Here is a 72089-nt window from a genome sequence, read left to right as displayed (position 1 = left end):
ATACCATTGAATACAAAGCAGGCCCAACCAACAAGGTGGCAGATGCGTTATCACGGGTCCACAAGTTCAGCCAACTAATAGTATCTAAACCAGTCTATCCATTGGTGGGCCTTCTCAAACAAAAAGCTCTATCAAATTCTAAGTTACAGGCCATACATAATAAATGGGTCCAGGACCCAAACTCGGTCCCAGGTTACAAGGTGGTGGGCTCTGATCTCTTCTACAAAGGAAGGTTGGCTATTTCAGCCCAGACAAAGCATCTACAGCACCTCTTGCAGCTCTTTCATGATTTGCCACAAGGTGGCCATTCAGGCATACTACGTACTTATCGTGGAGTGGCAACTCACTACTTTTGGGTGGGTATGAAATGAGCAATTCGAAACTATGTGGCAGCCTGTCCCACATGTCAACGGTAGAAATATGAGGCTCAAAACTTGGGGGGCCTACTACAACCACTTGAGATCCCTAACATGGTATGGGAAGAAGTCACGATGGATTTCATTTCTGGCTTACCGAAGTCTAAAGGGTATATGGTCATCCTAGTGGTCATTGATAGACTATCCAAGTATGGGCATTTTGTGCCTTTTGCACACCCATATACAGCCGCTACAGTAGCAACAAATTTGTCAAGGAGATCCCTAGATTGCATGGCATGCCCACTGTTAAAGTGAGCCGAATAGGGGTAGTTTAGTCATCTTATGTGTGTTAAGTAGTTTGCTTATGTGGCAATTTTATTAGAGTACTCTGCCCCACACTTAAGTATGGGCAATTTAGTCTTTGTAAAGGTTATTAGAATCTAATAAAGATTAAGGGGGTCGACTGTATGGGAATTCCATCAGATTTCGACGGACCCTTATTTTCTTTCTTCTTCTTCTCTTCTTCTTCCTCTTCTTCTTCCTTCTCTTCCTGGTTCGAGTTACTGTAGCAGCATTCGAAACATGGTATCAGAGCCATGTTCCTGACCTACTTCAGTTGGTAAAGCACCTCAGCAGTGTTTGTGACTCTTCTTCCTGCGTTTCTGGTCAGTCAATGGAGAGAGCTAGTTCGCCCTAGGTCTGAAACCTCACAGCTTGTCTCTCTTTGCTGCGCATATTCTTCTTCATCAAGAAAAGTGATTTCAGCAGTGAATGGTTGGTTGAGACTCTCAAAGGAAGGTCGGTTTTCTCTTTTTCTTGTGTTGCTGGTATTTCTGGGTAGAAACTCTTCAAGAGGCTGTTAGTACTGATCAGAACCTGGAGAACTAGGTTCATTGTTGCCCTAGAACGGGCTGTGTGTACAGTAGCCGAATGGTGTAGGGGCTGCTGTAAGTTGTTGAGTGGTGTTAGGGCTGCTGTAAGTGGCCGAGTGGTGTAAGGTGTAATGCTGTGACCTAGCTGAACTTTTGTGGTTGTGTAGTGTCCTCTTAAAAGTGTTAAACTAGTCTGAACTGGGTGTAATAGGTTTGACTATGTTGTGGTGCTTGTGTTGCACAATCCTTATTGAGTGGTTGTAAGAGGGCTTACATGTGATTAGTGAGTGTTAAATTGATTCTTATGTGGTTCGTGGTGTCGTGAAATCAGCAGTAATGTGAATAAGAACAAGGTGTGTGTATCCATTGTTGTGTTTAGGGGTTGCTATAAGTGCTGGAACATCAATTTTTGGATAACAGCAGTCAGCTTGTTGCTGAGAATTCAGGTTAGAGGCAACTGTGAAAGGTACCATGGCAGCAATAGGAGATTGGTGTAATGATCAGAAACTTAGTGTGGTGGTTTCCCCTTACTACCTAGGTGTACAGATGACTTCATTTAAACTGAATGGGGAGAACTATGTTCCATGGGCTAAATCTGTGAAGTTTTCCTCAAGGCAAAGAGGAAGGTGAAGCACATAAAAGATGAGAAACCATCGGTTGACTCCCCAGGGTTTGATGATTGGGAACAAGAAGATGCTCAAATCATGACTTGGCTATGGAACAATATGGAACAAAAAATTAGTGCCAACTTCATGTTTCTTGATGCGGCTAAGGATATATGGGAACATGCTAAGAAGTTGTATTCTGGACAAGATAATACAACAAGAGTATATCAACTTTATCAGGAGTACTTTGATTTGCAACAAGGAAACAAAACACTAGAAGAGTACTATGCCAGCATGAAGAATATAAGGAATGAACTCAATGTCTATCATCCCCTCACTCCAGATATTAAAGTTCAGCAACAGCAAAGGGAACAACTAGATGTTACAAGATTCTTGGTGGGGCTGAAATCGGAGTATGAACCAGTTAGAGCCCAAATATTAGGGAGCTCCACACTTCCTACACTTGAGGAAGTATTCTCACGACTTCGCAGAATTTCTTTGGGACAGACAGAGAATCCCACACAGTCTGATAGATCAACACTTGTGATGGCTAGAGGATGTGGACACAGTACAAGAGGGGGAGGACATGCCTCCCAATGTGGCCGTGGCAGTTCCATGATTGGTTAGGGTGGTCGTGACTCAGGGGGAGGCCGTGGCAGTGGGAAGAATTAACTCTGCAAGGAAGTGTACTCATTGTGGTAGGGAAGGGCACACAGTGAATTTCTATTATGACCTACATGGCCCTCCCTCCAAATGGCTAATCGTGCTGTAACAGGTGAGGTTGACATCAGTGACAATAAATAGGCAGACCGTACTCCTCTCCCATCTACATCTACTTCTGGGAGGGAGATGGTGAGTGTACCGCGGGATGAGTATGAATGGTTCCTTCAAACTACTTCACAACATACCACTGCCACACTTGCCCACTCAGGTATTGCTTGCATGTCATCTAAAACCTCTCCCTGGATTATTGACTCTGGAGTCTCAGATCATATGACTGGGACTCCAGGTGTGTTCTCTTCTCTTTCTGAAATCTCCACATCACAAACCGTTACATTTGCCAATGGGTCTTCATCTCCCATCTGTGGTGTTGGTAATGTTGACATGGCTTCTATGCCCTTATCATCTGTTTTATATGTACCTAAGTTTTCATTCAATCTTATGCCTGTTAGTAAAACAACCAAAGCTCTTAACTGTTCTGTTACCTTCTTTCCTTCTACTTGTGTTTTTCAGGATCTCAAGACGGGGAAGAAGATTGGTGGGGGGCATGAAGATAGTGGATTGTATTATCTTGATGGTGGTGGATCTTCAATTGCTCTTCAGACTTCACTTACTCCTCTACAATGGTATTGCCGACTGAGACATCCATCTCTCAAGGCTCTCAAGATATTGGTTCCGCCATTGAGTCATTTGTCAGTTTTGCAATGTGAGTCATGTCAGTTTGGGAAACATCGTCGTGTGTCCTTCAGTCCAAGAGTTGAGAGTCGTATGCTGAGTCATTTTTCTTTGGTTCATTCAGATGTTAGGGGTCTAATCAAAATAGAGTTTTATAATGGGTACACATATTTTGTTTCCTTTATTGATGATTGTTCAAGAATGACATGGATTTACTCAATGAAAGAAAGAAGTGTATTATTTTTCCATTTTTAAAAAATTCCATGCTGAAATACGCACACAATTTGGTGTTCCAATTAAAGTTCTCCGTTCAGATAATGGTCGTGAATACTTTCTTCATTTCAACAGTATTTAGAACAACATAGCATTATTCGTCAGACCTCATGTGCATTCACCCCTCAACAAAATGGGGTAGCTGAACGAAAGAACCGTCAGTTTCTTGAAACTACTCGGTCTATTCTTCACCACATGAATGTTCCTAAATGGTTTTGGAGTGATGTTGTACTCACTACACGTTTTCTCATTAATCGGATGCCCTCCTTCATTCTTCATGGTTGGTCCCCCTTCTCTATCTTGTTTCCCACTTTATCTCCTTTTCCATTAACTCCTCGTGTCTTTGGTTGTGTGTGCTTTGTCCACAATCTAAGTCCTGGAATAGACAAGTTAGATGCACGCTTAGTTAAATGTGTCTTCCTTGGCTACTCTCGGACTCAAAAAGGGTACAAATGTTATAATCCCATTACCCGAAAGTGCTATGTCTGCCCTGATGTCACTTTCTTTGAGTCTGTACCCTTCTTCTCAAGTCTTGAAGCTTCTTCGTCTCCACCCTTACTTCCTATTCCTCTTTTTGTCAGTGACCTAGTTCCAGATGCTGTTGTTGGAGTAGACTCATCATCTCATCCAGTGCAGATCACCACCGAACGCCCATCGATCCGACAAATGTATACACGTCGAACGACACTGGCCCCTCCTCCATCTTCTACCTCATCTGCAGATCCTCTCATGGCTCCTATTGCTGAACCTTCAAACCTTGACCTACCCATCGCCTTACGGAAAGGTAAACGCAATTCTACCCTCCATCCCATTTCCAATTTTGTTTCATTATCTCGCTTTTCTACCTCACATCGCCAGTTTGTTTCACTTTTTGTCCTCTATTTCCCTACCTAACAATGTTCAAGAAGCTCTTAGTTCACCTGGATGGTGGCGGGCAATGGAGGAGGAACTTTCTGCTCTTCAACATACTCAAATGTGGGAACTTACTACTCTCCCACCTAGTAAGCATGCTGTGGGCTGTAAATGGGTGTATACTGTGAAATACTTGCCAAATGGTAGTGTGGAGCGTCTGAAGGACAGACTTGTTGCTAAAGGTTACTCACAGTTGTATGGAGTGAACTACATAGAGACATTCTCTCCGGTGGCTAAGATTGGTTCTGTTTGTGTACTAATTTCCTTGGCAGTTATGTATGATTGGCCTCTGTTTCAGCTTGATATAAAAAATGCCTTCCTCCATGGTGATCTGGTGGAGGAGGTACATATGGAGCAACCACTTGGGTTTATTGCTCAGGGGGAGGATGGTAAGGTGTGCAGACTGAAGAAGGCAATTTATGGGTTGAAGCAATCACCACGTGCTTGGTTCGGGAAGTTCAGCGAAGTGGTGAAGAGTTTTGGAATGAAGCAATACCAGGTTGATCACTCAGTGTTCAACTATGATTCAAAAGCTGGGAGGATTAGTGGTCTATGTGGATGATATTGTCATTACTTGCAGTGATAAATTGGGGATTGGCAAACTAAAGGTATTTATGCAAAATCATTTTCAAACAAAAGACCCTGGAAAATTAAAGTATTTCTTGGGAATAAAAGCTGTCAGGTCAAAACAAGGTGTAAATCTGTGCCAAAGGAAATATGTTCTTGATCTATTGGAAGAAATTGGGTTTCACATGGATAAACCTATGAGATTGTATTGTGACAATCAAGCTGCACTCCATATCTCATCCAACCCTGTCTTTCATGAGAGAACAAAGCACATAGAGGTTGATTGCCACTTTGTGAGGGAGACGGTTCTTGCTGGAGAAATAAATACAAAACATGTGGGCTCGAATGATTAGTGGGTAGATTTGTTTACAAAAGCTCTAAGCTCAGGGAAAGTGAACTACCTATGTAACAAGCTGGGATTATATGACATATATTCTCCAGCTTGAGGGGGAGTGTTAAAGTTATCTGAATAGGGGTAGTTTAGTAATCTTATGTGTGTTAAGTAGTTTGCTTATGTGGCAGTTTTATTAGAGTACCCTGCCCCACACTTAAGTATGGGCAATTTAGTCTTTGTAAAGGTTATTAGAATCTAATAAAGATTAAGGGGGTCGACTGAATGGGAATTCCGTCAGATTTCGACAGACCCTTATTTTCTTTCTTCTTCTTCTCTTCTTCTTCCTCTTCTTCTTCCTTCTCTTCCTGGTTCGAGTTACTGTAGCAACATTCGAAACACTCACAAATATCATTACAGACCGGAATCTGACCTTTCTCAACAATTTTTGGAAAGAATATTTTTGGCTACAGGGTACTTCACTCCACAGACCGAAGGATAGACGGAGGTACTTAATCCTTGCGTCGAGACCTACCTACGATGCTTTGTCAGAGAAAATCTAAAGACATGGGCTTAGTGGCTGCCATGGGCAGAATTTTGGTACAACTCCACGTTCCATAGTGCATCATGCATGACTCCTTTTAAAGCCCTATATGGGTGTGACCCACCATCAATATTACCTTATGAACCTAGCATGACAGTAGTGGTGGCAGTAGATCAACAACTGTTTGAAAGAGATAATGTTATCAAAAATCTCAAAGCCAACCTCATGTGAGCACAATCATGGATGAAGGTCACTTATGATAAAAAACATAGTGGTGGAATTCCAAGTGGAGAAATGTGTCTATCTCTAATTGCACCCATATAGACAAACCTCTCTGGCCTGAAAGGGGTGGCACAAACTATCTCTTAAGTTTTGTGGGCCGTTTGTGATTACCGAGCGAGTTAGGCCAGTAGCATATAGATTGGATCTCCCAGCCTCCTCGCAGATACACCCAATTTTCCATGTCTCTCTCCTTAAACAATGCGTGGAAGATAATATATCAAGCTTAGCAGTTGTCGGAATTTGATGACACCGACATATTACAACTACAGCCTCGAAACATCCTAGACTATTGTTGGATCAAGGTGGGGAAGCAAATCCAACAACGTGCCTTAGTAGAATGGAGAGGACTACTAGTTCATGATGCCACTTGGGAATCTTGTCAAGTCCTCAAATAGAGGTATCCCCAACTGCACCTCAAGGACGAGGTGGCTTCCAACGAAGGAGGAATTGTTAGGAGCCCAAAACCAGCAGCCAAGCCAATAACACAAAAAGTGTATTCTAGAAGGAAAAAGAAGGGAGCCACGTTAGCAAATTCAATTGCAACAGAAATGTAATCACCAAGTCTTGATCTTGATCTTAATCTTGATGTAATACTCTGTACAGTATAAAAGGTCAAGAGGAAATAAGAAGGGAAGGCAATCATTCAAACAATCTTTCTCTCTCTCTCTCTCTCTCTCTCTCTTGTCTTTCTCATGCGGTAGTACCCCCTCAAAGTGGTGCCTAATAATGAATGTTAGCGGCAGCTAGATGGTTAAGGTGTTTCTTTTTAGCATAAATGATTAGGTTTCAAGTCTTGTTACTTCTATTAAAAATATATATACATATTTAATTAGTGGCCTAATATATTCCTTAGCTAAGCGAGGGGCTTTTAGGGAATCTATCTTTTGGTCTCAATTGTAAGTTGATTTGTACATGGGGCTGCATCTCGTGCCTCCTTTTGGGATGTCTATCTGTGCACTTTTTGTTTTTTTTTTTTGAAAAAGAAAACCAGAGGTTTTTTTGGTTAATTCTTAATAAATTTTTCATTGCCTATAAAAACAAAAAACACATAAATGAACACAAAATGAAAGATGGCTTGATGGCTTGATGTCAAAACTTACAATTACGAGGTAAAAAAAAATGGAGCTTTAAAAAACCAGATTGCTTTCTGGGTCCTGAGTTGAATGGTCCAGTTGGATTATCTTCTGGTTCCCAGGTTGAATAGTCCAGTCGTCTAGTTTGGTCCAAGTATTAAAACATTGCTTCTTATACAAAACACTTTTAAGAGATAAGGAATTATAATCAAAATAACAAAGTCGAACTTTTGTACACGAATTAAGAATTTAGGACTTTAGCATGGATTTGTTTGGGCTTGCCTCAAGGGGCTCGGTATAAAGCAGTTTGTAGAATTAGGATAATGTGATGGGAAAGAACAAAAGATATTAAAAGTTACACGTGCTTGAACTGTTGAGTGCATTAAATGATTTATGTTATATTTAATTTAATTTTTACATTTTCACTTTGAATATGCATTATATATTATGTTTATATATTTAAATTTGAGCAAATAGGCCTTTTAAAATACATGTAATTTTTTAAATAATACTATTTATTTATTTTTTGAATATATATATATATTTGCAACTTTTGATTCTTTTTTAGAATTTTGTGCCTTGCTTTATGCCTTGGGCACAAAAAGCCTCTTGTGCTTTTTTTAATGTCTTTCAATGGACTTAGAGTGTTACTGTTTAATGGGTGAGAATATCAGCAAATAATTTGGAAGGTACTTTAGCTAAACAAAGGATTAACAGGGATGAACTCTTTTGGGCTGAATTGTAAGAATCAAGTCTATTGAGCATCAGTATCAGTTTCCATTTTCTTGGGAACTGGGCAGTGGACTTATTCTTTATAATTTGATCAATGAAAGTTACTGTTTCCTATTGGAAAAAATATTGCAATCAAAGTGGTACATTGGGTGAAGACTTTGGAGCTCTTCTCAGACTTCACAGTGGATAGTATTCTCAGAAATCGGAAGCAAGTAGCAAGTTCATTTTCTTGGAACACAAAGCCTTTGGTCAGCTGGGTTCCACCACCAATGGGGCACATAAAACTGAATTTTGATGGCTGCAGCTTGGGTAATCCAGAGTTTTTAGGTATAGGTAGAATTTTTAGGAACAAAGCTGGAAACATCCTAGAGTTCTATTCAGGACCTCTAGGAATAGGAAATTCAACTTGGGTGGAGGTGCAGGCAGAGCACTTACAGGTTTAAGAAGAGGGTAAAAACACTAAACATGAAAGAAGTCAAAGTCGAAGGAGATTCAAAACCAATTGTTGGGTGGCTAAGTGACAAACAAGAGGTAGCCTGGAACTACAGATTTATGTAAGAGAGCTAAAAAGAATGATAGAGGAGCTACAAGTCAAAGAAATGGGTTCCATGGGCTGCTAATGGATTGCCTGATGAATTAGGAAAACAAGGGGCATCAAGCGATCAATTATGCTGGGGTCAAATTGGTTAAGGGTGGATGTACTCGTATGGAGGTTAGCCGAGGCTAACCTTCCCATATGGGTTTTCTACTTCGTTGTACTCACTATTATATTTCATTAATAAAATACAGCACTGTTACTCATTAAAAAATTAGAGGAATTTGAATGGACCAAAAGAATGGTTTAGCTGAAACAAACCTGACTATCAAAGGTGTTTAAATGCCAGATATAATTAATTTATGACCATCTAGGGTGATTGACAGTTTTCAGTACCTAGTTGCTAATGATGATGTCAAATAAGAGATGATTTCGTCAATATTTGGACCTTGAAGTGATCTATTCAGATTTCAGATATAGGTTCCAACATAGGCTTCAAGTCGTAATGGGTAGGATGTCAAACATACGCTATATCCTGTATAAGACAGGTGGTATAAGCAGGAAGTAAGACAGTAAAGGTAGTATTCTCCCACCATAAATCAATTCCGAATTAATATGATTACCATTGACCAGTGAGCATCTGAAGAAGACTGAGTTTTGATGATACCTTTCAATTCATATAATAAATCACAGATTTTATCAATGAAATAAGGAAGGTGAAAGATATCAAAATAGAAAAGTACACCAAAATCAGAAGCAGTGTGTCAAGACTCGGCAATCCAGATTGGAGATCGCCAAATCTGGATTGAGATGGACCAAGACCTGGTAGGATTGGCCCCTGGAAAGATGGCTCATGGCCAGGTAGTTGGTCAGTAAATCCCTCCCATTTACTCTGAAAACTTGGCAACTAACTGGGTGGTTGATGCAAAATCATGGCTGAAACTAAGATAGCATAAAAAGATATAGAAGTTTTTTTCAACCAATGTTTTAGGGTTTCTGACAACTCATTCATGCCTACCCATTAAAGCAACGAGGGACAAATGGGTTTGTTTCAGTACCACCTCAATTTATTTTTATTTATCTTCATGTGAACAATAAATAGGGAATCCCTCTCCCTCCCTCTCTCTCTCTCTCTCTCTCTCTCTCTCTCTCTCCTGCTGCGAATACATAGAAGTGTGTAATCATCTTCTTTGACAAGTCAAGCTTTATCAATGGCTGGAAGTAATAATATCTAAAATTTGTGTATAAAAAGGGGCTTATGGTTGAAGATTTTGTTTATTATTACACAAGGAAATGTATTATGGGAATGGGATTTGTTAATCATAGATGATAGGATCTCACCTTCCTAACAATAATAACACACTTAGTGGATGCACTTTATTCATCTAAGATTCTGGACTGCCATGTGGGGGGACATCTTATTGATATTCCATTTCCCAAATTCCTCATTGATTCAGCATTTCTAGTTATGTGGCATAGCCATCACTATTAAGAAAGGCTCTTTCAATGCTTCATTTCACTAAAGAAAGGTGTTAATTTTGGTTGTTAGGATTTCCTAGAGATAATTTTTCAAGTAGGGATTTAGTCAATCAATTGGTGTACCGTGGTTGATGCACATTGAAATTAAATACTTATTTTCATAAATTGCATACCAGTGGAAATTCTTTTATAAAATTCTGCTGACAGTTTAATAATGAAGCTGTTAATTTTTTTTTCTTGTTTTCTCATATGGTCACAGTTCTTAAGCCGAATGCAACTTTTCCGGACAAGTCACCAACTTCAAGCTCTCCTCTGTTTGATCAGCCATCCACTGATGTATCTACCTCAGGGTAAGTCTTAGTATATTAACAAAATAAGCACCTCAGGTTGAGAACTGTTACATGCAATGTTTGGAGCTTAGCCACTTTGAAATCTGTTTCTCCATTTTCATGTGTTACTGACATTCCATTTCTCAAACCTAGATGAAAAACAGTAGCAGGTTGTGTTAAAACTCGTGTTTTTCTTCTGAAAACAGTTGCTCAGAGATGCATTAAATAAACTGAAGAATCATTAGATTCAGTATTAATTAAACACTCGTAGTTTAACTACTATGAGTGTTTTCTTCCCCAAAGGGGACCAAATTTTAAGCTTCTTTGTATTCAACCATTAATTAAACACTTAAAGTTTATTGTGCTTTTAATTTATATTTTTCAAACCTCAATTTTCACCTGTCTTCCTGTTATTGCACTTTATTTTTTGGTCATACATTATTCCATATTTCCCTGATAAAAACGTCTCATTTCAGGACTTCGCTAAGGGTTTCTGCACTTAGGCAGCTTTCCAACAACTTTGCTCAACTGAATGGAGCTCAATCTCCACTACGTTCAAGGAAGCCACTGACAAGAAAGGTGCACATATAGAGTTGGTTAATGCTGTTTCTGGACAATATATATTCTTATATAGTGGTATAAGGACTGGAGTTTTTATTTTTTGTCAGGATGCTGCAGTTATAAATCAATGGAGGTTCTCCAAGCTGCAAGAGTACAAAGATAGAAATATTGAAACTGAAAATGAAGCTTTTGATCGATATATGCGGAATGTTAGTTTACTAGAGGAAGTATTTCTAGAAAATTCTTCACTTGAAGGGCCCACAACAGATATGTTATCTCTACCAGATACCTCCACTTCTGATGAAGGCAATGCTAGAAGAGCAGCAATATTGGGGTCGAAAGTGAAACAAAGATCAAACCCAGTGAGAACTGATGGCATCAGAGAGAGAATCCAAGAGCTTGTTGATCAGGGATTGAAGAATTTGCAGAATTGGGAGCTAGATGATGAGGGAGGCCCTGCCAGTGCTGATGATCTTAATAGCCAGGAGCCTAAAAGGCCAAAGAAAATAAAGAACTGGCGTGCTGAGAAGCTATCTGCAGTAAGTGACATTATTGAAAAATTGAACAAAGCTCGAAATGAGGATGATCTGAAATCCTGCTTGGAGTTGAAGTCCCAGTTGTTTAATCAGCATGATAAGGCTAGTCTTTCCCAAAGTGAGGATGTTGAGACATCAAAGGAGAAGGCTGCTGAAGATGTTTCTACAACCAAAACAGAATCAGATTATTCTCTACCTGGATTATTTTACAAAGTTGAAGTTAATGAAGAAGCTTTCAATAGCATGGAAGCACATTTTTCTTCTATTGATCAGATAGAAGATCTTTGATATTGAGAATGGATCTGGATTAACACTTCGGGAGTTCAACAGAGAGGATCTGGCTCTATACCAGAGATCTGATAGGTGTGGACAAGCTTTAGACATGGACAAGTGAGCTTTGGTTAGTCTAGCAGGAGGATCAAAGATTTTGAATCTTTCAGAAGCAATGGGCCATGTCCTATCATTGTACAATGATGTTGTGAACTAAATTGTTTGGTGGGAATCTCAGGTGCAATAAAATTGTACCCGTTTGGGGTTCCTCATATTCTAGATGCCAATTTCACAAAGATGAATCGTTAATCTAGCAAGTAGGCATCCAAGTTTTAGGCAATACTTGGTCCTGTTGTACAGGGACTATTTTCCCCCTCTCGGTAAGCATATAGACTGTTTGGATTAAGGTGGACTTTGATTTGAGGTGGAACTGGAATTGTCAAATCTGTGAATGTATGGTTTCTGCCATCTGGGTGTAGTTTTTGCCTCTTGGCATCATGAAGCATCTGGGGGGGGGGGGGATCCAAACTCAGCCTTAGATGTGTGCTACAACCATGTCAAAAAACTGGTTCAATTTTAGATCATTTTTTTAGTTTAAGAAAAGAAGCATTACGTTCTTGCTTTAGTTTTGATTTCTGAAAACACAAGGTGGAACGTGTGAGTTCAGTTATTTCCTTTTTCATATGATAATCGTGGATAATTTCCCGGAGACGAATCTGTTATGTTGTATGACAAATACCATTAGCCAACTCCATAATGCCCTAAATAATGGAGGGTTTTCCACTAAACATTCTCGTGAGGCCCCAAACCTCCACCAATCTGAACAGTTGTTCGACATTAATAGGCAACATAACCAAGTCCAGATCTGATACAGTGATCCGGATACCTAGAGCCTGTGACAGTTCAGTTTTCATTTTCCTTTTTTTCTTATGGATGATTTTCCTGGTTATTTTGGATTTGGGTTGGAAAACAATTAATCCTTCATGAAGTTGTAGGGTTGTAGCTGGCAGACTGATAGGATTGGTCCAAATTTTCCCTCCCATGGGCTCTTTGATTGCATAAAAAACGTATTTCAAAGCTTGATGGGAATTGGGAAATTAACAAGCAGGTTGATCATTTTTGTATTTTTGTTATTTTGTTCAGTATTGAACTCGCGAGTTCTTTATTGAACAGTGGAGTGCTTGGAATATTATTGAAGTAGAAATAAGGGATGGGCCGGATGGCTAAGTCTGAAAGCCCTTAGCTGTTTCCACTAGTCACCGAATCTGGTCAAGGACCCAAAACCCACGTATTTCTTGAAGCTTCCAAGTTTGACTTCAAAGGGCGAGCTTAAGGGGGTAAAAAAAGCTATACCAAGGTGCAGGCCTTCAGACTATGGGCATGATGAATGTGGTCAGCAGCCCCAAAGAAACTCTCTAATAGCCTCCTATTCTATTATTTGATGTCAATCTCACATCTTCTCTTATCTTTTAAGAAACCCTTTGATGGAATATGTGGTTTTCAAGTGATATCATGCCCTCCCATCTCTCCCAGAGCTTGCTATCATTTAATATTGGTTTTCTCAGGTCAATATTTTTTTAAGGTAACTGAGATGGTAAAGCTATCTTCCCAACAAAAGTTATTTTAGTTTAGAATGGATTTTGCTGGTGCACTCATGAAAAGGAATCCTAACTGGGTTTAAAGAGTTACACCATTATGATAAGGGAATTTCCATATTACTTCTGTTAAGTTTCTAAAGCTCCTTTAAATCATTTGCCTTGGTGGTGCCTTCAAATGTAGTGCTTTGTTGCTTTATTCGTTTCCTACTCCTAATCCTCCACCTTTCTTGGTGGTGGGTTTCTTTCCACGCCATTCTCCTTTCAAAGGAGCTTATCTGTTCTACAATTCCATGGCTTTGGTTCTTCTGAATACAGTTTCACTTTTCAAGGAGCTTCCCTTGATCAATAACATTGTACTGAACTTTGGTATATGCTATGATTCCTTCTAATTGGTTTGGTTAACTTGTTTATTGTGTAGTGAGGACTATACTAATTAAACAAATAAAATATTTCTTTATTAATTTGCCAAATTGCATTAATAGTAAATGCAAATCAAGTACAAGAAACCCATCTCTCTGAGAATATGTCAGCCTATCCAGTGGATAAATACAGCGTGAATCACAACGCATTAAGCACTTACCTGCTTGTATACAAAAAATTAAAAAAAAAAAAACCAGGTTCAATATCTTTGTCAGGCTTTGTGGCCTCTATGTAGATATTGAAGCACAACCTTCTAGGAAAGTGAAAAAAATGAAAAAGATGAATTCTAGTTTTTGAACACATACTATGTAAAAAATTCAACTAGAACGAACTAGAGTCCTATTTGATTCATTCTAGCTGAAAGATGATCAGTCATGATGTTAAGTTGTAAATAAAGTTTAACCAAACCACATTGCAGTGGTGGCTCTTTATCTTCAAAAGTAGATAGATAATCATTATCAAGCCCCAATTAACAATTGAAGGAAAAAACAACTAGTATTCTAGGTAGGGAATCATGATTCATCTTCATCTTCTCTGTTTTTTTCTTCCCCTTTTCTTTGGCTTATTTCTTTATCATGTTTGCTTATTCAGTCTGAGACATCAATTCTCTATTACAGTTACTATTCCCTCTGAAAAAGAAGTCTCCCCACGTGTTGGTGCACCGAAGAATCATGTTTGTCTGCAACTTTCTTTTAAGTGCTAATGGAACAACCACGGCCAAAGGTATGCATATATGCCATTGTAATGCTATTGGTTGGTGGTCGAGGTCAGCTTGTAAAGCACTGCAAGCCTCATGGCTCCATATATTATCAAGCACCACTGTTCCACCCATCTAGACATGGTTTGGAGATTGGACACCTAAGGTCCAACGTGATGGCTAAGCCAAGGCTCCTAATCTAGTCTTTCTTCTTCAACTTGACACTGAAGATGACTTGTCAACATGGCAAAATTGGGTTGGTTTGGGAAATTCTGGCATTACTTTTGGGAGAGAGTCCAAGCAAACTAAATCAAAGCTAAATTTCAAGACTACTGCTTTACATGGTCCCTACTTCCTACTGCTCACTAGGATTTAAAACCCCATTAACCTACAAATTTGTCTATTCTAAACCATGTCCAATCCAAGTAGCGTGGATTATATATATTCCAAGCCCACGAGACTTGAGTTGATTTCTTGCTTTGTGGGCATGGAGAGAATTGAATTATCTAATTGGGTCAAGGAAGGTAGTTGAAAGCTTCATTCAGACTAGGAGAACAATCAAGACAAGAGTTTCCACTTTCCAACCTCGTCAGAGTGTTGCAAGTGTTAAATTTTCTTGCTGCTGTGCTGTGGGGCTGAGGCTGGACCCACCCCAGATCACCTACTTAATGTTACTGCACAATTGAATAAATATAACACAATTGTGACTGATGATGATTTCCAGGTCTTGTAGCTTATCCGTGCTTGAATTTTTCTAACATGGGTATCATTAAATGACTATTCAAATGTGAGAGAGAGGTGGGTTAGAGAGATATTGAAGCTTTTGATACAATTTTCAATCTCTTTGAGGGGGCCCTAGCCTCACCCAAGAGAAAGAGAAAATGTTTTGAAGGGAATCAGCTGGCTGGCACTGGTGAAGTTGTTTGGGAAACATATAAAAAGGACTTGGGGGGCTGAGATGGCACGGCACAGAGATATGCGTATCACTCCATGAGGAACATGCAGATTTGTAAGTGGGAGTCGGTATTTTTCTTTTCTAAAGGCAATTAATATTAATACCCAAGTAGAGAAGACTCTGTGTTCAGCCACCCCAGAATAAAGTAGAGAAGATGACTCGATGTTCTCCATTCAATTAATCAAGAGAGAGAAAGAAAGAAAGAGAGGGACAGACAGAAGAGAGGTCAGACACAGAGAGCGTTTCGTGGCAAAGAGAGAAAGCAACGTGAGAATAAGCGTGACGAATAATGCCGTTGGGTTGCCGTGGGAAAGCCACTCCCAATAGAAATAGTGTTTTTAGAGAGAGAGAGATCTGACCTAACCCAACGAGCGAGGATATATAGTTGAGCTTCATTTCTCACTACTCCCAAACCACCATTGAAAGTAGAGAAAGAAAAGGTCACCACCCGCACTAGCTTTACAACAAAGAGAACCCACCTTTTTAGTTTTGGCTTGGTGACCTCCAACTGAACTGGGGTCTAATCTACCATCATTATTCATTAAACTTGTAATCATGTAACAGAGAAGTATATGAAACAAATGGCCCACTAGCAACCTTGCCATCACTGATACACCCAGTCATGGAGTTGCATATAATAGAATTTAACCAAACCCGGTTTAGATTTCACCTTGGTCCATCCAGGTTGATCATCTTCCAATGGGGTACAAGTTGGAACCACTTTGCTGATTCCTGTGTTGTTAGACTTGAATTGAGGTTTTAACCATGACCCAGTTTTGTCCAATTCAAACCCGATTATGGGAGGAGCAGTGGGAAAAACAAGGTGACTATGAACATTGATTGATGTGTACCATTTCTGTACTCATGCTTGTGTATTAATTACTGGGTACAGAAGGCCAGATTCACAGTACTTTGAGACTAAGTTGGTTTTTGTGTTATTAGGAGTTTAGTACTTAGAAGAAAAGAAAATATTACTAGGGTTTAGTCTCTTAGGTAGGGTATTTAATAAAATAGTATCTTTGGTCATGGGATTGAGAATGATGGGAGATGGGATTGCGTGTGAAGTCTTGAGGAACTATTATAACTTGGAGAAATGTGAGAGAGAGGGCCAAATTGGACAACCCTCTGTTCAAGGAACATGGCTTGTTCACTATTCAAAGCATGGCAGAGAAGAGAGTAGAAGCATGTGGAGAGTCTGGGAAGCTATTTAATGAAGTGCTCTCACACAACTCTCAATAGGAAATAAACCAACAACCTGGCCCCTCTTTCTTCCCTCTCATGAACTGACTTTTTCACTCTAGTTTTTTTTTTTCTTTTTTAATCTCTGGTTTCTTGCTAAGTTAGGTGAGGGGGGAGGGGGAGCTAGGGGGAGTTGATTTGGAATTGGGGACAAGAGAGGATTATGTGGATTAAGGAGCATGATAGCATCAAGAGATTCCAAGAGGCAAGGCAACGTGGAGGCAAAGGAAAGGAATCCTGATACCATTGCTTGGGTGTTGTACTAGGAGAGAATTCTATAACCTTCTTAATAATGTTGGTTGGGGTGGGCAAGTTATGAGGGGGAATGAATTGACCCAACTCACCATGGTTATATCATCAGGCTTCAAAAGATATCAAAAAGAAACGTCCTCTCTCTCTCTCTCTCACTGGATATTTATAAATCACTCTTTTCTAATTTTTTTAACCTCATTGGATCTTTCTTTTATTTGAAGTCCTTCCAATGTTGGCGATAGTGGGTGTAGGACAGAGATGTGTTTTAGGGTTCTTACTTTACATGACAGTTATAAAGTGCCATCTACCATTTGCATTGTAATTTGTTAGTGACACAATGATGCCCAATGAAACCCACTTTACAGAATCTCTTATTTTGCTTAACATAATAGAAATTAGGTCTCTAACTTTTCCTTCTTCCATTACATATATGGGTAATCCAAAAAGGGTTGCTTACGATTGTTGATATCACATGAGACTGATACAAAGAAGATTGTGCATTTGAAACAGTTACACTGATTGATTTGGATAAAGAAGGAACTGTACATTCTAATGTCCTCATCCAAGCATAAATGGCAAACAGTTGATGCAATGGGATGGTTGTGTTATAACCATTGGATCCATGGATTTCCTTCTTAATTTCTTTGTAGACCCATTTGTTCTGTCTTTTTCTCTACCACATGAAAGAATGCAATTAATGGATCATATGGCCAAGGTAGTTTGGCCCAATTGATTTAATTTCCACCATAGAAGTCTCCTAGGTGAGACCCATTGAGTAGTGTGCATCATATTTAACCACTCTTTTGCTTGTCTTTGTTGCATTTCTTGGGGCCTTGAATAATCCCAACAGAAATTAGGTTAAATGACCATGCTATGATTCAAATGGATTTTTTTTTTGTCAGGAAATTAGGTTAGATGACTCACATTTAACCACTCTTTTGCTTGTCTTTGTTCCATCTTTTCCTTTATTTTCTATGCCAAATTAATTGGGTTTTTTGTCATGAAAAATGGTAGACAATGACCATGCCATGATTCAAATGGGCAGTTTTTCAAACACTAAATGGTGAAAAGAAAACAGAAATTGGTCCTCTTCCACAACTTCTCTTCATTCTACATGACAATTGAAAAATTGAAATTAATTAGAAAAAAAAAAAGAAAAATCATGGGCTTTTGGATTCATTTTGGTCTATTAAGGTGGTTGTAATTATTTAATATAATCACTCTATATTTATTTAAAATTTTATTTTTTTAAGAAAACGATTCAAACCAAACATATTAACTTCACCCATTGGGATTTAAATAAATTGATCATCAACCCTTGGACGAGATCAATCCACACAAGAGAATCAGAAAGGACAAGGAAAGAAAAAAAAAGATTTCATCATTAGAAAATATGTATATATAAATAATATATAATTTTCACTTTCACCTTTCACTTTTATCAAGCACCATCTCAGACCCAAGAAAAGCAAAGAAAAGATGCCAGGATTTTTTCTCATTTTTGTAATTATTGTTGGGTCTTGTTGGATTCTATGTCAGTCAATTTGTATGTGTATGTATAGACGCGTGAACGTTATTAATGCGTCTCGCTTCCCTAAAAAAACCCAATAACAAGTTTTATTTTTCTCTTCTTTTCTCTCTCTCTGCATACAGAGTGTCTGAGAAAAGGATCCACAGAGAAAGAGGAGAGAGAATCCAAACAGACACGCACAGTTTCTCACACGGCTCCTTTTAGGAATCCAAACAATTATTAAGGTGCTGATGTTTCCCCGTGCGTACTGCGCCACCTGAAAAGGCAGGCAGGCACAAATTAAGGCCTCAATCACACAACTAAAAGAGTAAAAACTGCGAAAGCGAGAGCACGTAATGCTACATTAAGCCCCGGGTCACAACGCGCACTACACTACAGACTACGGAGTACAGACCACAGAAGAGCTCCTTCCCAATTCCCGCCCTCCCTTTAACGGTCACAGGGCTGTACAGTTTGGAGCATTAAAAAACAGGGGGCCACTTAGATCAGATGGTCAAGATTCAAGATTGCCCATTTGGACCGTACCTAGTCCACCTGATTAGGTGACTGATCATGTGGGCCCATTAAGCCAGAAGACCCGTACAAACCCCCCTCTTCCCTCTCTCAGATGCTGCCATCCGATCCAAATTTATCACAAGATGCCAACTTCTGTCCTCACCTCCTTCTAGAAATAGGTGGGCCCCCTTTAACTTAATCGATCATCATCAGGGTGAGATGATGATGATGATGGTGGTTGGGACGATTACAGAGTCCTGGGCAATTCAAGCACTGAATCGCTCATTGTTGACTAAAGATTGGGAAAAAGACAGGCGAATATTACTCTTGTATTTCTGACACAAATTAATTAATACATTAAAATAAGAAGTAAATAAAAAAAGAAAACAAAGAAAAAGATGGAGAAAACCGAGGGATTCGGTTGTGGCTTGCCTAGTTTCTTTCCTGCATACAAAGATAAACAAAAAATAAATTTTAATTAATTTTGCTCTAACTTCCAACCTTGCACACTTGCTGTTGCTTAGCTCAGAAGAGGAGTCCCTTTCATGCACCTCTCTCTCTCTCTCTCTCTCTTCCCCTGTTCTCATATTCTGCAACTAAGAAAGGATAAATGGAAGAAAAAATTGAAAAAACAAAGGGAAGCTATTCTCTGTTGGTAATTATTAAATTCTTTGGACACTATGGAAAGGGAAGAGATTTTATTTTGTTTGCATCAAGTCAATATTGTGCCAAAGAAACAGTCAAGTAGATAGAATAATAAAAACCCAACTGTGGATGATGGAATCCTACTCCCTCCCTCCCCATCCAATCCAATTCTAGAGAGAGAGGGAATATATATAAGTATGGATTTGTTTGATGAAATTTTGGTGACAAAGGAATTAAATGAAAGATGGGTTGTTGGTGGTGGTGGTGATTAGTGATGAGGGGAGAAGGGTTAGGCGGTGGTGGTGATGACTGATAAAAACAAACAAGGTTTGTGGGGTATGAGTGTCTGCAACCAAGTGTGGAGAGACAACCTTCTTCTGTGTGATTGGCTTGATGACGAGACATCAATGAATATAAATTAGAGAGAGAGAGAGGGGGGGTCATGGACTCATGGGGTCGTGCCTCGTGCTCTAGTGGTTAGAAGGTAAGGGTCGGAACGCTGAGGTCATTGGTGATGGGTTTATGGAGCCTAGTGGTTCTCATCTCAGTCTCAATCTCAATTTCAATTTCAATTTCATCATCTCATCTCATCTCATCTATTAAAATTAAAGCAAACAAGGAACCCAACAACATCGCTTTCTTTATACGCCCTTTCTTACATGCTAACCAGCAGATTCAGAATTCCATTATCATAAACATAATCTATCAGTTCCCTCTCTATTGCTTTAGTGCTTTCCAATTAATTTACTTGTAACAACACTCTTCTCTCTCTCTCTCTCTCTCTCTCTCTCACTTTTACTTTCATATATCATACAAGTTTTTCTTGCTTTTTAAATATCCACCCCTTAATTATTTCATTGCAAATTATAAATAAGGAAAAATATGTGTTTTTTGCTAAAGAAAACAATTATATTTGTTGGTATTTTGCTTTTATTATTCCTTCCTCCTTAGTGGACAAGGTGAACTCTAGTTTTTCCAAACGGGATACACTTGCAAGGAAACTGCAAAAAAGGGGGGAATGGGGGCCCTCTATGGCTCTACTCTATCTATCCATGGTCCACTGGTACAGACTGAGGAAGCCTACCCATTGAACAGGTTTGAACCCGTGATGAGCTCCCCCATTAACAGAGTGGCTCAACCACTGAAATATGAGAATATGGGTTGGCTTTGCTTTTTCCCTTTCTGTTTGTTTGTTCGACTATTACAAATTCTAGTTTGGTGCTTTTCTCCTCTACTTAAAATGGTCACATGTTTTTGACAGTCGGGTTTGGAACCATTTAGGTTGTACCTGGAACTGGACTCCAGTCTCCAGTGAGTAGTAGTACTACATGTCTGCCTTATGGTCCGGACAGTTCGTGATCCGACCCGGTTCCAAGATTCCCATTAAGGCATGCATTTACATCATTGTCTCCTTTCAAATTTATGGGTTTTTTCTTTTTTTTGTTGCTTAGTTTGCACTCCTAAGATAGCTAAGGCCAGATTTGAACCAAAGAAGTTGATGTGATGGCCCCCAGTATTAATTTCATCCCATTGCTACCTAGCCACAGTTCTGTCCATTGGATTGGGGGACCACTAATTCAAATGCTTATATCACATTTCTTTCAATTTATTCTCCATCCTTGATGTAAACTTAGAACCTCATCCATTACAACACCCTCAACAAAAGATAAATAAATTCAATAGTTGGTGGGTGATCCTGATTCCCTTTCTGCTACAGATAGATCAGTGGCTCTGATCATCTGGATTAAAATGTGGGGTCTGTCTGACAACTGAACAATAGAGAATTGCTTGATGTCCATGGTTGGATTCATACCAAATGAGGGTACATATGTTTACACAGGATTGGTAGTAATACAGGGTGGAGGCAGAAGCTGCCTGGTAATGGAGCCCTGGATGGTTCCAAAGGTGTGACCACAATGAATTGAGGGGAGTTGCAGAAAGCTTTAAATTCTCTTGAAGCAAACTACAAAAAACCCCAAACTTTCACATTTCTTCTGTCAATTCACAAAACCATCTTTCCAAGACTCTCTCTCTCTCTCTCTCTCTCTCTCTCCCTCCCACATGAGGCTTTGTGCAACTTCTTGTGACAGACATTATAAGAGGTCAAGTACTTGCTCATAAGTCATGCCACACCCCTCCCATCTGCTGACAATATCATAAATATAAATAAAAGTCTCTACCTTACCCATGCTCCATAATTTCATATATATTCAAATGTATATAAATTCATAAATATTTCAAAAATTTATGCCTTCCCGGCATTGTATCGGTACAAATAACCGTGCAATTATTTTTTTTTCAATTAATCCACAAAAAAATTGAACTAATTAAATTTTACTTTCAAACTCCATTTTAAGTTAATTCAAGAAAAAAAAAGCTACAGGTACTACAGACTGGCTTTACTGCATTGCAATCACACCTACTGAATTCCTCAGGGGCAGTAATGCTATATATGCAAGCATTATCAAGAGTTTGTTGATAAATTTTGGTATTTTTTCTATGATATTATAACAATCAGCAGAGGAGTACATTCATGTGTACCAGGACTATCATTTTCTGACTTTGTTTTTTTTTCTTTTGCTATTTTTAACAATTTCTAGCATTAATTGGCCAAACAACTTTGCTGGATATTGATGAACACCCATGAGCACAGAGTGCATCTTTGAATTGGTCCACAGGACCAGCAGGACAGATCAAGCTTTGTATGCAGACTGGCCGTAGAGTAGACCATGGTAGCTCTACTCAGGTGACACAACATCAATGTAATGAGAGAAAATAGCTCAGTCATGTTCTGGGGCATTTAATAGAATAGTTGTTTTGGGTCCATCCATTGCCTTATATCAATCAAAGAAGAAGGGTTTACAGATCATATGGGTACAATTATGTATCAACTAATCCAAAAGGTAGACCAGCAGTAGTAATGTTTGTTGGACCAGCCTAATAAAGACTAAAACATCTTTTTCTTGCAAATATAGGTGTACCAGATACATCATTTTGTATCTACACAGTACACAAATCAGTTATTACTTGTCATCCAATCGAACTTCACAATATACTTCTTTTATATACATACCCTAGGCCACAGTGATTGAAATTTCAATCTTTTTCTTTTTTTTGGGCTAACCCCATTCAGACTCATCACTTGCTTTTGATGAATCATGTTGAGTTCATGAAAGGATGAGTTAATATATGATTTAAGTGTGATCAAAAGAGGGTAAGAAGAAGCTGAAAAGGTAGAAATACTTCTTGCCCATCTTGTGAGTGTGGATGGTTGAGGGCTTCTTTTGGTGTGAGAGGAAAACCCATAGTTAAGTTAGTGGGTAGACTGTGTGGGGGAGTGGTGGAGGTGGGCATTGCAGTGAGGATTGTGTCATCCCTCAAAAGAGGAAAGGAAAAATCCTGAAAAAAAAACAACATTAAAGAAAGGAAAACCTAGAAAATGAAAAGGGCTCTAAAGAGTCAATGAAATGCATGGAGAATGGGTGGATTAGGATTAAAGAAATGCCCAAGTAAAGTGGGTGTGCCTACAGCCCAAGGAAATGCGCCTTATTTCACGAGACTTCTTGGAAATGGTGTTTCACATTTGGAGCACAAATTCAACACCCCATTAATCTGTGCTCTCTCCCATCCCCAGCCCCATCTCATAAAGGAAAAGAAATAAATAAATAATTTCAATTAGAGACCTAATCTCAAGCCCAAATGCTTTCTCCTACTGTGGGAGACTTTCCAAAAGAGAAGGAAAACCAATTAGACAATTTTATCTGATTAATTAAGCATTATTGAGTTCATTGATATCAAAAACTAAAATAAAATAGAAACCCAATTAATCCTTTTTAAAATCCAATTATTCTTTTCATTTTTCCTCACGGGTGGAGCTGCCTACCCTATTGATTAAGAAAAGGGTCTAGATAGATCAGAATAGATCAGAATAATGGAACAGGATTCGTGTTTCAAATCTAAAATACTTGGAATAAGACTTAATGAAGATGAAGTGATGATGATAATGGTGGCAACAGTGACGGATTATATTAATTTGCCACATCTCCAATGAAATAAAATAGAAAATTTTGCTAATCTTGATGGTCAATCAATTCCTAATTGACTAACCCAAGAGAGAAAATTAATTTAATATTGATGCTTAATTTATCCCTTCAAGCAGAGGAAAATAAAATAAAAAAAGAAATTGCTGAACATTTGGGGACCTGGAATGACAAGAACAGTGATTAGAATACTCCAATTCACATGTTAGAGGAGGCTCCATTTGTCCTTTCTATAACATTTTTCTTTTGTTTCATGCCCTAACATTTACTGAAATTTAATTTGCTTCAAGGCTAGTTTGGGAATCCGAGGATGAAGTTAAGGGCATCTGGGGACACCCAAGATAAAATGCTCCAAAGGGTTTATTGTTTATTTATTTTTGATAAGCTGTTCAGGGTCTAAACAACTGATTCTCCTCTTTAGCAATTTACTGTAATCACTCTGTATTAGATAGAGATTAAAAGAAGAGGCCGCCCTAGTGGGTCCTATGTGATGCCCATCCAAACAAACCCCCCAATCTCTTTCTTTTCTTTTTCTTTTTGGTAGCTTCTTCCTTTCTTCCACATCTCAATTAAAATAAGATGGTTCTTGGTTTGAGGGAAAATTACCAATACCAACTTAACTTTATCTCAGCTTTTATGAATCTGACTTTCAATTTCTTATAATCCTACATAAAATCATCAAAACCATCAGCTCATATGATGCTTCCTTTCCCTTCTGTTTTCTTTATTATTTTTTTATGAAAATCAAAACCCTCTGCAGGGCTTCAGCTCTCAATGTTGACAATTGGGACCAAATAGGTCTAAATGATCAAATTGGGATCCTTTTGATTCCAACCAAAGCATTGTTAGTTGAATTGGACTAATTGAAGCTCCCACGGAATTAAATTGGTTGAGAGCTTTCAAACCAGTCCCAGAAAAACAGGATGATCAGTTAGGTGGGTTTTTTTATTTTTAAATTTCTATTTTTTCCAACTTTGAGCTGTCTTATCAAGAAATCTCACACCCGATTTAAAACCCAATTCATACTAGTATAAAGAGATTCTGACAGATTAGCCAGAGGTATAAACACAGAACACCAGACCTAATGATGCAAGGGGTTACAACATTTTAGTCAATTTAGTTTTGGGGGGGATGATTTCAGTTGATAATTGGAAAATTTCTCCACCTAAATGCCCTTGAATAAAGGGACTTCTCCATCCATGTGCCCTTGAATAAAGGGCAAGGCTACCTTAGTAATTTTGAAAAGGTCTTCTTGTGTGGGGAATTTTATTAAGGAAAATAACTTGGGGGAGGAGAAAAAAGGAAAACAACTTAACTAACAACCAAGCAATTAGGTCAGAGGTGATCTAATATCCTCTCTTTCTTTATTTTCTAAGATAAGGAAGTAAAAGGGTAAAGAGCTGTTGAATGTTTGAATCTTCAAAACCAAGTAAAAATATTTAAAAAATAAAAAATTACAGCAAAATAAAAAAAAAAAACACATTTTCTCCTCTTTTCTTTTTCCCCTTTTTTCTCTCTCCTACTCTTAAAACAATCCTAATGGCAGAACCCTGTAAAAGCCTAACAACAGCAACAAAACCAACACCACAACCTCTCTTCCCCCCTAAACAACTTAACTAATTCAGAAATTATTTATCAAATTAATTAATTAGAATTTAATAATGATAAGTTGACAGCAACACATGACACAATGCCTCTACTTAAATACCCCTTTTGACAAAAAATATAGAAAATAAAAATAAGGAAAGAACGATAGAAAGCCAACGCCGCGAAAGAAGTAGGAGCAAAGGAGGAGGAGGAGAATAAGGTGTCTCTCTTGGACTGATTCGTTGAGATCGCATCTCTCTCTCTCTCTCTCTCTCTCTCTCTCTCTCTCTCTCTCTCTCAATGTGTGGGTGAAAGAGATAAACAAACCAAGCGAAACCAGGAGGCAAACAAAAGAAAGTTGGTGACAAAGTGGGAGAAGACACTCCTTTTATCTGTCTCGTTTCTTCTCTTCTCTCCATTGAAGAATCCGCCTTGCTTTGGGGGAGCCTCTCTCTCTCTCTCTCTCATGCTTCTGGTGTGTGCACGTTAATTAATCCTCTCGCTCGACAAACCTCTTCGTATACCCTTCTCTTCGTTTCTCCTCCACTGCCTTGTCTCACCTCTTTAATTTATACCTCTTTCGATTTCTGTCTCTTTATTACCTGCAATGGCTGTTCAAGCTCAATACCCATCAAATATTTTGCTCCTCAACAGGTTTGCGACCTCTCTCCTTGCATCATTTATTAGTATTTATCTCATTTTCTATCTTCTTTGTCTTCTTCTGTTCTTCCTTTACTTTCTTAAGCTTCTTCTCATTCTAATGGGTTCGTTGCCCTGATTAATGGGTTGTTTGCAGAAGCGGGCAGGATCGAAGTAACGCACTTGGAGGTGATTATTCATTGCAACCGCAGCCGGGAGGATTCCTTGACCAGTCTCATATGCTTTTCAGCAATGGAGGTGAGATGGGTCCTATTGTTTTTCTGCTATTTCTTTTGCTCCATGGGATTTAGGCCAATTTTGGGGGGGCTTAACCGAGGTCTGTCTGCTTTCTAAGATGTGCCTCTTTTGGTGTTCTTTTGCAGTGGGCACCAATCCACGCAAGAGAGGCAGAGAAGCTGTCGCTGCTGTTGCGGCAGCCGGGGCACCAATCGACCTCTTCTCTCTGCAATCTCAGACACCACCAACGCTGGTGAACCTTGCACAACTCCATAACCAACAACCCAATGTCGTCTCCACCGGCCTTCGATTGGCTTTCGGAGACCAACAGCAGCAGCAACATCAACATCATCAACAGCAGCAGCAGCCGCACCCACAACAGCAACAGCAGAGTCTGGTTCTTCCCTCTTCGATTATCTCATCCTTCCTAACAAAAGATCTCGCTGCTCAATTAATGCAACAGAGAGACGAAATTGATCAATTCCTTCAAGCCCAGGTACTATATTCTATTATTCTCCTGTTCTCAACATAAAAATAAAATGGGCATCCGTTTCGTTCATTAGTTGCTCTGTGAAACTCAAGAAGCTGAGTGGGTATCGACGTATTGTCGTTTAGGGGGACCAACTGAGGCGCACATTAGCAGAGAGAAGGCAGAAGCACTACCGGGCGCTACTGGGCGCAGCGGAAGAATCTGCAGCGCGAAGACTGAGGGAAAAAGATGCAGAGGTGGAGAAAGCAGCGAGAAGACACGCGGAGCTGGAAGAGCGAGTGGCGCAACTTAGAGTGGAGGCGCAGGTGTGGCAAGCCAAGGTGAGACAGCAGGAGGCCACGGCGGCATCCCTGCAGGCACAGATACAGCAGGCTATGATGGGTGGGGGGGCGCAAGGTAACAGGGAAGGAGAGGGGCTAGGGTGCGCAGGGGCGGGAGAGGCTTACGCGGAGGACGCCGAGTCGGCTTACATTGACCCGGTGCGAGTCGTGTCATCGTCGTTGTCAGGCCCAGTGTGTAAAGCGTGTCGAAGGCGAGTGGCGTCAGTGGTACTGTTGCCGTGTCGGCATTTCTGCCTCTGTACGGAGTGTGATGCCGGCGCCGAAGCCTGTCCCCTCTGCCTGTCTCGGAGAAGCGCCAGCGTTGAGGTCTATCTCTCCTAAGAAAGGCCTAAAGCCCATCAGGCTCAAGGCTCAAGAAGGCCCACGGCCCAAGCCCCAAGTTGATGCGATGCTCATGCATGCCATTGCCATGCCCATAGTAGAAAGAACTGAACTCAACTGCAGAAAGTACATAGTAAAGAAAAAAAAAACAAGAAAATCGATTAATTTTAAATAATTTAAAAAGAAAAAAAACAATTACAGTTGTTTATCTCTCCTTCTGCCTTTTTTTTTTTATAAAATTCACTAAGGCTCAAGTTTGAGTTTTTTCTCCTTTTGGGTGGAGGTCTGTATGGGGGTAATGTACATGGGTGGTCCAGTCGTCCAGACTCCAGACTTTCTTTTGGGAAATTTTCTTTGGTTTTGAAATTTAATTCATATATAAATTCTTTTATTTGATATAATTCCTGCGTCTCCTCTTTTTTTTTTTTAATTTCTTTTTTGCAATGGAAAGTTAAGGCCTGATTTTAATGTTATTTTTTTTTTGTTAATTTTAAATTTTGATTTGAAGAGTGGTGGATGTACAAAAGAGGAGACCAATGAGAACGGTGATGGTAGGGGAGACGGGATCTGCCCTTCACGTATAGTAACGCATAGCTATACGTACATTCACCGTGCATTGAGAACATCTCAATAGGGGAGATGTTTCCAATGCATGGTAGGATGAAATTGAGGGTAGGAATTAGGGGGAAATTTGGTTTAGAGTTAAGGCTAATCGTTATGGTGATATTATGTGATGGTGGGAGTGTTAGATTTAGACCCATTTGAATTAAGAAGTGTTTTTGTTCTGAAACTAGAGATTTGGGAGTGGGTGAAGATGAATAAATCCCATTTTTAATGGAGAAAACCGTAAGTGAGAAATTGAAGAAATCTAACTAAAAGACTGAAAAAAGGTAAAATGAAAAAGAGAAGAGGAATGGTAAATATATATGGCTTTAAAGCTTGCAGTTTGTGAGTTTCATTCATGGTGAATGTTTCATCTCATGAGGGCATCCCATGGATTTGCTACCATTGTTCATGTCGATCTGCCCAAGCCAGTGAACTCATTTTTTCATTTTAGGTGGGAAAATTTTTAATTGGTAAAATTGCAATTAAGGCTCAGTTTTGGAAGGAGTACAATACAAATATAGAGTACAAAATCTTATATTTTATATTATTTTGTATGTATTTATACTTTATATATTTATATTTGTATTCCTTAATTTGTATTTGTATTTGTATTTGTACTTTCTTTCCAAATTGAGCCTAAATTTTTTACCATTATGATTAAGATTTTATTTTTCACCTTTTTTTTTTTATATGAAAACAAAATCTGCTTCAAAAAAACTCCATATTACTTAGACATTTTTTATGAAATGTAAGGGAAATAAATTGTTCTTTTTAGCCGCGTGGCAAAAAGTTATTGAATCTAAATTTGCCATGTAACATCATCCAAGTCCTGTCCCAACTACATGAATCCTGTTTAGTCAATTCTTTTCTATTTAGTGCCATTACACAAAATGTAATAACAATTAAACAAAAAACATATATATGTTTTCAGTGTCATCACTGTTTTTGGAGTAGGCAAATGGACTCCCCCAAAGCCTTCAGCCCTAGTTAAGGTTTCTACTGAAAAAACCTGTGAAGGTGGTATTCAATTCCAAGTCTACTGCAATCAGCACAGGTTAGTCAGCACCTTTACGCATGGTTTTTAAAACTGACCCAGAGATTGAATTGGTCAGGGTCCAGTTATTGGGTCAAACGGTCCTATTGTTCAAACTGAACAATCGGCTTGTTCTGATAAAAAAATAAAAAAGTCAAAATCGTTTGAATAGTTAATCGCCCGGGTCAGTGGTTTATTAACCAAAATCAACAGTTTTTGAAGAAAATCCAATTTTGGAAAAACTGAAACCAGACACCTGACCAGTTTTCAGTTTTTCCGGTCCGACCATCCGGTCTGGTTCGATTTTGAAAACCATGCCTTTAGGCATCATCACTTTTATTTATTTTTTAACATCAATTTCAAATGCCAATTAAGGTGGAAGATGAATAATCGATGTTTACTAATGTAGAAGACTGACTTCAACATCACCAATATCATATTATTTTAGGGTCCATTTGATTGGCAATGAGGATTAGAATTGGAATTGAAATCCTGTTTATTCCTATAGTCTATCTGATTCATACAGGAATGAGATTTCATTATCAAGGGAGGAAAGGGGAATGACCATAACCTCAAATGGGAGAATACTATTTCCACCAAAAATGAGAATGGGATTTTAATTCCAATTCCAATCCCAGACCCTTATCCCCACGAACCAAATGGGACTGACCTTAGGTGTTTATTAGAAGACAAAAACAAGCTTTATTCCTTACAGGCACAAAGAGGAATCCCAACTTAAAGCATAATAAGGAATCCCAAATCAACCATAATATTCGTGGCTTCAATTTGAAGATGCTATGCAAACTTGAATTGCACAATATGGAGACTGAATATGCTTGACTGTACAAAGATGACTGCACTTTCAATGCTATTGAATTGAATTCTTCCCTAATAAGACTTACCCCATTGAGATTTGAGAGTATGTTTGCATCACCCTATCAAAAGTGGGTGCAATTTTGCCCAGTTGTGGCTTCCTCTTGGAGCAATTGAAATGAAATTAAACAAAATTTTAGAATCTTTCTTGAAATCATGTTGTTTCATCATATATTTCGTCGAAAATTTCAGATTTTATATAAAAATCTATAAAAATTGAATTAATCAAATGAAAAAATATTGTAAACAAAATAAAAAATCACAAAAAATTTATTCAAAACATCAAAGTGGGTAATCGGTCTGTTCTTAGCAGGTCATTAATAGAAGCTAATCCGGAAATTAAGCCCAAACATGGCCCATGAAAGGGTGATCTACCCATCAATAATTTTCTATTTAATTAATATATCAAAGAACAGTACTGTGATGAGATGTGAATAGTTGGGATTTGGAAGATTGAAGAGGAGAATCTCAACAACCATTCCTCTATAAATTAGCTTGGCTGAAAGATTGAATGCCATATGGATAACCGACAGATGTAAGATTTTTCTTAATTGAAGGAGGTGTTTGTCTTGTTCCACTGCGTACGCGTCCAGCACACGAAAAATGTACAGTCTCTCTCTCTCTCTCTCTCTCTCGGCCCTTCGTCAATCCAGGCGTTTGGGGCCTGGACGACATGTCTTTATATCTATCGATCTTAGCTTTGGGTTGAAGATTACTTGTTCTATTCGGCTTCACCCATGTCTGACATGTTGGATTTAAGCAATTTGGACTCATATTTCGACGTTTGTTGGAGACATGGACGTGACCCATTTTTCTCCTGCCTCCCATCTCCTAAAAAAGACTTTCTCTCTCTCTCTCCTAACTCTCTCATCCTTTCTCTCTCTATCGGTAGCTGTAGGATGTCATGTCTAGTCAGCAACGTATTATTGCAACCAGCATGCGGCCAACTGCCTTCCATCTTCTTCGTCGTACGAGATGGATAAACATTTGATCTGGTCTGGTCTAGATTTCTCTTTTTTTTAAGGGCATATTCGAGTTTGATTATTGAGTTGGAATTGGATTAATATCAAATCATACCCACTTTCATAAGACTAAATGGATTGGTGGGTCATTTGGGATTCTGGGGGTAGCTCTGGTTTGCAGTTTCAAACCTCTTCGGCGAGATTTGTTCTTTGACAAGTGAGAACCCAGAACTTTAGCTTCTGCTTTTCAACAGTTAATGTTCTCGGGAACTAGCTCTCTCGTACAATCCAGAAAATAAGGGTTGAATTTTCCGAGTCTTGTTTCTGCTTTGGCTACTGGGTTTTGCACGTAAATGTGTGGCAAAAGAAGATTCGATGCAACATTGAATGAACGTGGCAGAGCAGTGTAGGAGCTACCCATGGAACAAGAAATCTGATGGACAAGAATGGAAGCCGTTGAAAACAGAAAAACAGAAGCCCACTATGAAATGGTAGTGTTTGTCTCAGCCATCCATTGGATTAACTCAAGGAGTTAGACCCAAAGGTGCAGTTTTAGGCTGCGTCAAATGGAGTGTAAATTCGGTTCAGGATAAATTTGCATAAATATAATATGTTCGACAATATTATATTTATGCATTGATAATTGATAAATGATAGATCAATGCATATTTATATCGATAATAAATTGTAAAAGTATATTAATAAAAAAGAAGTAAATTTACATTCAAGTGGATTTTTGATAAAAAAAATATATGTTTTATTAGAATTCATGTTTGTATTTATTACAGCTAAGTGTTTGGCAAAAAAGTAAATTTATAACCCAATTTTATAATCTATAATAATTGTTTTACACTATACATATTTACATGGTTTCCAAACGCAGCCTAAATATCAAAAATCAATGTAAAACTCAATAATCGATGTAAATGTAATTTCCATAAAATTGATAATCACATTTGTCAGTTTATAACGATCTACAACTTTAAATCGGCCGGTGTATAATTCCATCGGTATATTTTTACGTTTACATCGCATTCAAATGCACCCTTAGCGAAAAGATGAAAAAGATGCATCCATTAATTTACAGTGACAAATATTAATTACCATGAACTGAAGCAGCAACTAGCAATTAGTTGCATCCTGACTTCTGAATTCATCCGGTTCAACTGTTTTGTAATTGGTTTTAATTGTGTTAGATGATAATTTTCCCCATTTCCAACGGGACCTGATTTCCCCAGGGATGGAGATTGTTTTGACAAGGCGGGGATGGAAATGGGGATTAATTGGAATTCTCAATTGGGGTCAGGGTCGGGGATAGGGATTAAGGTCCCCGCCCTGCCCGATAATGTTATTTATATTAAATATATTATTTTTATATATGAAAACATATTTAAAATATTATTAATAATTTAATTTTTTTTACTTTACTTTCTAAATAAAATCCATCTCCTTAGAAATCAGGAGGACAAATTTTATACCCAATGATGATCAAGAACAGGAATAGGGTTAATTTCAGAATCAGGGTTGAGGACAGGAAATATGATCCCTGCCCTTAACCCGCCCTATTGGCATTCCTATTCAGTGCTGCTACTGTTTGCAACCTTCTATCCCACTTTCTTTTCAAGTTCTGAAACTATAACCCTTAATTACTATACCTTTTATGGTGGACAATTATGCTTTTTGAAAGGGAAAAAACCAATGTGCTCACAGTATTCTTCTTGAAGTGTGCTCAATCGTTGGAGAAATTAATTAAGCTTTATTTCTTTGGGGGATAGCGATCGAATTTTGCACCTCTGCATTCATGGTGATTAATTTTCTTTCAGTCGATTTTCGAATTCTGAGTTGTTTAAAACAATTTGTTTGATGGGTTGTCCAGACTTTGGATTAGAAACAACCTTACAAAGAAACTTACAGTGATTAACCCAAATTAGTTCCCAACGTTTTTCACAATTATTAATTTATGGGGTTTTATGTGTCCAGCTTGTTTCACTTTTGCAAAAGTCTAGCCTTACTTTAATTTCATTGAAAATATATAAATTAACTTGAAGTTGATGGAGGAACATAAATTTGTCTAACGCTAGCACGGAAATATAAGATCTTTAATTAGTCTAATCAGTGGATAATTGAAACTATATTTCCATCCCAATCAATACTCCGGGACTCGTTTGCTTTTTTAATTTTCAGCGCCATATTTCTCCTACTTTCTTTAATTGAATGATGATCATGCGGATTACCAAAAATAACATGATTTGGCATAGCAGCAATAATAATAATAATAATAATAATAATAATAATAATAATAATAATAGATATTTAGATAGATACATACATATATAGAAAATAAAGATAAAATAATGCTATACGGTTCAAACTTGGATGTCCAAACCAATGGAAATATTGATAACTTTTAAATGAATGGATAGAGTAATAGATAAAATAATCTGGTTATGATTTTTTTTTTGTGAAGCTAGTATCAAAAACAAAATCAAATAAAAAACAATTTTGTTTAATATATTAAGGTGGTATTGTATAAAGTTGAACATGTATACATGCACTGTAAAAGCATTTTGTACTTGAAACAAATGATTTAAGCTCTGTTTGTCTGCGAAATTTAATTTACACTAGTACAAATGCAAAGGTTCAAATAAGAAAAAATACAAATTCTGGTTTGCTTTTGCTTGGGTTTCACTTTATTTTGCTTTAGGTTTTATTTTACTTCGTGCAAATAAACAAAGTAATATAAAAGTTAAAACACAAATAAATCAGAATTTGCACTTGAATCATTTGCACTTCTATAGCTTTATAGCAATTAATTAGTGTGCAAATAAAATTGCATTGCAAACAAATTAGGCCTTATGGTTTTAAGTTGAGCTTGTTGGACTTGTGCAAAATTACTCTTCCTTTAATTTCATTAAAAGTCTTTTTTTTTTTCACTAACCATTTCATTAAAAATCTATTAAACATTCTAATTTGGTGCAGATGACCAGACTCTATTTTTTGAATCACTATAGGCCCCTTATTTATTAAATCTTTTGTAAGTCATATATGTCCACTTCAATTCGCAACCCAATTCATCAACTTTGTCTGATTTATCCAAATTCAATACAATGGTCGAATTGACAATCAAAAGATGCTTTGTCAGCCATTTTATATAGGAATATTGGGACTCTAGATCCACAGTCCCCAAGGTTTGAGTATCACCAGAATTAATTAATTTTGATACATATAACTTGACAAACTTATGATCAATACTATTTATAAGCTAAGAATAACGTATCAATTCATCTTAATCTAGATAATAATATTGCTAAAAAGTGAAATAGAAGACAAAAAACAGTTGGAATGAATCTTGATAAATTTGGCACTAATGGGTAGATTAAAGAAAAATAATCAAATTTTATTATGGAATCAATTAGTAATAAATGAAGTAGAAAAGTGGCATCAATTATAAATAAATATATTCATTATATTAAGGTGCTACCCTACAAATTTGTAGTAAAACTATAAAAGCACTTACGGATACTTTCCAGATTTGGTGCTCCCACACTCTTGCTCCTTGTCCAGTTTCTATGCATCCATCACAATCAGTGTTTGTACCGAAACCTAACTTAACTTGGTTTCATAATAAGAAAAACAAATTTCATCCACACTGTGTGTCTGTGTGTTTAATTAATTAACTGGGTATGTAAACTAATCAGTTGGTTCATCCTCATCCTAATTGGGTTTATAAAATGAGAAAATCAAATAATTTCATTCTTACTGTGTTTAATTAACTGGGTCAGTAACCACTGGAGAACCTCAAAACTAATGGGTTCAGCAGAATTAGGTACATATGCTCTGAAACCTAACTGGGTTTCACAACAAGAAAACCAAATTTTCATAGTCATAACCATTAAAAAACCCTCAAAACTAATGGGTTTGGCAGAAGCAACACTTGAACCCTAAACTTGCCCAAGATGAGGTCAGTGAAGAAGTTGGAAGTTGCACTATAAGCACCCTTACACAAAACTTTGCTCAGAAAGTTTTGACATGTTGTGCACTTGGGCACTGTGCCACGTACATGGTAATTTCGATACAAGGAGCATTGACAAAAAGACAGAGAACTGAGAATTGGAAGTCAGGGAGTGAGAGTGATGAGAGGAGTTATTTACAACTACAAGACTTCTCTGCTTCTGAAAGCCATGTGATATGTCACCGTTCGAAGCAGTAGGGTCGACATAAATAAGCTGATAAGCATCTTGGAATGGTGATCCTACCATGAGAGCGCCCTCGTTGAGTAGACTCTAAGGCATCCCCTCCTAACATGTTTGTCACTCGTCATGCCAATAACGAAAGAGTTTCGGTTCGGATGGTTTAATTAATTACTGTGACGAGAGTATCATTTGATGAATGACCACTCAGAATCTGTTGGAAATGGAGCCCAAATGGGCCTGATCACTTTGTTTTTGTTTTTAGTATTTGTCTAAGTATCAAAGAGTTTGATTTGTGTAGCCAAAGATCACCCTTATTAGATGCAAAATCGTTTGGTTTCTATATGGGTGCCATTGCTGTAAGTATATATTCCTTGTCATATTTATTGTCTTACATACATAGACTCTCTCTCTCTCTCTCTCTCTCTCCTAAATCAGCGAGATAGTGCCTTGTAATGAACGTTCATGCATCACCCAATTATTGCATTTATTGCTAGAGCTTTATTGGGCTGATAGCTGATACTGACCCAACCTTGAGGGAAGGGTCAAGAGGTATCTATAAATAGAGCAGGAAAATAACTTCACCAAAGGAAAGGTTGTGATGGTTCAAATACAATTAATATTCTCTTCCCAGCTCCCATGGCCTACACAAGAGCTGCTCCATGGCTAACTAATAGAAAGTAATATTCTCTTCCCAGCTCCCATGGCCTACACAGACCACTCTAATTGTAGACTGTGCTTCAAGCTTTCAACAACTACTTGATTTCTGTACACCGACACATGATAGTTGAGGAGGGTGGCTTATAGCTCTTATTGTCAATGCACCTCTCTTGGTTTTATAATTTTTCCATCTGGTCCTGGCTATCCGGGGTATTGGGAGAGCTTAAACTTTGGTTGAGTTGCTTTGGCTGAGCTGCTTTTGAAGAAGGTTCAGGGAAAGCCACTTAAGTGGCTGAAAAAGAGTCAGTTAGGGCTCACCAAACATTGCTTGTAGGCTTCTGGGTCAGCCCCACATTGGTGCTTATAGCTCTCAGACTTATATCCAAGACAGAAAGCTTTTCCGTTGATCTCATTTTATTTCTAATCCAAGTTAAATTTGGAGAGCAAGGGATCCAAAATAAGATGGAAATGGCATCAGATCACCTACTAGACCATAAGTAAGTGATGGGACTTGTCACCATATATTTGCAGCCAACTTGATGGTAATACATATTCTGGTCTAGAGTATTGTCTAATATTGGGTAGAGCATTTTTTCAATTGAAACTATATATATGCCAAATTCCATACTGATGAGAACCCAACAAGATGTTATTCATTAATATTGTCTGGAGAGAGTGGTAAAGGAATATGTGCAACACTGATCAATTATATTCAAAATTAACTTGGGATTATTTGTTGGCAAGTCAAAGTCCTTAAAAAATTGATGTTTCTTTAATTTCTTTCCTGGAACCCATACTGAGAGAGATCTATTCCATGTCTAATGAAAAGTAAGAATCAGGGGCTGCTTCAAACAACTGGGTGCATGTAAATGAGTTGGATCTCTCTCGTCAAGTCGCATGGTCCATGGCTCTGTCTCTTTTGTAGATTTTTCCAACTTGGCTGGACTGAAAACTGTTGGTACCACTAAGGTCTAGATCTACTACTGTTGTACACGTGAAACCAATGTCAATGCTCTCTCTCTCTCTCTCTCATGGTGGGTGTGAATATTTTCCATCTAGAACAGGCAATTAGCTAGGGACCATTACATCATTTAAACATAGAATTAATTGTAATAGAAAGGGATCTCTCACTATTTAAACAACCAGCAAGTAGTCAAGTACCCTAGCTCTTTCGAAATATGACCAAAGGAAATTAAGTTAGGTAAGCTAGAATCTGATATATTTGTGACACCCCACTTTCCAATTTAGCTATATATGTCTCTCTTGGAATTTGTCTTCCAGAGTAGATGACAGTAACCCCACTGAACACCGTGGACCTCACGCTCACGTTCTTAGTTTGTTCTTTCTTTTTGATTCTTCACCATTTTTCCTCCTCCAAAGCTTTATCTTGTTGGATTGATTCGGCTGTAACTTTGGGTTTCACTCAAGCCCTTCAGAGTTTGTGAAGAGGGTCGCCCTCAAATCCCACCATTTACTACTTTTCCTTGAAGAAGCCAAGAAATTTGACGAGCAATATTGATAAAGCTTGACCCCATGGTGGCTAAAGGACAGCCCATGCATGCATACAGGGAGTCTCGATGGCTAATTGCTAAAGCATGCAGCTTTCTATAGAAAGTCTGTCTATGTGTAGAAGAGGCCAATTGGGTTGGGCTGTCGTGTAGCCAAATGTCAGTTCCACTGCTCATTAATTCCACGTCCGGCTGGACATATCAGATGCATGAAACATCAGCTTTGGCTTATTGATTGGCATAAGCTTTAGCTTACGACACACGTATTCAGCTTTGTGCAACTCTGACGCCTTGCATTTACACAAATTGGACGCATATGGACTTTTGTTCTCTCTCTCTCGGTTGTAAGAAATGGATAAGATTGGGATCAACCATCCAATAACGTTAAAGAAAGTAGGCCTTATGGAGAACTACTGGTAGATGATTTGGAATAAACCCAATTAAGTCATGAGAGAAGAAGGAAAAATCTAAGAAGAATGACTGTTCAGCCCATATTAGTGTATTTCTCCCAAAAATTTATGTACAAGATTTTCTTACATGGTTTTAAAAACTGACCTGGTCAGGGGTCCGGTTACTGGGTCGAAGGTCCGACTGTTTGAATTGAACGTTTGGATCATTTTGGCAGAAAAAATTAAAAAAATAAATAAATTTTCAAAAAAAATAAAAAACAGTCAAAACCGTTCGAGCAGTTCGAACTATTAACCACCCAGTTCAGCGGTTCATTGACCAGAATCAACAATTTTAAAGAAAAATCTGATTTTTGAGAAAAATAGAACCAGCCAGTTTTGAAAACCATATTTTCTTATCTGACTCTAGAAAGTAGAGAGAAGATGAAGAGATAGAACCCAAAGGGCCCCGCTTTTCTTAGCTAAACGTTAACCTGACTAGATGAATAGATGATCAAGATCATAACCATGGGTAGATGTTAGGTCTTTCACCTTGGTTCCACATGGCAAAACCAACGACCACATGGCAGATCAGAACAGTAATATATATATATATATATTGAGAGATAGCTCCTTCCCTAAATAGGCCATCTGTTAAATTTGCGATAAGCCTGTTTTCTGTTGCAAAATTTAATTTGGTGGATAAAAATGGTTGTAGAATAAGCGGATAATAGTAACTACCAGGATGGGATTCTCCTAAAATTTGGGGTAATGAGAGAATTGGGGCCTGATCTTTCAGGAAATTAACTGGTTCCAAATCTGCCATATGGCCATCCTTTTGGTCACCATGGACCACAGTAATTTAATTACCCTCAGGGATACATATATTTGCATTGGATGTCTTTGTCGATTTAAAATCTCAAAAAACAAAACAATTACGTGAATATTTTTGTTTTATTTGTTTTTTTAAACAATCACACCAGCCCCTGAAAAAAGAAAAACATATTCTTGAACTATGTATTTGTTTTGAAAAGCAAAAACAAGTTGGTTTGTTTCAACAAATAGTTCATATTTTTAGAACTATTAAGGGAGTAAGGGAGTGTTATTTAATGTGAATTGTTTTTTTTTGTCAGTTTAAAAAAAATCAATTAGCTTGAAAATAAATTGGTTTTTAAAACAAAAATACATAAAATATGTTATTGGCATGGTTTTAGAAAACGACCCAGAAATAGAATTGTTCTGGCCACCGGTTCAACCGTCTGATTCAAACAAATGGCCCCATTCAGATAAATAAATTAAAAAATAATTAAAAAAAAAATAGCCAAAAACCATTAAACGGGTCAACGGTTTCACCACTTGGGTCAACGGGTCATTGACTGATTCAACAGTTTTTGGCCAATGACTGGGTTTGGGGTAAAATAGAACTGGTTGCTTGGACGATTCCTGGGCCGAACAGTCTGACTGTATAGGTCAATGGAGGTTCAAAAACCATGGTTATTGGTTTGTGTGTGTTTTGGTTTCCAAAATTAAAATAAAAAACTTGTTTTTGAATTTCTAGTTTAAAGAACATAATTTTACTTGTTATTTAATATCATGCTCTATAAACCATGTAATTTCTATATCACAAAATTTGTTATTGTTTTAGACATATATTGTTTTTTTAAACAAAATCAACATTTTTTTTTGCTTTTTTAAAACAAAAACATGGTTTAAGAACATGCTTTTCTTTTATATTTTTTACTGATGATGTGACGATTAAAAATGAAAATAAAAACATTCATGTTGCAGAAGAAAAAAAATATTGTTTTTAAAACAAAAACAAAATTCGAAGTAAAAATATTGTATGATTCATGAAAGATGTTACTGAGATCATTATACATTTATATCAACAGCGTGCTTTTTTAAACTAATAAATTCAAGAACATATTTTTTATTTCAGTTTTCAGAATAAAAAAAATACATACAACCAAATGGTTTTAATTTGTTTTTAGAATTACAACAAGAAAATACAATTTGAAGAACACTCCCTTATTATATCAGGATATATGTTGGTGCTATTTGTGTCCAAATATCACAGTTTCTTATGAGAGATGAGAGAGAGAGACAGAGAGAGAGAGAGGGAGAGAGAGTAAAACTTTGTTGAATTTCTGGTTTCAAAATTTTCTAAAAAAGAAATTCTAGTTTAAAAAATATGCCTTCATTCTGAAAACCATCATTTTGATGGTTCGGAAACATGTATTGTTTTTTGAAACAAAATTAACTTGTTTTTGTTGTTTTTGCCTCTCAAAACAAAAACAAAGTTCAAGAACATATTTTTGTTTGTTTGTTTATTTATTATTTTGACATGACAATTTAAAAAAAAAATGAAACCAAAAACATTCATGTTGAAAAACACCCCCTAAAAGTTTCCCCTTTTTTTTTATCTTTTTGTGGTTGGTTGTATATAAGATGTCCATAAATAATGTTTTCTGAAAAATGAACAGTAGATATAGGAAAAGGACATTCATTCTAATTTTAATAAACCATTTGCCCAACAAAGGGTTGATCTGTCGAACCAATAAAACTTGTAATATTCATATATTTCTCAACCAGTTATGTTAATTTTCTAAGTTAAGCCAAACGCTGGAAATGTTAAGAAAAGGATTGATTTTCCTATTGAATCCAAGAAAAAAAAACTTTTATTTTATATGCAATCAAAGGTGACATTGATCTAAATTTGAAGGAAATTAATTATATACAATAAGATGGTACCTACAGTATGATAGGACATCAACCCTTTAGAGTCGGTCAAGTTGGTGGAATCACATGCCTCTCTCTCTCTTAAGTCAAAGTCATTAAATTGATGTTTCCTTTCATTCACAATCGGGGTACCCCATCTAATGAAAGAGTATATAAATGCTTTTCATCAATTAATTAATTGACTGTAATTGTAGATGAGAGGGACCTCCTAGTCAACTATGAACTAAGGGTGTATGGTTCAATCGCAGAATTTGTCAATTTGGACTGAGTGTAGGTGCCATTAAGGCCAATTATGTTGTAAATGTGAGACCGATTAATGTCAGTGTCATGACCATTGCTCCTACCTTCTATGGTACATTCACAAGACACCCCCCTCCCCTATCTCTCTCAATCAATCAATTCATAACTTGATAAAAAGGCTTATTTAGGGCACACCACATTTATCACTTATAAGATAATATATGAAGAGTCACACTATGTTTAAAAAGAATTAATTTAATGATTATTTCTTTGGATATTCTTGGGGAAAGTCTACTTCAATTAATATTTTTCTCATGCATGGGAATAGGGGTCTGGAATTGGAATTAGAATGGGTCATTCCGATTCCAACTGGTTGGGTGGAATTAGATTCCCATTTGGGAATGACCATTCCCTCCCCTTCCCTTGGAAAAGGAATCCCATTCCAGCTTATTCCAATTCTAATTTTGATTTTTGTTTGAACTAAACATATTCTATGAGATTTTAATTCCAAATCTAATTGTAAACCAAACAGACCCTTAAACTTGTTGGTGGATGACCCCCAAATCTCAATATGGGGAACTTATATGTAGATATTTTGTTTGAGACCCACACCAATATAACATCTTGAAAGCATACCAGGTTTCAATTTCAACTTAGGTTATGTTTGATAGTGCCGAATAAACCACCAAACGCTAATAAACTGGCTTTTTCAATGCTTGGTAGGTGTTCAGCTGCACCTCATCCAAATGGAGCAACCGAACTCTAAAACTTCCTCCAAATGGTTCAGATTTTGAATTACCTCCGAGCATATTCGGAGGTAGCACATGAAATGTTTATTCCAGCAGTGCCCCTGTGACAAGTTGAACAACCCAAAATTATCCTACACCTTAAATCATTCCATTCCCAAACCTATTACTACATTTTTTAATTTTCATTACTGTATTTTATAAATCTTTTATATTTTTTTACATTTTTATTATATTTACATTATTTTTTACTATTTTATCTTTTATATTATTTTAATATTTACAAATACATTTATTATACTTTATATTCATTTTATATTATTTTTATAATAATATTATATGATCTATTTTATTATTTTTTAATTTTTTATTACCACCATTTTTTTCTCTTTTACTTTTTATTATAATTATAATAAATTTTCACTACTTTACTTATTTTATTATTTTTACTATTTATTGTTTTTATGATAATTTTTACTATTATAATAATAAAATTTTACTAATTTATCTTTTTTACATTATTTTATTATTTTCCAATCTCTTTTATGTAAGTTTTTACTATTTTATATTATTTTTTATTATTAAATGATTTTTTCATATATTTAATTTTTATTACCATTATTGTTTTATATTTTTATTATATTTATAATATTTTTACTAATTTATCATTATTTAATTTTTATTGATATTATTTATTGAATTTTATCACATTTTATGTTTGTATTATTTTTAATATATTTTATGATATCATATTACTTTAATCATTTTTATTTACTTTTATTTAAATAATGACTTTGAGGAGCAAATTTGTAAAATATAAACTTATCAGACATGACAACATTCAAATTACCAAACAACCCCGCTATATCCAGATGTCTACGAAAGCAAAAAAACAAATTTTCTATTAAATGCTTTTAGAGCTTTTTTGGAGATTTTTTTAAGATTTTCAGACTTCAAACTTCAGATTTACTAAACAGCACCTTAGTGTGCTTCTATGTATATACATAGATTGGGTAACCTAGGAAACTAGATCAAGTTTAATCCTCGTTTGAGAGGGCTTATTGAATAGACACTTATTTTAGGCTAGGACCACACCATTAGGAACTTATGTGCATTTGGTAAAAAAGCTGAAAAGTGCTTATTCATGAGTATAAGCCCATTTTCAAAAAGTCAAAATCTTGGGCTTATTTTTTAAGCACTTAATCTAAGTTTGGGAGTGCTTATTTGAAAAATAAGTGCTTATTGAATAAGTACTTAAAAAATAAGTACTTATTCTAATAAACACTCATGAGGGTTAGGTGAAAAAGTGCTTATTTCAAACAAGGGTAATATGAGTCTTTTCAAAATGATGCAACAAGCCAAGACAGGTCAGAAAGGAAATAAGCACTTATTTGTGTGGTCCTGAGAAAAAAAAAGAGCTTATTCAAATAAACACTTAATTTCTAACAAGTGTTGGGTCCACCATATTATTTTGGAAATACCTAGACTACCGCGTTGGAAATAAATGCTTTTTCACCAAACACCCATGAGCGCTTCTTAGTACTTATTAGGATAAGCACTTATTTATCAAACAAGCACTCCCAAATGGGATTCTAATTTATAATTAAATAACTAACTTTATCTTGAGGAATGAAGCCTATACCAATATAACATATTGAAAAGATACCAGGTTTTCTATTCCTCGAATAAGAAAACAAAAATTAGATTTGATTTGTTGTGAAATGATATGAACAAACTTTCTAACTTAATTCAGGAAACAACATGATTTGAGAGTTAGATTTGGATCCACCCCACTTTAAATATATTTTTCCTATTGATTTAAAATCTATTTACCATTTTATTGTGAGTTGGTGTGTAGCACCACTTCTGAGTTCTGAAGAAGTCATCTTGTACAAAGGAAACTTATATCCACATATTTTGTCTAAGACCCACTATCCATGCAATAAATCTTGAATTTTCTAGGTTGACATAGAATAACTTTCTAACTTGAATAGGAAATAGTACGACTTAAAATTAAGACTAAGTGGGATTCATGTCAATCTACATATATTATGGGGTTCCACACATAAAGTGCCGGTGGATTCGGAATCACCTGCTAACAAAAATTCCCTTCCAACACGTTCTAACATCATGTGTCCATGCATCATATGCATGGTGGGTTTCACACATAAAAGTGTAGACACAGATCATGTTGGAAGGGATTTTTGTTGGCAGGAGATACAGAGTTGTGTCGGTGCACTAATGTTTATGAGAGAGTGAGTATCTGTGTAATTTCTATTGAGATTTTGGAGATATGGGAGTTAATTTTAGAAGAGAGAAGATTTAGGTGGGTGACAAAAAGTATGAGAGAGGCCAAAATTTCGATGAAAGAAAACATTAGGGTGGAATTCAAAAAGTAGGAGTTTGAAGAATAGGAAGCAAATTAGAGATATAGAGCGTAGTGATTGAAGATATGGTTAGACACAGAGAGAGAGAGAGAGAGAGCGCACAACCTAATATCACTTTTGAATAGAATTTGCAATTTTTGAAAAAAAAAATTTATTACCAAGTTTTTCATTTTCATTTAAAGCGGAAAGCCATCTTTTCTACTTGAAATACAAATAATTTAAACAAGTTTTAGCTTTTATCCCCTTTTAAAACATGGTAAAGGAAAGTTAGGGTTTGATGCTGAAAGCTCTTAGCTGGAAGGTTATCTGAAAGCTCCAGGTCCGAGTTCGCCTTCGCCTTACTTTCTTTGGTCTTCTTTTTGCTGTGTACTCGAAGTGTTTTATTAATGAAATACAAGTATTTTGCAAAACTATTTGTGTGCAAAAATTTTCTAAATGTAAATTACTCCCGAGCTAACAAGGTAAACCAAATAGGAGCAAACTTTTTCTAAGTATAGATTACTCCCGAATTGGTGAGCTTGACTCGAATAGGAATAATCTAATCATTATTGTACATCAGAGCGAACAGACACTGTAGGGTACATGCCTGACCTGTCTGTGCTTGGGCTACTTAGCCCTGCCATGCCAAAGTGACTAGGTTGCCTATGCTGAAGAGGTGACTAGGACTTCTCTCCCCATGCCGGAGAGGCGACTGGGTCTTATGTGGTGTCGAGATCTCTTGTCAGCTCGACACCATAGCCCTTAGGCTTTTGAGAGTGACTTAAGGTTCTCTCTCCAATTCGTCGTCCATAGGATCAGCTCGGTGGTCCTATGGACTTAGCCGTTTTTGCTTGCGTTAAGTTTTATAGGTAGTATCTCCTTAGGTTGTCAATATTCCAAGCTCGAGGTACCTGTTTCCCTTTCATGGTCTCGAGTTCATAGGTTCCTTCTCCGAACACCCGTATTACCCGGTAAGGACCTTCCCAATTCGGGCTAAGCTTACCCATGTTGGGCTCAGGTACCATTACGGAGGACCTGGTCGCCAATTCGGAATAGTCGCTTCCTAACCTAGGCATTATAATACCGAGTTACTCACTGTTGGTAAGCTACAGTTCGAATGTGGGTCAGTTCACGTACCTCTTTGACGAGGTCCAAGTTAGTTCTGAGTTCGTCGCCATTTGTCTCTTCATCGTAAGCTTTGAGCCGCAATGTTGGAACTTTAATCTCTACCGAGATCATGGCTTTCATCCTATATGTGAGGTTGAAGGGTGTCTCACCGGTCGCGGTCTTAATGGTAGTTTGATAAGCCCAAAGGAAACTAGGTAGCTCATCCACCCATAACCCTTTAGCTTACACGAGGCAAGCTTTCAGTCCGCGGAGGATAGCCCTGCTCATCACTTTGGCCTATCCGTTTGCTTGTGGATGCGCTACTGAGGTGAAGTTTTGTTGACTCCCCATCTTGGCACACCAGTTTTGAAATTTGATGTCCTCGAATTGCTTCCCGTTATCCGAAATCAAGGCTTTGGGCAGTCCGAAACGACACACAATGCTTATCCAAAAGAAATTTTGCACATTTCAAGCTGTAATGCTTACCAACGGTTCGATTCCACCCACTTCATGAAGTAGTCCACTTCCATGACCAAGAACTTCCTCTTCCCGATTGTTTGCGAAAAAGGATTGAGGATGTCAATTCCCCACTACGCAAAGGGCCATGGGCTAGTAAGATACTTCAAATCGCAGCAAGTTGATGGGGGATGCTGGCATGCTTTTTGACATTTGTCACATTTCTTGACGAGCTCAAGTGCGCCTGCCTTCATTGTGGGCTAATAGTAGCCTTGCCTTAATGCTTTTTGGGTGAGGGCTCTGCCCCCCCCGCCCCCCCAAGTGTCCTCCGCATAATCCTTCATGGATATTGTGAATTACGAACTCAACTTCTGAGGGTCACAGGCAACGTAGGTAGGGGAGCATGAAGGATTTCCTATATAGTCGTCCATCTATAAGGACGTATCGGGCTAATTGACACTCTACCCTCCGAGCTGCATTGCGTTCTACAGGTAGGGTCTCGTGGAGCAGATAATCAATGAGCGGGTCAATCCAGCTCAGTTCTGCTTGCAACATGGGAGTGACCTCAGTGTTCTCGGACCTCGGAGATCCTGGTAGGATCTCCCTAACTTTGGTTAAGTAGGCAGCCATAGTTGAGTCGCCATTGACATGGCTGACCACCAGTTGAGAATCACTGCACATGATGAGATGTTTTGTTCCTATTTCTTTTGCTAAGTTTAGCTTGGCAATTAGTGCTTCATAATCTGCCTCATTGTTTGACGCCTCGAATCCGAACCAGAGAGCGTACTCCAGCTTTACATCGCTTAGGTCGTACAGTATCAATCTCACACCGCTTCCTCGCTGGTTGGATGAGTCATCTACATGGACGATCCAAGGCTCCTCGTCTTAGGTCGGTACTGCTCTGACCGAGACCGGTGCCGCACTAGTTGACACCTCTGAAGGGTTAGCAGGCTCAACCAATTCAGGGGTCGGTGTGCTGAACGTGCATTTTGCTACGAAGTCTACCAAGACTTGGGCTTTGATTGCTGGCCATGGCTCGAACTGGATGTCGTACTCGCTAAGCTTGATGGACCACTTCGCCAATCTCCCTAATACCTCGAGCTTAAGTAGGATGTGCCTTAGAGGTCTATTAGTAAGAATGGCGATGGTATGTGCTTGGAAGTATGGGTGTAATTTCCGAGCTGCTACTACTAGCGTGTACACCAGCTTCTCGATATCGGGATATATGGTTTCCACATCTTGCAACACTTTACTTACATAGAAGATGAGTCATTGAACCTGATCTACCTCTCTAATTAGTACCGAGCTGACTACCTCATCACTTGTGGGGAGGTACAACTTCAATTCGTCTCCTTCTTTGAATCGGGTTAAAACTGGGGTGATACTTAGGTACCTTTTCAGCTCATCAAATGCGAGCTGACATTCCTTAATCCATTCAAAAGTTTCATTCTTTTTAATTGCTTTAAAAAAGGGGAGGCATCGACCTATTGATTTAGACATAAATCGGTTTAGGGCAACTACTTGGCCAGTTAGTCATTGTACCTCCTTGGTTTTCTGGGGTGGTCGCATTTCTAAGATAGCCTTGATTTTGTTTGGGTTTGCTTCGATGCCACGTCAGTTCACTATCTAACCGAGGAACTTGCCCGACGTGACCCCGAAGACACTTATTTGGGTTTAACTTCATATTGTATTTTCTTAAAGTTTGAAAAACAACATCTAAATCACCAATTAAAGATCTAGAAAATTGGGTTTTCACGACCATGTCATCAACATAACATTCCACTTTATTGCCAATCAAAGGTTCAAAAATTTTGTTTACAAGTCGCTAGAAAGTCGCTCCAACGTTTTTCAAACCAAAGGGCATGACTTTATAACATTACAGCCCAAGTTCAGTTACAAAAGCAATTTTGTCTTAGTCAAATGTGTCCATCCTAATTTGATTGTAGCCAGAGTAGGCATCCATGAAACTCAGCAACTCATGCCCTGAGGTCGCATCTACTAGGTGGTCAATTCTAGGCAGGGGGAAGCAATCATTTGGGCAGGCTCTGTTTAGGTTGGTGTAGTCGACGCACATGCGCCACTTGCCATTGGCTTTCTTCACGAGCACAGGGTTGGCAACCCAACTCGGGTAATGGACCGCCCTGATGAAGTCTGCAGTGAGGAGCTTCCCGACCTCCTCATCGACTACCCTTCACCGTTCTGGGGCGAGGTTGTGTTTTCTTTGTCTAACTGACCTAACTAAGGGATCCACATTAAGTTTATGAGTAATCACACTAGGGTTGATTCCGGGCATTTCTACCGCAGACCAGGCGAAAACATCTAAATTGTTAAGTAAAAAACTTACTAGCTGTGTTCAGAGCGGTTCGCTTATCAGTGCACCGATCTGGAGAGTCTTGGTAGGTTCGGTCTCAAACATTGATATGCGGGTTGTCTCTTCCATCAGGGTAGCTTACTCCTCGTTATAGTCTGTTGGTTGCTCCAGTTTGACGTCTTCTGCCAGTTTTGTCTTTCCCTTGAGGCCAACCATATAGCACTTACAGGATTTGAGTTGATCGCCTTGTATGACCCCTACTCCGTAATCTGTCAGAAACTTCATCGCGAGATAATAAGTTGACACTATTGCATATAAAACATGTGTAATAGGCCGACCTATGATTGCATTGTAGGGGGATGGAGTCGTGACCACTAAGAATGTATGCTCGAATTGTACAATATTTGGCCACATGCCTGCCTCCACTAGTACTGTGACCCAACCTATTTGCCTAACTTCCTCTCTACTGAACCCTATTAGTGGGGTGTCTACTGGTTTCAGATCGCTCTGCTGTAGTTACAACTTGTCAAAGGTTCCTTTGAAGAGGATATCGGCCAAACTGCTTGAGTCCACCAAGATCCACTTCACTTTGAAGTCATTGATGGTCATCTTTACGACTAGGGCACCATCATGAGGATACTAAATCCCACAAGCATCGTCCTTGGTAAAATAAATGGGTTCTTCAATCCAAGATCGCTTAGGTGGAGTCTCTACCTCGTGCTCTAGTTCTTGGATTGAAGTTTTCCTACTACTACTGTGCACCCCGCTACAATGGATCCTCTAGTGATCATATTGATAACCCCATGGATCAGTCTTTCTTCTGGTAACGGGCGAGGTGGTTGTTCGGTCTGCCTACTGCTCTCTGAGGCGTATTTCTTCCGGTCTCCTTGTTAGTCCCCCTGTCCTATCTCCTCGTGCAAAATGTATTTCTTTAAGTACCCACGACGGATGAGTTTTTCTATCTCTTTGCGGAGGTTTTTGTAGTTCTCCGTGCTATGACCATGGTCCCGATGAAAGTGATAATAAACATTCGGGTTTCTGGTCGTTGGGTCTCCTTGTAGCCTAGGTGGACATCTGACGATGGAGGAGTCTTTAATGGCCGTCAGGATCTCTCCTCTCTTCGCATTAAGGGGAGTAGAGTTTGTTCTCTCCACTAGCGGGATCCTGGAATGCCGACCTGACCTGTAACTTCATGAGGGGGACTTACTCCTTAAGCTCGGGGACTTGCTTCTTCGCCTCGGGGACTCTCTTTTTTCCTTTTCTACTTGTTGCTCATTCCTTCTTCCTCTCTCTTCCTTTTCTCACCTTGCTGGTTGTCAGTCTTCTGGTTTATTTCCTCTTTTGTACTGATGAACTGATCGGCCAGCTTGAGGAACTTGGTGATATTCTTCGGCTTATTTTCCATGACATGCCACTTGAACTCTTTGTGAGTAATTTCTCTACGTGCTGCGGTGAGACGTACCACTGGATCAAGGTCTGGTATCTACAGGCATGTTCATTAAAGCGCTTAATGTAGCTTTGAATTGATGCCCCTTCCCTCTGCACCACGTTCAGAAGGCTCTACTACGACTTAGGGCACTTCTTTCTGGTGATGAAGTGGGTCGTAAACATGTCTGTGAACTACGCCCAACTTCTGATGGAACCCGTGTGCAAAGTTTCTATACGAGGTTCGGACTATTGCTCTGGACGTGGTGGAGAAAGCCACGCACATGCAAGCCTCGTCGGCCCCGACGAGATGCATTTGGGACTAGAGTGCGTCTACATGACCGTTGGGGTCAAAGGACCCATCATACTTGTCTAGCGGTGATACCTTGAAATCTTTCAACATTGGGGCCGCCAGGAGCTCGGGTGACAGGGGGATGTTCAACTCAACAGAGCAGGCGCTGTTCTCATGGCCACCGAGCTTACCTCCTTTCTTTCTCAGCCTTGATCTACTAGATGGTTGGGCTTCGCTGGTGGATTGTTCCTTGCTGAGGAACGACAAGTCTTGTGATGTCGCCACTACTGCTTTTTTGGTGGTGCAGCATTTGTACTACCAGCCTCAGTGTTGTTAGGTATCTCGATCTTGTTCCGAATGGTGGGGTGAGGTGGTTCAGGGGTTCTTCTTACCACTTCTTCTTTGTTGCGTATCCGATGCTAGCTGCTGCGGGAATCGAGGGGTCTCCTCTCAAACCTGTGCCTCGAGCCCCGAGCTAGCAATCTACATTATCTTGATGCGGGAACTGCTGACTATGCCTCTTGGGCTAGGTAGGTTTGGGCCTGTCCCTCGAGTTATCTCTTCGGGAAGCAGGGAAGTATGTCGATCGCCTACTATACCCCATGGTGGGGTCCATCATGAAGGAGGGACTAGTACTTGCAAAGTTCTCTCACCATTGGGAGGATACTGGCGATCGTTCTAATGAGCCTGGAGCTAATTCTAGCTTTGAGTCTGCCCTTGGTGTTGATTTGTTGGTTGGTTCGGTTGTAGTGGTGGGAATTGTTGCTGGTACTGTTGATAAAAATAGTACTATTAGAATTGGTGGATCTGCTGCATTTGAATCTGCATCGTTCGGACGGTCTAGACGAGGCCGTTAAACTGGGAGTGCCTAACCCCAGGGGGAATCACAGAAGGCTCTGAGAATGTGGTGCTTGAATGTAAATAATCGTGCATACCTGGGCCCTAGAGGGGTTGATGCCCTTATATAGTTGAGCTGCCGTGGGTCTCACGAAACGGTTTCGAGATCTCCGGCTTGAGTAGATGAGATTCGTTTTTGCTTTAGACGGGGAGTAACGTATCAGTCAATGAAGTCTATCATTACAGCCCGATCCGGGCGGGGAGAGGATAAGGCTTGCCGTTACGTGGCGTGATCCCAAGAGGCTCGGAGTTCACTGAGAAGCTTCTGGAGTCGATTACGTGTCACTTTGGTTCTTGGGCCTTGAACTGACTTAGGTGCTGAAGTGCCTCTATATCGAGGTGACTTTATGTCGATGTGGCTTTGTACCGAGGTGACAGAACACCCGAGCTCTGAAGACTGCTGACTAGACTCCTCTTGCTGAGTTGTTATCCTACGGGCAGATCACGTTCATGTGACCTTTACTTATTAGGTCGTGCCAAATTACCCCTCATAAGGGTCCATTTGGTTTATAGGAATAACGGTCTTGATCATTCCGATTCTAACTGCATGGGTGAGTGGAATTGTAATCTTATTCCTTTCCTGCAGGTAGAATGACATTCCTCCATTTAAGGAAATGGTCATTCACTCTCTCTCGCAATCCCTTGGGAATGAGAATCTCGTTCCATTCCCATCAGAACCACATAGATAAGAGGAAAGTCCATTCCGAAATGAATTTTGATTTTGTTTTCGACTGTCAAGTAAATGGAACCCTTAGATAGGCCGGAATATGATCTGCTTTAATCTGACATCTTCTAGTTCAGCTGTAACCTTAGGCTTGTTGAATATTGTTGGGCACCAACAGGATTATAGTTACCTAGGGGTGCTCACGGTTCAGATAATCGACAAAGCTGGGTTATCTTTTTGAAACCGAACTGGTACTATTATAAGTTTTTGCAATTCCTCGAACCGAATCGATACTATTGATTAACTGGTTGTCTGGTTTCGATTTTTGATTTTTTTTTTTTTATATTTATAACATATATTATAAATAAATATATTTATATTTATGACATGTTGGTACAATTAACCATTCAGTTTTTTTTTTTATTATTATTATTATTACCATCCACAACGTATGGGCAAATTTCAACCCAAGCAGCTGCCATGTCGCTAATAGCCCTATTTTCTCTTCCATTTTCAAATAAATCTTGGGTTACTAGCGTCTGGGAGAGTTCTCTATCCCTTGAACGATTTCAATCAGCTGCACTTTTTTACTACTACACACCTGCTAAACTAACTAATCAGTGTGTGATAGGTGTTCAGGCCACATATAACTGCCCCATGGAGTAGAAAATAGGTAAATTCATGTACAAAAGGAACCTTATTAACCTGATTAGTTAGTGTTTTTTTCTTCTATATTCAAGTTATAAAATAAGCTTTTTTACTTCTTTATATGTGTGTACCATTTCCTTGGGTGCTTGAAGCCATAGGTGTTTGGCTTTCTACAAAGACAATAGGTAAAACCCCATAATTTATATATAGAACATTGCTCATGAGGAACTATACTTCCCTTTCTGAATCCCAAATTAAGCCTTCAAAAATCCACGTAAAATTAGCTTTAGTTCTGGAGTAATCTGAAATTGGTGTCTTGAAAATCGGACCAGGACAAGAAAACTGAGAACTAATCATTTGATTGGTTCTGTTTTACCCCCAAACTGTAATTTGGCCAAAAACCGTTGGCTTGGTCAGTGAACTGTTGATCTGGGTGATTGAATCATCGAATCATTGAAATATTTGGGTGGTTGAATCGCCGTTCCCTGTCCAGTCCAATTTTAAAAACCTTGCTTGAAATATCTCACCTAGCTAGGTGCAAAGAATCTTGACATGAAACATCAAAACGAAATTGATCTTTCAATGGAGTGCTAGTGGGTGTGCAATTAATTAGCTTGCAATGGATGTATGCTTGACAAAAACAGGCCTTCCAGGGGTTTTATTGGGTCAGCCACTAGTTCAGAGGGTAGTCGGGCCTTAAATCGGTCCATCTGAACCAATTTCAAAAAAAAAAAAAAAAGTAAAACATAAAAGAACACCAACACAGGCCGATACGCCCTACCTACATATCGGCCCATGTCGATATTTAGAACCTCGCAACCCAACCCAACCCGAGTTGGTCGATTTTTCCAAACCACCAATTGGGTTCAGTTTGTATGAGAAAATAAACCGACAACTTGGTTCAATTTCGGTTTTATGTATGTTTAAGTAATTACTAATTAATCACTACCCTATATGTCAAATGTTGATATATTTTATTTGTGTTTTGTTTGAACTTTGAAAAAAAATGGTTATTTATGACAAAAACAAAAAACGCAAAACCAATACAAATATAATACAATAATATAATATTTAATTCAGTTTTGTATAAATTTAAATATGTATATTGATAAAAAAATCAGTTTTGCATAAAAAACTAATTGATTTAAATATATATTTTGGTTTTGCATAAAAACAAAAAAGAAATAAACTTAAATATAAATAGATATTTAGATATAGATATTTCAGTTTCAAATATATATAAAAATCGACTAAACTGATAAACCGAACCTTCATGTTTGGGTTGATTTTATTTTAGGATTGGTTGGTTTCAGTTTAATCAATAAGTAAACCACTAAATTGGATCAATGGAAGAAAATGACTCAAACCGACCCAATCCAACCCAACCTGTGAACACTCACTGTACTAGGTTAGGTCGTGGGTTTGCTTGCATCACACCAAAGTTCCCAGCAAGCTAATTCAAAACATGATAGAGACCCTGTACTAGGTTAGGTCTGATTGACCCTTCAGGCTTTTAAGACAGTCCAAAGAGAGGGACTGGTGATCCAATGAGCGCCCTCTAATCTAGCTGGTCAATGAATTGAATGAGAAAGAGCAGGACAGAGCGCGTTCATGGGTTCTTCACACAGAGACAGGCACACCAGTTAAAAAGCAGTGAAATGCATTCCCAGGGGCCAGAGGCCAGTGAGAGGCCCAGAGCCAGACCACCTTCATTGCCGTGGTACAGTGGGCGAAGGCCGAAGGGTCCCTTGCAGGTACGATGCCTTGAGACAGCGGAAGACTTCAAATTTTAAGGTGCCCCTCCTCCACTCCCACACCAATGCCCATACGGGTTCCGTACGGTACGCTGCTCCTGTAACACAAAACACTACAAGATAAAAGAAAGCTAAGAATGGAGCTTTGACGCTTTTGCTGATGCACAGGACGGTGTATTGTACCCTTATATATGGGCACCCGGCAATTATGGAGATGATGATGATGATAAGTGTATTAAGTAGGTTTTATGATTTGCTTAATTTGAAGTACTTTTTAGGATTTGAACAAGATGAATATGGCATTAAACATAATGGATCAATATGGCATTAAACATAATGGAATTGTAAAATTAATAAGACTCATGTAGTTAACCCCATATGGTTGAGATAAGGCTTAGACAACGATAATGATGATGATTAGGCCAACTGGTTGTCATATGGTTTATTTAATAGAATGTTTCCATCTTATTCTCTTGTGCTTTGAAAAGAAAATAAGGCTGTGTTTGTTTGCGATACAAACATCGAATTTGGGTATTTATGCACTCTGGTTCTACGTAAAAAAGTAATAATTATCAAAGTAAAGGTGCACTTTTTTAACACTTTGGTACTCTAAAAAGAGATTTTTTTTATACAAATTTGTATTCATTTGATAATAACTTTTTGACCAAAGTTGAGGCATTGGAGCATAAGATAGTTGGAGCAGTTAATGATGGGCCCACATCATTACACTGATTTCAAACAAACAGGATAAATGCAAAAACATTTTAAAATGTGAACCGTATTTGCATTCATAAACCAAAAAAATAGGTAAATATATAGTGTACATATTTATGTTTGCATTTCAAACAAACACAGCTTAAACTACAAAAGAATAAGAATAATTTAAAAATAACGGGGGGAGCGGGGGTAGCGTTTGTTTGGTCTGGAGTATCTATGAAAATCATGGATTCCAATCTGTTGATGGTCATGACCCAACTGATTTATCCTTGGCTAAGGGAAATACAACCTGTGATCATTGCACTCTTCATCATTTGCTTGGTTCGTTTTTGTCGTCTCTTACAATTCTTCCACATCCTATCTGCATATTGTTGAATACCTTCTACTAATTTCTCTCACATTGTTTCTGAATTTGCACAGGTGTGTTCTGATCTGCACCATTATATTGTTCAGAGTCATTTTCCTGGATACTTGACATGTCCGCAACAATAACAAGCTCAACATTAAAAAAAGCGGGGTACGTCTTCTTCTGTATCTTTTTATTATTTTTTTATAATGATTAATAAAATTTTAAGGTGGCCGTCCCTTCACCTAAAGGAAAGTTTGGGGTTAAAATAAGACCACAGATGAAACACTCACTGGGTCAATGGTTAATCATTCAACCTGTGAAAACCATCCTTAGCCAAAGAATTCAAGGGTTAACTTCTACTGTTGAATTTGAAAACGCGTCCCCTTAGGTCCATGGCCAAACAGTATTAAATACCCATGAGATAGTTAATTCTGTCAGGCCAATTTATGAAAGATTCAAGTGTTGGGAACAACTGAGACATAGGAAAGATATTTTGTAATCCTCTTATTTTTCTTAGGTTCCTTACTGTGCAGATTTTTGTCTCTTCAAGCAACCTTAGCTTTTATCTGGAAATAATCATATATTCTTCTTTTAATGAATGATTGAAACTTCTATGCTGCAACTTTGCTTGTTCCATGGGAAACGAGAATCTTTTCTTTGGTGTTGGTGGGACTCCATTGTCTTCCTCTTTGGGCTTCATGAAACTCTCAGAGTCTCATAGTCTTTGAGTTAAAGTTGGGATAATGAACCTCTCTATAGCTTTTTTCTTCTTTTCCTTATACTGCGCAAACAAAATGAGGCTCTTCAGCCTTATTCATATCATGACCTTTCTTTTAATTGTTCTATTCGTATTCCTCTTCTCTTTTGCTTTTTCTTTTTTTTTTTTCTTTCTTTCATGGTTGCAAGTGCGATTAAAGCTTCTCCTTCTTGCCATTAAGTGCTGTGCTTCCATCTATTTTTTTGGTGTCGTTGTGCATCACCCATTACACAAAGGGGCCACCCAAGATTTGATAAAAAAATCATAGTTTGATTCTGCCAACATTAAGCCTATGCTCTGTGTGTGTGTGTGTAAGGAGAGGTATCCATAATTTAATAGAATTTGCTGCCAGTAGTAAGTGCATAAGTAATAATGGATGGATTGATGAAACGTGTTTTGAGAAGACAATTCCTGAAACCGACAGCATAAGCAATTGTGGGGGCAGTGTGAGTCCTAAAAGACTAAAAGATGCATGAAAATTGGATAAAAGAAATTGTTTGAAAGGTTAGGGATTAATTAAGATAACCTATACAAGAAGTTTTATATACATATACTTCTACAAAGTGGGTATGATCAAGGTTCAAAGTATCGACACGTATCGGTCCATATTGGCTGATATGTATTATTTTGGGAGTTCTTGTATCGGGGTTCTGACCAGTTCAGGGAGTGGAGGAGCCTTAAATCAGTCCCCTAAATTCGTTTAAAAAAAAAGTACTAATATGGCCCGATATACCTCTCTCTAATAATTTTCACTTTAGCCAAAAATATCTGCTAAGTTCCCTTTAGAACGATTTGGTTGGGCTCATCATGAATATAAACCATATGTACTTCATTCTTGAGATATCCTATTAATAATACCAACATTTTGTACTACATTAGAGTTCCAATTCAATTTGCATGACTTCTTTGATTTGTCTATTTATGAAAATTTATGATCTCCTCCATAAACAAGTATTTCCAAACTGCCTCGACATTCAGTTCTTTCTCTTGCAAAAGCTCTCATTTTTGTTTTGATTAGTAAAGGAAGAAAATGTCTTAATTCTATGCATATAAACCTAACTGTTTAGTAAGAAAATAAGAAGTCAAACATATAATCAATCTATTTTTGTTAATTTGGTAGGTAAGCCGGCATCTCATGTAGTCATATGTGATCTAATGTTCATGACTCTTCACCGCCCATTTGAGCTAGAGAGTTCAGTCCATTATTCAATAATTAAGTCATAGATAAATATTCTCATTTAACTGCTATATGAAGTAGTCAACAAGAATGACCCTATTAAAAAATTAAAAGTTTTGTTATTATCGGTTGATATCAGCGGTTGTTATCGTCGTCGTCGTCGTTGTCATTATCGGCTGACACTGAGCCACTGGCTGGATGTCTCTGTTTAGTTAGAAGAATCCTATTCTGAATTTTCAAGTTGTTGTTGAATCACATCATTTCGTGTATGCTCAATCTCTATTGTTACAGTATCAATTGATATGCGTGAATGTGTCTGGTGTTCTCTTTGATTTTATTATTTTCATTTGTATCAAGGTCATAATATGCTGCAAATGTCATTCTTGATAATTAGCTAGAAAGATCAATTCCTTCATGGGTCATAAGAAGAAAACAACATAGATTGAATACTCTTAATTCTTAACCACCCCATCTATAAAAACTTCTAATTAAATTATGAACTGTTCTACAAATACATATTTGTTGATAGCCAATGATATCATATCCATATCAATAGACCTCAAAATACATGCATACACTGATACAAAAAGAAAAAAAAAAAGTTTGGAGGATTTAAGAGCATCCCTATAATACTTATATAAAAAAAAAAAGAAGATCAGTATCGACCATATCGATATTTATCGATACCTACAAGTGGGTATTGGGAGAATTGATATTTCATCCTTGTTGATAGCCATCCAAATAAAATCAGTAAATATCTTTCCCAGATCATCAGATTTGCACAAAATAAAACAATGACTCAAGAATGGATGTTCTATCTGCTGAACAATTTGCCCCAATTATATTGCAAGCTTGGTTAGGTATAGAAAGGTTGGCCATGCTATGACACGAAGACAACATAATTTGGTTTCACTTGACCAAGTAATCTGATGAGAGTGGGTTATTGGTCATTCATCATTGTCTTTTTCAGAATGAGAATCTTATAGTTAAAAATATAATAGAGGATTATAAGGAGTCCACTTTTAGTTTAATTTGGCTACGCTATGTCTAAACCTAGCTTATATAAAAAAACAAAGAGAAGTAGAGTGCACAAGGGCTTAGCTGGAGAATGAAAACCTGCAGATTACATATTTTTTTATAAAGAGAGATGGCAGGCCGGAGGGGAACCGGACGGAGGGTGCATTTCCCACAGTGTTCAGCTGTTATTGGCTCTAGAAGGTAGACAATAATTAAAAAAACATTTGAGCTTCTGACTTCTCGAGAAAACAAGAGCTGTACACAGACACAGGGCTCCACCCTGGAAGCGCTTTCTTCTGTTCGACTGTTTTATGTTATTGGACATTTGGACTCACATATGTCCAATAACATATGAGAGAGAGAGAGAGAGAGAGAGAGAGAGAGCACCTAACCATATGTAGACAATATGTGCTGCGAGACCATTAATAATCTTTCTTACTATGGCAAGGGTAGACTATGTTGGCTCAGGCTTGTGATGGGCCTAAGTTATGATCTCAGGCTAAGACTTTTAGCAGTGTTTTGAGGTTTGGCCTGAACCGGATGGTCGGACCATGAAAATAAGAACCGGTGGCCTTTTCAGGCCCCAGTAAAATGGTTTTGGTGGGTTGAATGGGCAAACCGTCTAATTAACAGACAAAACCGGGACCCAGAAAGCATTCCAGTTTTTACTCCAGTCCGAGTCTTAAATCACTGATTTTTAATCCATTACTAACCACTTGTTTAGGCTCACCTTAAGCCCGTTTTCAACATTTGAAACATCTAAATCTCAGAGTTAACATGCCCAATAAAGATAATACAAAGTCTTTGTTTCAATTAGAAAGAAGATGGTACTAATTTTTTTAATCTTTTTGAAGCCCAAAACAAGATGGTACTTCCAAACCAGATCTAAGATAAATCCTATAGGATATTTGTTTAAGTTTGAATCTAAAATCTGATCTAATTTAGTCGATCTAAATTCGACCCATTTATAAGCAGATGGTTCTGCCCAATTCAATGCATTTTTTTCTCTAGGATTATAGGTTCAAGCCACACAAGTTATCTCTAGTTTATTTTATTCATAATATGTAACAGTCTGATCATTTAAAGATTAATTTATTAATGATATATTGAAATGAGCCCAGTTTTGATCAAACGGATAAGAATATTCAATATAAACTCAGATACTATAAGATCAAATTGAAATCTATGTATACCCAATCCTTTTCCAACCACACATGGAGATAGAGCATGGCTAATATAACTCGATTGATCTCATGAATGAGAAGAGATAGATCAGTTCATTCAGTCTTAAGTGGGGACTTATAATTTTTTACTCTTCCAAAGTGGGAACTCATTAAGTATGTGTTTGGTTCCGTTGGCGTTCATTGAAAAAACATCACCACATCAGTGCCACATAAACGTTGACGTTTATTGCATACAAAGTAAAATGAAACAACTATTTGGTTTCACCATTTATCAAATAAAGGTAAAAAACTAAAACGCTTTGATTTTTGTGCATGGGGCATTTGGAGAAATGCCAAATTCTTGTTTCCCCCAACACTCCAACATTTTTTGAAACCAAATGCTGATGTGTCACACTTTAATAGGTATTAATCTAAAATGAAGAATAAAAAATGTTTAAAGTGAAGCCCAACCAAACAACAAAAACAGAAAACGTTTAAAATAAAAATATATATAAATAAACATTTAAAGTGAAAAAACACAAATAAACGACCACCCATAAACATAAACCGAACCAAACACCCTCTAAGAACCTAACACTCTCTTCCCTTATATTTGGGTGTCGGTGTTGATAACACAAGAAATGAAAAATCAATCCATATATCTCTTGTACCTTACTACAACCATGGTGATTAGTAGTTGGCACATCTCTCACTCTCTTCCATTTCTTTTAGGGAAGCAATCAAGCAAACTACTCTTTGGCAGATGCATTGTCTTCTCCTATCGTCCTTGCCAACAAATGAAAAACAGTAGCATTGATTATATTTATGGACAGAGACAAGATAAACGTACAAGGCTAGGGTACATCGTGGATTTGTGAGAGTGCCTTCACCGGTGATTTGATGAATTCATAGAGATTATGATCCATGTGTTGCAATTATGAGGCCATGTGTTGAACCAATATATCCAGCCTCCTGCAGATAATATCCACTGTCTCTGTAGTACTTAGAGAACCCACTTCAGTGTCGCACAACAGTAGAAGCAGAAAAATAATTGCCACAAGGAAAAGCTTACGGACTTCCCAAGTTCCATGCAGTGAAGGGCTTTGATGGAGGTGGGTTTAGAAACAGCACACCTCTAAACAAAAGCACGTGGGAGACCAACCCACTAAATAGAGTTTGTATCTGACAACTGACATGAGAAGACAATCACAAACTTCTTAACTTTTCCTACTATTTCAGGCCACAAAAAGAGACAATTGAAGTACAATGGATTGCAGGAGATCAACCTTTATTTAGTTTGAGGTTTAAGAGCATTACAGAGCCTTTGGTGGGTTTAGGTGGAGCCCAACTCCTTAATCCTCTCTCTGTAAGTCTAACCAAACCAAAAATTGATAAGGACCCATCAGACATTCGAAAGAAGAAAGCTTTTCCAAAACAAACTTTATTTTATTTTACCCTGGAAAAGATTATCTCACTTAAAGGCCTTCAACGACTGTTACATGGTCTATAAGAAGACAGATCCTCGCACAGACACGACCAAGACCCACTGAATTACACTCCCTGTCCTTTCCTTGGAAAACAAGACTTCATTGACAGTATGTAGCTATTGGATCCACGGACTTGTTTTCATTTTCATCTCTTCAGTTTCCCCTTTTTCATGGACTCTGAACCATATGGCCTTGGAGCTGAATGGAGGAACATCGAACATGATTCATGCTGCCGACCCCATTTGTGTGTGATAAAGGCAAAAGATGAAGGGGAGGTTGACTGTAAAACCATTTCCTTGTCAGACCCATAATCCATACGTACCAATAAACCTTCATTCCTATTAAATCTGAATGTTCTAACATGTAGGCCCCAACCAGCATGGCATGTAAAGAACCTTGAAATGATTTCTCTTCTCTGACCAGATAGATGGAAAACATGGATTGCAAAGAGAGCTGAAACCACGGCTTATCACTGGAAAGCTGATCCCAATAAAAACCTGTTAACACTTAAGCACATCATGGTAAAATTTAACTGTGGCACATTACATTCAAAAAAAAGGATATCTAGTGCTCACTGAACACCATTCAGTGCTTGCTGGACAACCAGGCTAGGTTAACGCAGATTTCATAAAACAACAAACAATTCATGGCATGTTTTGTACGTTCTTTCACTCTTTTGTTCTGCTCTTCTTTTGCAGGACAAGCCGGGTATGTGCCACCACATTTCCTTCCTTATCTTCTTTGCCAAACTGGGATGAGGCTTGGTGGATTGATGGGTCATCCTTGCCAAAAGACAACGTTGGCAATGATAATGGCAATCAATAATAATGGACTACATTAGAACAAAGACAGCTTACCAAATCATGGTGAGAAGTGGCCACAACCTTGGCAATTTAAATTACAGACTTCTTGACCCATGTATTGCAATAATGTGAACGCGGATTGATTTTCAACTCACAAACTACCTGGCTAGGGTTAGTATATATGGTTAACGAGGAAATAGTGTGAAAAATTTTAAAAGGACGAAAGGTAACACAGTTGCAGCATTCACATGATATACATAGAAAGAGTAGCGCCTACCAGTCGGTGAGTCCCCACCGAGTAGGCATTCTACATCAAACACTAAAATATGGCAATCACAAGCCATCTGACCTTCATTATTGCCTTTCATTTGCTCTCAACATACCACCACCTTCTTTATGTTCAGCCAAAAATTATAAGTTCTTATTATAAAACAATATGCTATTTCTTTTGAATGGTGAGAAATGCTCAAAAAAATTGGTGGGATCCATGGCAATCACAAGCCATTCACATGATATACATAGAAAGAGTAGCACCTACCAGTCGGTGAGTCCCCACCGAGTAGGCATTCTACATCAAACACTAAAATTGGGCAATCACAAGCCATATGATCTTCATATTGCCTTTCATTTGCTCTCAACATACGACCACCTTTTTTGTTCAGACACAGTATAAATTATTATTATAAAACAATATGCTATTTCTTTTGAATGTTGAGAAGTGCTCAGAAAATTTGGTGGGATCCTATCCATGGGAAGATTTACTCCACCCTTCCGTTAACCAAAATATGACTGCATCTAGGAAACCCAATCATAATCAATCCTCATTCCTTCAAACTCCAGTTGATATACTTGAAATCAATTTTAGCTGTTTTACAAGATATGTATTCCTCCAAGAAAGACTTGTGTGGAGTGTAGACTACCATCTTCACCTGCATCAGTAACAACTATGCTTATTGTCATATCTTTCATTCAATATATAATTCAAGCTCTGAACATGACCTGTTTTACAGATGGAATCCCAATGAGTGGCCCAAAGCATCAACCAGAGACCAAATGAGATTTTTACTGCAGTTCATCAATATGAGTATGGTCTTTCTTATAAAGAATTACAACATTTGAATGTGGTCTTAATGCAAGCAGTTCAAGCGAAATTGCTTTTCATTAGTATCTATCACATGTTCACCTACTAGAGATGCTAATTCTCAAATATTATACTGATTTTCCCAATTGGTAATGAACTAAAAATCTGTTAGGAGAATGGAAATAAAAAACTGGGCAACAAATGCCCAAAAATAGTTGAAAGAAATAAAAAACAAAACGATGCAGTATATAAGTATGGAAAACAACAAAAATGATATTAAGTAAATTCCCTAGAGCAAGTGAAAAGCAGTCAAAACACTTCTTCAAAAGTCATTGTAAGAACGTCAGGGAAAGTGGTGGCTGGTTTCTGATACATCTCTAATGTTGTTGCACACAACATACCAACCTCCTAATTTGGTGCTTCAGATAAACGATCCATCTTATGGCATTTGTCATTCAACCTCTCAGTAGGTTCTTTGAAAACAAAAGAAATATGCCAGTAATAAACGTAAAGACCACTCTGTTAATCTGTCTCAGCCTTCCACATATGATAACCATCACTAATCATCTGAAATCAATTTGAAGCTTACTAGAGCTCTTTATATTTGATCCATATAAAGTTCTAAAAGTTTTTGTGTTTTATTTTTTATTATTCTTTTGAGCACAAATGCATACATAACATTCTCCTCATGATGTTCCTAACATTTGAACAAGTCCCAAGTTATGCACGTGAAAAATGAATTTCCTTGTCCACTAACTAGTTGTGTGTTTTCATAGTTAAATTACAAGTACAAAGTCATTGGAACTTTTTTAATCCAAGATCTGAGCAAGCAACACCAGGCTTCCTTTGGAAGTCATTGTCCTCTCTAAGATTGTAATAAAGGGAAATTAATGATATTCTACATATGATGTAAGAATTCAACATAATTTACCACCATCAACAACTAACTTCCACAAAAAGAAACACCTATTTTGATTGTTAGTAAACATGCCCATATCCTTCCGCTTTTCGAGTGTCAATTTATCCTCGTGGCTGGTAGTGAGAACCTCTATTCTCTACAGGCCATGAAACAGATTTGGAAGACAGTAAAAGAGGTTGAGGCTACCTTTAGATTGGTCAATAGATCTGCAAATTCTTTGGCGTACTCTCTTGCCAAACAAGGGGTTTCTAGGGATCAGCTTTTCTGGGCTTATTTGTAATCTTAACAATAAGTGGGCTGGCTCCGTTGTTGATCTGTGTACTTTTTAATTAAATGTAATTAATAAAATCTGGAGTTAATGGTCAAAAAAATTATCTATAGTTGTCATACTTATGACAAAAATTGTTGGCCTCTATAGTATTTATGTCTTCAATAGCAGTGACTGCTTTTTTTTTGCCCTCATTAACAATAAAAATCTATAAATGTACTGCATATAAAGAAAAGAGAGAGAAGCATGTAAGGAGTATACAAGAATGGAAACAGGACTCTACTCTGCACAAAACAGAAGCAAAAGCTTACCTACATACCAAGGTTCAAAGTATCAATACATATCGGTTTTCAGGGTCACCAAAATGCCAAATACTGAGATTTAGGTCCTTTAATAGGTTTATAAGTATATCTATGTCTGAATTATCAAAGTGGAAAAAAATATGGCATCAATGGTCTGGAACTCTGGATACACAAAATTGTTTATCTAGAGTCAGTATTGATACTTTGAACCATGCTACAGACAAACATTTTCACAAAATATACATCTTACCTGAGATTTCAACTTCCACCCTCAAATTAAAAAAAAAAAAAAAAAAAAAAACAACAGAACCAACGAACATAATCAAATATTCAAGCAGTGTTTTAAAAGGCACAACAAGTGTATGCCTTGAGGCAAGCCTCCAGGTGAGGAGGCATAGGGGAAAAGCCTTGAGGCACATGGTGAAGGTGTTCATACACGTGAAAGTATGAAAAACACACCTCTAGTACAAAGGCGTAACAAAGGCATATGCCACATAATTCTTCTTCTTCTTGAGGAGGCTTACATCTCTTTCCGCTCTCAGGAGACTCATGCCTCCTGGGTTTTGAATTGCCCCATGCCTCAGGGTAATGGAAAGCATTGCATCACACCTCCATGTTTTAAACATTGGATCCAGGATATTGTAGAGAAGATGGGCCGAATGGCCCATAGGCTGTTTATCTTTTATGTTCTTTTCTGTAATAGGCCTTAATCTGGGCCTATCCTTTCTTATGTTATATTCTTTTAATTTTCTGCCCAACTAAGGGCTTCTCTGTAAATTACCAAAGTTTAACTTGATAAAATAGAATTGAGGGTGTAAGAGAAGAGATTATGTTAGAAAATCTCCCTCTCTGAACCCTAGTTTCCGCCACCTTCTTCATCTTCTCCCCTCTAGAATTCTGATTTCTACTATTTTCTTTTGACTTTTTGCATCTTTTTAAACAGTCATTTCCTCTCTAAAGGTTGTTTTTCTTCTTGGTATCAAAGCAGGCTCGGTTTTCTTTCTTTCACCTTTTTTTTCCCATACACAGTGTGTATGGAGAACTGAATCGTATGAATAATTAAAGACACCTTTTTTAGCCCAATTATTAGTGGTTTCTGGAGAGAAGATGACTGACTTTGTCGCCCCCTTGACAGATTCAGGGGTGTTGCCAGAAACCCTAATTTTCTGGAGTAATCTGATTGTGGGCCCCAAAGGGAGTTTGGCCTAGGCGCTCAGTGACTGAAGGCTTTCTTATTCTCCTTCTTGAAGATCGAATCAAGTGGTTTAGTGTTCTGTGAAGTCTACAAGGAGCGGCTGATTTTTCTCTGTTTCTCCCAGGTGTGACACAAATTACTGGTATGGCAGCATAGAGGTTGGCTCACAACACAGGTTTTGTTCTATCTTCCTTTGGTGTTTTTCGAAGTTACTTGAAATCTTTTTTAAGGCATTTAAGATGATAAACCCATCAGACATTGAAAACAAACATGTTGATGAATCCGGACAGGTTCCGAGAGCCTCTGTAGACTCTCTACTGGCTGTGACCACAGTCAAGCTGAATGGAACTAATTATCTGGCTTGGTCACAATCAGTAAAGATTCATATTTGTAGTAGAAGCATGTGGGGTTTTATCTCTAGGAGCAAAAAGGCTCATTCGAAAGATGATCCATCATATGAAAAGTGGGTGCAAGAAAATTATACTGTTATTGGGTGGTTTGTAAACTCAATGCAGCCACAGATTAGTCAACACTATTTGTGGATGAATTCCGCAAAGGAAATTTGGGATAGTGTTGCTGAAACCTATTCCCAAAAATTAAATGTGGCCAGAGCTTACAAGTTGAGAAGCGATGTGAAGAATCTAAAACAAGGGGAGAAACCATTAGTTGTATACTTCTCAACACTGAAGTCTTTATGGCAAGAAATAGATTTGATAGAAGCTGTAACTTGGGACACCACTAATGATGTTGAGACCTACAGAAAACTGGTTGAGAGAAATAGGGTGTTTAAGTTCTTGACAGGACTAAATCTAGAGTATGATATTACAAAACAAAACATTTTATCCAATGATAGTGGCTCACTGTCTCAGGCATATGCCTTGGTAAGTAGTGAAGAAAGCAAGAGACTTGTCCAGGTCCAAGGGGTTGGTCTTAATGATCACTTTGCTAATATGGGAGTGAAACCAAAGGGGGATGCAAGAACTCCAAGTAGCTCAGGGAAGAAAGAGATTGTCTGTGAATACTGTAAAAAGCCAAAACACACTAAAGACAAGTGCTGGAAATTGCATCTTGAGCTACTACCACTTCGGTTCCAAAAGAAGCCTGATAATAAAAGGGCAGGAAGTGCTAATGTTGCTATTGGTTCAGATAGTGACAAGTACCAAACTGAAGAGATGTCGGCTAGTGTGCAGTTAGCTGCTATGAAGGCTGAATATGAGAAGTTTGGGAGGATGATTTGTCACCTAGAGGGTGTGACCTCTTCTTCCAACCCTTCAGAGAACTCAACATCTTCTGCATTTGCTCATTCAAGTATACGGGCTTCTGCCAATCATGCAACCATTTCAGGTAATCGTAGGATCCCTCGGATTATTGATTATGGTGCTTCTGATCATATGACCAACATTTCTACTTTGTTTGTTTCATATGATTTACTTCCTGGACGCGACAAAATCACCCTAGCCAATGGCTCTCTTGCCCCTATCTCCAGCAAGGGAACCATCAAGGCTACAGACTCCTTGGTTCTTCCTTCCGCTCTTCATGTACCTAGACTAAATACAAACCTATTATCTATAAGTAGCATAACTAAGTCATTAAACTGTTGTGCAACCTTCTTCCTTTCCTACTGTGTTTTTCAGGATCTGGAGTCTCAGAAGGTGATTGGGAGTGGCCGTAAGGCGAATGGAATATACCTGCTTGATATTCCTGAACAGTGCCATGAACAACCTGGAAAAGCTGTTTTTGGTCTACATCTACAGATTCTATCAGTTGAGTCATGTTATGTCATTTTCGTTTGGGTCATCTTTCTTTTTCTGCATTGAGTCATTTATTCCTAGAGTTGTTTAAGGGAATTAGTTTGTCCAGTCTTCATCGTAAGTCTTGTGAATTGTCAAAACATTGTAAAAACAGTTATCCTTTAAGTAATAAAAGATCTTCTTCTCCTTTTAATATTGTATACTCTGATGTGTGGGGGCCTTACCATTTACCCTCTATGGGTGGATACAAATACTTTATCTTGTTCATTGATGATTTTTCCCCGTTCACTTGGATATTTTTTATGAAGTCCCGTGATGAAGTACCCAGGCTTGTGAGACAATTCCATGAATCTGTCCTAATCCAGTTTGATACCAGGATTAAAATTTTCAGATCCGACAATGCAAAAGAATATTTTGAGAAAAACTTGTCCTGTTATCTCACTGATTTAGGGGTTATCCATCAAAGTTCCTGTGTTAGGACCCCAGAACATAATGGAGTTGCTGAAAGGAAAAATAGACATTGTTGAAGTTGCAAGAAGTATCCTATTTGCCTCACATGTCCCTACAAAGTTTTGGGGTGATGCTGTTCTCACTGCTACCTACCTTATAAACCGTATGCCATCCAAGGTTTTAGGGTTTAAGTCTCCCTTCAGTCTCCTTCATCGGGACAATGACCTTTTTCCTATTATTCTTCGTGTCTTTGGCTGCACCTGTTATGTACATATTCCAAGTGTCCAAAGACATAAATTTGAACCAAAAGCCCACAAGTGTATCTTCCTTGGTTATACCCCCATACAGAAGGGTTACTGTTGTTTTGATCCGAAAACTAGCACTCGGTATGTCTCAATGGATGTCACATTTGATGAGCTTTCTTCCTTTTATGGTTCCTCTCTGGAGAGACATTGTCCAAAGGAGGAGGATTTGTCACAGGTGTTTGTTCTTCCTCTTCCTGTCCCAGTTGAATCTTTTGATGAGTCTATTCCTCCTTCAAATGAATCAAGGGAGGATCAGTCACTTCACTCTCATTCCAGTGTTCCTATTCCTCCCCCTTTACCTCCTCGCCCTCTTTTTAATCCCAGGATGTATCAAAGGCAAAGAACCAGAAATGAGAAGGTTGTTTCCCCTACAAAACATGAGCCTCATGCACTTCCAGACAACAGGTACTATTACAGTTACAAACCTCCCTCCATACTGACTTATGAATAGGGCACGTCACCAGTAGCTGAGGTGGACACACAGCTGCAGGCAAGAGACACTACACTGAAACTCCTCAAATTCCATCTACAGCAAGCCCAACAGCGAATGAAGTTGGCCTATGACAAGAAGCACCAAGAACTGGAGTTCTCCATGGGGGATTAGGTCTATCTTCAGTTCCAGCCGTATCGGCAGACCTCAGTGGCGAGGAGGGTGTCTCAGAAGCTATCCCCTCGATTCTTTGGCCCATTTCAAGTGACAAAGCGAGTCGGGCCAGTAGCATACCGTCTCTTCCTACCAGCTGAATGCCAACTGCATCCAATATTCCATGTCAGCCTCCTTAAGGCCTGTGTGTCTCCTACCAATACTATCAGTCCTACTCTCTCACCAATCACCGAGTCAGGGGAGGTACTATTTGAGCCCATGATGGTTAAGGACTTATGTTGGGTTCGTAGGGGAAGGAAGGTGGTCAAACAGGCCTTGGTAGTATGGCGTGGCTTGCCTCATGAGGATGCCACGTGGGAAGACTACATTTAGCTTCAGAAGCAGGATGCCACGTGGCTTCCCTACACTTGACCTTGAGGACAAGGTTGTTCTTGAAGAAGGTGGGATTGATAAGCCCCATAAGAAGAATATCTCAGAAACACTTCAGGCCCATAGGCCCATTCGAAGGTCCAGAGCTTCATGCGGGTTACTCCACCAATTGCATCTGTGTACACATGTCGCCCACGTACTGAGTAGAGGCATGTGTGCTCAGAGGTTGTTATGGGTTGTACGGCCATGCACTATAAAGGCCAAAATGTATTGCGTGAATGAGAAGTGAATCATTTTGCAAATTATCCCTCTCTCTCTCTCTCTCTCTCTCTCTCTCTCTCTCTCTCTCTTTTCTCTTCGGTCTCGTCTCCCACCGCCATCTGTTTCAGGAGGGCGAGCTCCCTCGAACCAGCTCATCGGCAACCCAAAAAGAGCAGGGTCTTAACAAAAACTCTCATAATCCTCTCTAATTTCAACACCTCCCTCGGTGACATCTTAAAGATTGAAAGGTAGTAAATTGGCAGGTTAGCTAAGGCGGATTTTATCAAATGTTATTCTTCCCCTAAAGAGATGTTTTTCTTCCGCACTGCCAATCTCTTAGCACATCTTTCTACAATTGGGCCCCTAAACCTGATTTCTCTTGGGTTGTCTCCTAAAGGCAAGCCTAGGTATTTCATTGGCCACAAAGTAGTAAGGCAACCTAAAGATTCAGCTAATGCATTCAGCTCCTCATTTAAGTTTTTTTTTTTTTTTGATCAGCAACACAGAATTGATTTCATTAATAAAAACAAAGCATGAATACAACAAAAAGGAAAAAACACAGCTACAGAAAAGCTGACCCAACCCAATATTACAATTGAGCCCAATACAATTGAGTTCTTTGTACCCCTTGCTTAGCTAGACCATCTGCCAAGATGTTAGCAGTTCTTCTCACCCACTAAACTCTGATTGTCATGTCCTTTGATAGCAATTTAAATCACCTGAATTCATTCCTCAAGTGCCATGTCACCCCCTCCCCCTCTTTCATCCATTTCACAACAGTTCTCAAGTCACCCTCAATGATTAGTCTATCAATGCCCAGCTCTTTTACCTTCTCGACCCCATATACTGTAGACAATAGTTCTGCACTTGCCACATCACCTTGTTCAGCAGGTCCAGAGTATAAGGCTATGATGTTTCCTTCCTCATCCCTAATGACCCTCCCCCCCCTCCCATGTCCAAGGGGCCCAGATTACCCAGACAATTCCCATCAAAATTCAGTTTCTTCCAGCCACATATTGGGGGTGCCCACTTTGTCAACAGGTTTCTGTCTTCTAGATGATGAGGCAGCAATAGTAGTCCAAGCCCTAAAGAAATCTTCAACCTTAAAGTCTGAAAAAGGTTTCAGAATTTTTGCCCAATGTGCCACTCTTAGAGTTATGATTTCTACCAAGGCTTCTTTGCTTCTTTCTCTTTCTTCAAATACTATTGAATTTCTTTCCTCCCAAACTGTCCATAACACCGCTGCTCTCCTAATCTCCCCAAGACCATGCCCCTCCATTTTAGTGCAGCTGAAAATAGAGGGGCTAAATAATCCTTCCAACCTGTCAGGAGAAGACCATCTGCATCCAAAAAGGGAAGAAAACCAATTCCAAATAAAGCTAACAATAGAGCAAGAGATTAAGATAAGAAAGGCAGTCCCACCACCTAACTTCCATAGAACGCACCAGCTGGGGGACAAACACTGTTGAGCAGGAGAAGAAGGAGAAGAAGAAAGGAGGAAGGAAGAAGAAGAAGAAGAAGAAGAAGAAGAAGAGGCAACTGAGTTAAGGCCTCAAAAGCTCAGCTTCAGTCTAGTGAAGCATTGTATTTATACTATACTGGCAATACAACACAATAGGTCTACAAAATTACAAAAATACCCCTACGGGTACTAAACCTATGTATAGTACATATAATACACCTGTCAACACTCCCCCTCAAGTTGGGGCATAGATATCAATCATGCCCAACTTGTCACAGAGACCTTGATGTCTGGAATGGTTTAGCCATTTTGTAAAGATGTCTGCTAGTTGGTCTTCAAAGCCGTTGTATGGAGTGCATACTTCGCCTGTGATGATTTTCTCTCTGATAAAGTGCTTGTCAACTTCAATGTGCTTTGTTCTATCATGTAGTACCGGGTTGGCAGCGATACTTATAGCTGCCTTGTTGTCACAGAGTAGAGTCATGGGTTTATCAACTAGAAAACCCAACTCTCCCAATAAATTCTTTATCCACATACCTTCGGCTACTCCGTGTACCATTGCACAATACTCAGCTTCAGCACTGGATCTAGCTACCATGGTTTGCTTCTTACTCCTCCAAGTAACAAGGTTCCCTCCTACAAAGGTACAGTAACCACTAGTAGACCTTCTATCACTTTGAGATCCAGCCCATCCGTATCTGTGTAAATTTCAACTCTCAAATGTCCATGTTTCTAGAATAATAAGCCAGCACCTAGGAACTTCTTAAGATACCGTAGTATTCTCTCCGCTGCTTCAAGATGAGTGGACCTAGGTGCATGCATGAACTGGCTGAGGACACCAACAACATATGCTATGTTTGGACGAGTCATAGAGAGGTACAACAATCTCCCTACCAGCCTCTGAAATTGCTTCACATCCTTAAGAGGTTCACCTTGGTTGTCACTTAACTTATGGTTGGGGTCAATGGAAGAGTCAGCTGGTTTAGCCCCAATCTTTCCGGTGTCCTTAAGCAAATCTAGGACATATTTCCTTTGGGAGATGAAGATACCCTTTCTTGATCAGGCAACCTCAATTCCAAGGAAGTATTTGGCGGGTCCTAGATCTTTCACTTCGAACTGAGTGGCAATGAAGTCCTTCAAACTTTGAATTTCGTCCTTCCAGTCACCAATAACAATTATGTCATCCACATATACTATTAGGGCAGCCATTTTACCTTCTACTCTTTTTACAAACAGTGTGTGATCTGACTGACATTGCTTGTATCCCCTCTGCTGAACTGTAGTATGAAATCTGCTGAACCAAGCTCTTGGTGATTGTTTCAACCCATATAAAGACTTCTTCAACTTGCACACCTTTTGTTCACTTCCTTGAGCCAAAAAACCGGGGGGTTGAACCATATAAACTTCCTCTTCAAGGTCAACATTCAAGAATGCATTCTTGATGTCAAGCTGATGTAGATCCCAATTCAGATTGGCAGCAAGAGAAAAAAGGACTCTAATAGAGTTCATTTTGGCAACAGAGGCAAAGTTTTCTGCATAATCAACCCCATATATTTGAGTAAAACCCTTTGCCACTAAACGAGCTTTATACCTCTCCACGGTTCCATCAGCCCCATGCTTAACAGTGAACACCCATTTACACCCAACTGGATCCTTTCCCTTAGGGAGATCAACAAGTTCCCACGTGCCATTCTTATGAAGAGCATCAATTTCTTCCTTCATGGCCTTCATCCATTCTGGTACTGAGAGAGCTTCTGCCACATTCTTGGGAATAGGGATATTGTCAATGGAGGTAAGAAAAGCACGAAATGAAGGTGAGATGTTTTCATAGGAAACAAAATTGGAAATGAGGTGTTTAGTGGTGCACGACCTAACACCTTTCCTATGGGCAATGGGAAGGTCAAGATCATTAGCAACAGGGAGATTGGGAGTCCAGTTACCTGAGTGAGTATGATCTTCCCCCAAAGAATTTGATGGCATTTGAGGTACGGCTTCTGGATTCTCCACAGCTCTTGAACCTGGTTGGCCTTTACGACGACGAGAAAAAACACGGAAAGGTGGAGGATCAGAAGGAGAAGAGGGAGAAGGAGAAGGAGTAGGAAAAGGAGGAAGTTGAACCAGTTTCTCCTCATGCCTACACTCCCCCTGAGGAGAAACAGGAAAGAAGGGCTCATCCTCAAAGAAGGTAACATAAATAGAGACAGGAAAGAAGGGCTCATCCTCAAAGAAGGTAACATAAATAGAGACATAGAATTTCCGAGAAACAGGATCAAAGCAACGATACCCTTTCTGAGAGAATGAGTAGCCAAGAAATATGCACGGGATAGCACGAGAGTTCAATTTCCCCCCGGGTGGGAGATAGGTTTTGGACAAAGCACCGACAACCAAAAACAAGAGGAGGAATAGAAAGAATAGGGGCCTTAGGAAAGAGAAACTGATGTGGGGCTTTGTACTCTAACCAACGAGAGGGCATTCGGTTAATGAGGTATGTAGAACAAAGGACGGCCTCAAGCCAAAATCGTTTGGGAACATTCATGTGGAGTAGTAAACCCCGTACCACTTCAAGAAGGTGTCGGTTCTTCTGTTCAGCCACACCATTTTGTTGTGGCGTGCGGGCACAAGAGCTCCAGTGAAATGAGCCATGTGAAGC

At 38.4% G+C, this 72089-nt stretch overlaps 2 protein-coding genes and 1 long non-coding RNA gene across 3 annotated transcripts in view; 2 read left to right on the top strand and 1 right to left on the bottom strand.

Annotated features, from left to right (window-relative positions):
- Positions 1-12277, top strand: part of LOC148848420 (electron carrier/iron ion-binding protein) — a 23136-nt gene extending 10859 nt beyond the window's left edge. Inside the window, exons 3-5 of the mRNA XM_088948161.1 lie at positions 10216-10306; positions 10762-10864; positions 10954-12277. Coding sequence (XP_088804287.1) covers positions 10216-10306; positions 10762-10864; positions 10954-11670 — 911 coding nt within the window. The 3' untranslated portion in view covers positions 11671-12277. The remainder of the gene's footprint in view (positions 1-10215; positions 10307-10761; positions 10865-10953) is intronic.
- A 12850-nt stretch (positions 12278-25127) lies between these two features.
- LOC148848419 (BOI-related E3 ubiquitin-protein ligase 1-like) lies at positions 25128-27540 on the top strand. Its single transcript, XM_088952395.1, has 4 exons — positions 25128-25765; positions 25908-26008; positions 26134-26483; positions 26603-27540. The coding sequence occupies exons 1-4, from the start codon at positions 25719-25721 to the stop codon at positions 27137-27139; spliced, it is 1035 nt and encodes a 344-aa protein (XP_088808521.1). The 5' UTR covers positions 25128-25718; the 3' UTR covers positions 27140-27540.
- Positions 27541-60865: 33325 nt separating this feature from the next.
- The window catches only part of LOC148848418 (uncharacterized), a 24178-nt gene continuing 12954 nt past the window's right edge, over positions 60866-72089 (bottom strand). Inside the window, exon 3 of the long non-coding RNA XR_016101467.1 lies at positions 60866-61401. This is a non-coding gene — a long non-coding RNA (uncharacterized LOC148848418). The remainder of the gene's footprint in view (positions 61402-72089) is intronic.

This window comes from Nelumbo lutea, chromosome 6 (genome assembly GCF_056320005.1).
Source record: "Nelumbo lutea isolate HS-2025 chromosome 6, American lotus-T2T, whole genome shotgun sequence".
Lineage (NCBI taxonomy): Eukaryota > Viridiplantae > Streptophyta > Magnoliopsida > Proteales > Nelumbonaceae > Nelumbo > Nelumbo lutea.
Note: the sequence above shows the minus strand (reverse complement) of the source record. Positions and strands in the feature narration are given on the sequence as shown.

Coding starts and splice junctions, on each gene's coding strand:
- LOC148848419 (XM_088952395.1), top strand. CDS start 25,719: ATGGCTGTTCAAGCTCAATACCCATCAAATATTTTGCTCCTCAACAG. Junction 25,766..25,907: donor AATATTTTGCTCCTCAACAG/GTTTGCGACCTC, acceptor GGTTGTTTGCAG/AAGCGGGCAGGATCGAAGTA. Junction 26,009..26,133: donor TATGCTTTTCAGCAATGGAG/GTGAGATGGGTC, acceptor GTTCTTTTGCAG/TGGGCACCAATCCACGCAAG.